This window comes from Talpa occidentalis, unplaced genomic scaffold (assembly GCF_014898055.3).
Source record: "Talpa occidentalis isolate TD23 unplaced genomic scaffold, MPIMG_talOcc4v2.1 talOcc4.10, whole genome shotgun sequence".
In the NCBI taxonomy this organism is placed as follows: domain Eukaryota; kingdom Metazoa; phylum Chordata; class Mammalia; order Eulipotyphla; family Talpidae; genus Talpa; species Talpa occidentalis.
The window spans coordinates 102,051,220-102,121,657 of NW_023600993.1; the positions used below are offsets into that span (position 1 = coordinate 102,051,220).

The 70,438-nt window shown below is 48.5% G+C and overlaps 2 protein-coding genes across 3 annotated transcripts; one reads left to right on the top strand and one right to left on the bottom strand.

Moving 5' to 3' along the window:
- Window positions 1–13,846: 13,846 nt before the first annotated feature.
- Window positions 13,847–28,792, bottom strand: LOC119254587 (1,25-dihydroxyvitamin D(3) 24-hydroxylase, mitochondrial). Of its 2 annotated transcripts, XM_037521694.1 has the most exons (11): window positions 28,535–28,792; window positions 28,163–28,353; window positions 26,922–27,015; window positions 24,938–25,034; window positions 22,338–22,429; window positions 21,574–21,685; window positions 19,861–20,006; window positions 16,005–16,171; window positions 14,717–14,795; window positions 14,050–14,247; window positions 13,847–13,957 (listed from the first exon to the last, which is right to left on the bottom strand). In XM_037521694.1, exons 1-11 carry the CDS (start codon window positions 28,790–28,792, stop codon window positions 13,847–13,849), a joined length of 1,545 nt encoding a protein of 514 aa, XP_037377591.1. The 2 variants fall into 2 exon arrangements, with proteins under 2 accessions (XP_037377591.1, XP_037377597.1); XM_037521700.1 differs by lacking the exon at window positions 14,050–14,247.
- A 17,312-nt stretch (window positions 28,793–46,104) lies between these two features.
- On the top strand, window positions 46,105–52,276 carry PFDN4 (prefoldin subunit 4). Its single transcript, XM_054698348.1, has 4 exons — window positions 46,105–48,036; window positions 49,605–49,712; window positions 50,252–50,392; window positions 51,859–52,276. The coding sequence occupies exons 1-4, from the start codon at window positions 47,953–47,955 to the stop codon at window positions 51,988–51,990; spliced, it is 465 nt and encodes a 154-aa protein (XP_054554323.1). The 5' UTR covers window positions 46,105–47,952; the 3' UTR covers window positions 51,991–52,276.
- Window positions 52,277–70,438: the final 18,162 nt, after the last annotated feature.

A 70,438-nucleotide genomic window follows, 5' to 3' on the forward strand; every position in this document is an offset into this window, starting at 1 on the left:
CCTCGCAGTTGGATGTCAGCTCATGTTCCTTCCTCTTCAAGGATTAAGCCTCACCGTCTGGTAAGCCTGCTTGGGGCCTGCTCTGGCACCAGGATGGAGCTGAGCACAACAGTTCTCCTGCCTGACTCTTTGGCAAGAGACAAGATGACTTCCCCTCCTGGCTGGGCAGGGAACGCTGCCTGGTGAACCTGCTGGCCTCCCTCCCTCCCTCTGTTCTGCATGATTCAGAGACCTGCCCCGGGGAGCCTTCTGGGTTTGGCGAGCGGGATAAACAGGCAGTTTTCCCTTTGATGTGTCTAGACACAAAAATGATTCAGAGGGTTTCTCTCACAAACTCGGCAGGAAGCGCCCACAAGCTCAGGACAGAACAAGAAGGTGCCTGATCAGAGCTGCTGCCCACCGCCAGCTCCAGGGAGAAAAGCCCCTGGCTCCTCACTCGCCCTGCCTGAAGGAACTCCAGGTGACTCAGCAGTTTGGCTCAAAAGATCCCAAGAGATCTCGCGCTGTTCTTCCTAATAAACAAAAATAGAACTTTCAAGCCCCACTAAAAACAGAACTAAGCCTGGCTCCTGTTCACTGTTGACCTTGCCAGGGTCCAGGGAAGATTTGGGGCAGCCTGAAGATGGTCAGTGACTTAAACAGGTGAACACACCTTTCTGGGTCTCATTTAGGAGTTTTTGTGAACAGAGGCTTTTTTTTTTTTTTTTTTTAAGATTTTATTTATTTATACATACAAGAGCTGGGGTACAAGCCAGAGATGCAGGGGCGGGGGGCGGTGAGAGGATTAACCAGAGACAGAGTGGGGAACAGAACAGGCAGACTGAAGTACACTGCTGAGGGGAGCAGCGGATGAGACAGGAAGGTCTGCTGTGCCATGTGGGTAGCTCCTTGGCAGGCAGTGCTTAACCCCTTGCGCCACCAGGGAGGCCCAGAGGTTGTTGATCTGAGGATTGGGGAGCGGGTGCAGAGGTGGTTACTACAAATCTCGTCACCTCAGTACGTTAGCACTGTAGAAAGGGGATCAAGTTTCCACCTCTCTGTAGACGAGTAACAGCATCTGGTCGCCACGATCTTCTTACAAGCCAGGTGCGGTGTCATGTCCAGTTTCTGTTCATATTTTCAAAAGGTGTAACCATGGTCTGGTGCAGCAGCTACCAACAGCCCCGGCTCAGAGTTGCTTGGTCTCCCACCGCCAGAGGCTTGACTTGTGAGATCTTCAGTTTGGAGGGCTGCCATGCTATGTAACTGGAAATACACAGGATGGTGACTTTAGCAGCAAAACAACCTTATGAGAGATTCAGGAAAGTTCTTTTCTGCTGGACGTCCTCTGCATTTTGCTTTGACCCTCAGCGTTATCCCATAGACTTGTCCAGTTGTGATTTGTAAGATGGCAGCAGCCGCTGGCATTAAACCTTCAAAACTACACTCCGCCCGAGAGCTTACTTTGTGACCCTTCCAGAAATATGGGAAAAATGGACATCCTAAGGACACCTTCCCTCCTAGCTCATTGACTAGCATTAACCCCCTGCCTCCTGCTGAACCGGGAGGGACGGAATGGCCTAGGATGGCTGAGGTTTTGATCAGGATCCACACTCTAGTGTGAGCACGGGTCCGGCTCACCACCAGCAAGCCATTTTACCAAAGGTACTATTCACTGGCAGTTTGGTTTGGTTCCCAAACCCCCAACAATGGGAACCCTCAGCCATAAGGAACCCTCAGTCTGCAGGGGCAAGAAGAGGAAGCCTTTCTTGCAGGTGCTCCTGCAGAGTGAGCTGTGGAGAGGCCGGCAGGGAGCAGCTGAGCCTAGTGGGGGGAAGCCAGCCTGGACACTGGTCGAAGTGGGGATGGCAGCAGCGTCTGATCCTTCTTGCTTCCCGTCCTTCGATGCCTGCGGATGCTTGCCTGCTAGGGGCTGAACCCAGACTACAGCCACTGGCCACGGATCTGCTCCCCATGACGTGGTCCTTGCAGATCAGCCTCTGAGGAACAGAGGAGGGCAGAGACGGGTCTGGTTGGGAGGCAAGGAGATGGGTCATTGTGATGTGACCCCAGAGCAGCCCCCAGGAGCTCATCCTCCCCAAAGCCGCACCCAGCCAGAGCCACGGGCCCCCACCACGCAGCCACCAGCGCCTCTGGTTTGGCTCTGCTTCTGCCTGGCAAGTCTCTGCTTCTGCTCAGCTTCTTCCTGTTCCTTTCTTCTATCTTTCCATTCTTCGTCTTCCTGCCTGTTCTTTCTCTTCTCCTCAGCATTTCCCTATTCTTGAAATCATAGTCTAACAAAGGTCTTAAACTTCCACTAAAAACCATGGGGAGCTCTTTTGTGTAACCATGCCCCACCCCCCCCACCCCCCACTCCCCCCAGTGCAGATCAGGAGGCTTCAGTCGAACAGTCCCAGTTTGGGACCTGAGAAAACCCCTCAGGGAGTTTTCTTTGGGATACGAGCACCTGTCTTGATCACGAAAAGGAAATAATTTGGGGTAGGTAAATTCTTAAAAAATAAGTGAATGCTTCTGACATCATGTAGTAAATGAAAAACAGCCAAGGAAAGGGAAAATATAAACATTGTCCATTTTCCTCAGGAGACAATAGATGCTTCTGCCCTCATTTCCCTTAAGCATCATTTCTGTTTCTGGTTGCCCATGCCAGGCGTTGTTTACAGCACCCCAGGGTCTCTTGCTCCCCGCCACAAAGGGGCAGTTCTGTATGAAACAAAGTCATTCCACTAGCCCCCCCACACCAACTGTGGCCTCTAAAGGCACCCCACAAATCCACCTCATTTTAGGAATGATTGGTAATCAACCATCCCCATTGCCGAATATGAAGACTAAGTCATTCCTTTCTGGAATGGTTTACACAACTTGGCCTTATGCCTTTCATCAGGAAGAAAGAAAACAGTTTCCCTTTCAAAAGAAGAAGTTACTTTCCTGGTTACTACGTCAGAGCTACACTCCACAGTCTGAAGGGCGCTGAGATCCCCTGGGGGGCAGTTGGGGGGTGAGGTTCCTGCAGACACAGAGCTGGGGCTTCACACCCTTTGAAGTCTAGAGTTGCCCAGTGGTGGATATTGAGCAACACACACTGGATCTTACAATCCTAATATTCCTGTATTTGTCTGTAATGATTAAAATGCCTGCATGCGATGTATCAGCAGCTTGTAAACTCATAATTGGGGCGAGGCTGCTGTGGCTTTTGCTGCCAATCATGTGCTAATAGCAGGTTCAGGGGATCCAGTTGGGACCAAGGCAAAGCGTTGTGGGAGTGACTGGATGCAAGATCACTCATGTTTGGGTAGAATTTTCTTTGTGTGTTGTGTGAGATGGCAGGAATGGCTGCCCAGAGAGCACTGACTCTGCCACATGGCCATGTTCAGAGGGGTGAAGAGGTGCTGAGGCATGAAAGTCAAAGGAGGGTGTCTCTGAGACTGGCCAGCAGAGGATGAGTTTCTGCGCAGGGATGGAGGGTCGGTCAAGTAGAGATGCTGTCCCACCTCTTGCTTGATGCACCTGAACCCCAGTCAAGGCAGTTAAGTGCCATTTCCACGAGGCAGCTAGTCTCTGACTTCCTCGCTTGGCATCCTGCCCAGAACTGAGTCATGAATGGTGGTTTGGAACCCTCCGAGGCTAAAGGTGTCTTGGTCTGGCCTCTCAGCCGCTGCTCCCCTGGTGTCCTCGTTACTGTCTAACTGGCATTTCCTGGCTGTCGGTACTTTGTACTGTTTGTGTAAGTCAAGCTGCCCTGTCCGTTTGCTTCTTTTTATTTATCTCTTTAATCAGTAGCTTCTGATTGTGACCTGCTGTGGCGGAGGCCCTAAGACACTGGGGGACAGAGCAGCGACCAGGGCAGAGAAGGTCCCTGTTACTCTTTATTCTTGCTGGAGAGATAAATGAGTAAATAAGTAAATAATTGTAGATCGTGCTAAGGAATGTGAAGGAAACAAACTAGGGAGCTGTTAGCTGAGTCGCTGGGTAGGAGTAGGGGGCTGGCAACCTCAGATAGGGTGCTCCTCCCTGAAAGCACGACTTTTATGCTGAGATTTAAGAAGGAAAAGGAGTCAGTGTAGTGGTCTGGAGAAAGAATGTCCTGGATAAGGAAATCCTAATTATGAAATGTCTGCGGGTGGGAATGAACTGACTTTATTGAAGGAACAAGGACAATTCAACAGAATCAGGGCTTGGCTGTGCTTCAGGGGCAGAAGGATGAGGATAGAAGATTATTTCCAAGACCATCAGAGGCCAGGATGATAAACCATGGTGAGGAACTGGGGTTTTATTACCCTATCCATCCATCCAACGATTTTTGCATCACCTGCTCTTCCTAACTTCCCTCTCATCCACCTGAGGCTCCAGAGTTCATCTTTATCCTCACTCCCTCCAAAGCATTTTCCCCCTTTCTTATTGGTTGTCATTGTAACATAACAAAGTAGGCAACAATTTAGTGGCTTAAGAGAGGAAGAAGCTTTGTTGTTGTTGTTTTTTAATCTTACACATTATTTGTAGGTGGGGGTGGTTTAGTTGGGTGGTTTTCACTGAGGGTCTCACAAAGTTTTCCTTTGGTCAATATTTTTGATATTTGTTCAACAAATTTACTTGCCAAATATGTTTGCAAAGTCAAACATCTCTCGAAGTGGCAAGTAACACCATTGACTGAAGTAGCTCTGTGTTAAAAAGAAATGCCAGGAGTGGAGCAGCTTGTGGTCAGCGGAGAGCCCTGCTCCAGGATGATGTGCAGGCCAGTTCACAAGCACAGTGCAGCACAGTCAATGGGTAGCTTCAGACTTGATTTAGGTGAATATGGAAGCTAACTAGTAGCTGACATTCCTTACATTCCAAATAGCCTAGTGAATGGGACGCCTGGGGTCAAGCTTAGAAATAATGAAATGCCTGTCACCACACCCACGGGCTGAGGAGCTGGGAGCCTCTGCCTCAGAATCACATCCAGTGTTGTCAACCAATGCTACCTCACACAAAAATTAAATAAAAAATTGAACTTAAAATAAAAAAATCATTGTTAAGCCAAAGAAATAGACTGGGGAAAGTGAAACAAAAAAAAAATCCACATGAGAGTACATAAAATGGAGTATAAATGTGTATATGTGTATATTCAAAATAATGTGTATAAATATAAAAATGTGTATATGTTTGTGTATAAATATAAAAATGTGTGTATTTATACACATTTATACACACGTGTATATTCAAAATATACACGTGTGTATATTCAAAATAATGGTCATAATTATGATACAGTTGTGTCTCGTGAATCTGCCAGTGGCTTCTGAAGGCATATAATACCATAAGGTGAATCATAGAGTTGCATGTAGGCTTAACCCTTGGTGGAAAGGTTTTTAGGAAATTCCTTCAAAATAATATAAGCTAGAAGGAAACATCTGGTCAACCCCAGAGTCAGATTCCGGAGAACCAGCCCCACATGAGGCGTGAGACCATTTGCTTCACTGTAGACGCCATCCAGCCATGTGGTGGTCAATGAGTGAAACACTCCCTGGGGTCCGCCATTTTGTTCTTTCTTTGTTCACACCCGAACCCAAGCTTACTGAGTTCCAACCCCAACACCAAAGCGAGGACTTGTTATAGGATAGGGAGAGGGGCAGCCCAAACCCCGCAAACCTGCCTATTCTATGTAGGGTTCTGCCATCCGCCGCATCAACACAAAACATATGAGACTTTAATGGGAAGGAACTTTAATAAAACTCGGAAACAATACAGGTAAGGCAAAGAGTCTAGTTTCTAAATGAAGCACCCAAAGTGACCCATCCCCTCGTGGGTAAAACTCCATCCAAATGGGATCGGCCCAGAGCAAGGCCCCAAAGCCTGCCCCAAGTCTAAAGCATCTTCCAGTGGGGACCCACAGAAAAGGGTCACAAACAACCAGACAAGCCCGGAAGGAAAAGAGCAAAATCAACATCAAGATAAAAGCTGCCACTGTCACCTCCCCACGGGTCTCACCTACATCTGTGTCACCCAGTCCACGACCAAAAGACAAGCGCAGTTTCTTCATGTGTCTCTAGGCTCCATGCGCCTCCTCCAGGTCTCCTGGCTCCATCCTGCTTCCTTCCTCAGTCTCTTCTGTAGCTTCTCCTCTTCCTGCTCAGCTCCACCCTCCCTTGGGTGGGGCAGAGAACCTCCCCCTTTCTTGGGGACCACCCTGTTACAGACTGACTGTCTACATTCAGCAAGGAGCTAATTTCCATGCCATTGAGAGATGGACTCGGATGGTGTCTACTATTCTGATGTGGTTTTGTTTTGTTCAAATACATGTTTAAGGACATAGGTCATAGGGGATATGAGCTGTGCTCTGGACTCGAGAAGGAGTCTAGTTCAAGGCCTAGGCCTACCATTCATTTAGCTCTGTGGCTCATTTCTTAATCTTTCCAAGCTTTTGTCTCCTCATCTGAAAAATGGAGATAATCCTACCTCATAGCTCACACCCAATGGGATGTTTAAAGGGAAAGAATTCTTATAACTTAGCCCTAATGATGGAACACATATTCACAGTATGTACTATAACCACTGCCTTTGCTATTCTTCCTCTTTTTGCAACCACAAAAAGCAGCTGCTTCTTAAAGTATTTCATAAAGTTTGGTCATGTGCTCACACTTCTTCAAAGGCAACTGTGCAATCAGGTTAGACTGGAGGGACAATGAACTTGGTGATCTTGAGGAGTGCTGGTAATGCATTTTTAAGATGCCAGAAGCTCAGAACTGTAATAAAAAATTCCCCTTCCATTTGGTAAAATTTGGCAGTTTTCCCATTCATCCTCAGATGAGCTGAGAGTCAAGGATGAGCCAGGCCAACAGGAGACTTTAAGTTCAATCCCAGTGAAAATCTAATCAACTCTCAAAGTCAAGAATGAGCTGGTGATTCTGGTATTTATAATCAAAAGGTGCTAAAAGATTATTTGGAACATGGTGGAGGGTAAGACACAGGATTTGGAATCAATTGCAGAAGTGCAGTAGGTCCCCCTCCATCACTTTCTGTAGCTTCAATTATCTTTAGTCGACTATGATCCCAAAATATTGTGTACAATAAGATGTTGAAAGAGGAGAGAGAAAGACACACACACACAGAGAAAGAACATATTTTATTTTAGTATATTTTTATTACTAGTTATTGTTGCTAATCTCTAAATGTGTCTAATTCATAAAGGAAACTTGATCATAGGTGTGAATGTCTAAGAAAAAAACTGTCTACAGGGCTCAGAATTATTCAAGTTTCAGGAATCTACTGGAGGTCTTAGAAGGTGTCTCCCAGGATAAGGGGCTACAGTGCATTTCTAAGAACCTTCTAGGAAATGAAATGAATGAACTTTTTTAAAGATCATTCTTGGGCTTCTGCTTTGTACCAGATCAGGGTAGGTCCTGGCAAAGTAGTTGAGAAAAAGAATGCCTGCCCCCAGCTCTCATGGTGTTCAAAGCAAGTCAACAGCCAGACTGAGCATAGCGCTCTTTGGTGACTCAGCTTCCTACCAGAAACAAGAAAGTGCTAGAAATTTGAGGGTTTTCCATCTGTCTGTTCAAATGCACAGCATTAATGGTAGGTAGGGGAACAAATCTCGATGTTTTCCCCACTAATGTTTGCACCTAGTTAATCAGTCACTAGTTATTCAATATTAGATAAAAAGGCGTTAGCTTGTTGAGACAAATACATTCCCCAAATCCATTGTCTAGAACTGAATTACCAGCAATATGGTTTGAGCAATAATACTACAATCACATCATTTTTCTCAATTGACTTTCTGAGAGCTGATACAAGATCCATGGGAGCTGTTTGTAGCACAAGACAAATGTCTTAGTCATGAATAGATTCTCAAAGCAATTTCAACACTGGCCTGGAAATTTATATATTCCCTTAACTTTGCATTAAAGGCAGCTGAATTCCTTCTGAGCTCAGTGAATGGAATGCATTATGTAAACGGCTGCTTATTAACTTGCTTGCTCCTGTAGTTCATAATTTGGTCTAATCTGGCCAGGCAAGCCAATGCTTTGTCCCACTGCTAATCCATAGTGCAGATTTTAATCTCCAACAATTCACACCTCATTACTACATAGCTTGGAAAGCTGGCTGTTGTCGAAGCAGGCATTCTCAATGTTGTGTATACAGATCTCTAGGGAGACAATAAATGTTTGTGGAATGAATGCACCATCTTTTTAATTCTCCTTTCAATGAGTGGAATTTGCATCTAACACTTAAAGTTTTGCTCTAATGATATCTCAATAGAGAATAATTCAAGTGAGGGGAAAATCCACCGGGCGTGATTTCACTCCCAGACACTGGACTTTTGGCAACATCTGGTGTCATTGTCAGTTGTCATGCAGAGATGCTATTGGCACCCGGTAGGTGTCGGCTGGGGTGGTACAGAGACTCCTATATGCACAGGACAGCAATCCGCAGTCAAGAGATACTGGCTCCTACATGTTGCTAGTGCTGAGGCGGAGAAGCCCTGATTTGGAGAGAGTGCTTCGTGAGATCAGGGTTGGTCTGGTTAATTCTGCTTAAAAGTTCCTATGAAAAAAAGTGATTAAAATGTTGTTTTCAAGACCTGGGGTTTTACCATCAAAACCCATCTCCACTCATGTCCAGATTCTCCCTTTCCAGGTAGATGACTTCAGATGACTTTCTTAACTTCTCCAAACCTATACAGTGGCAATAGGGAAGCCTGTGGCTGTTGCTATGCATTAAAAGCGAGTTCTGATCATCAGCTTCCTGCCACAGGCTCCCCTTGTGGCAATCTCCAAGATGGTCCCGTGGTTTTCCCCTCTTGGTGCTCCAGGCCTGCCTCGCCCCAACTTTGCAGAGCAAGGCAGGCCTGTGTGTCCATCACATACTATAGAGACGAGCTGTGTGACATCTGTGCTCCTGCACTAAAGGCCATGTCCTGTGCCTTGCTCTTTCTTGGATTGCCCTTCCCAGGGGGTCGCTGTCCCCTGAGTTCAGTGGAGTGGCCTCATGAGGATGCCCAGGTGGCAAGAAATAAGGGGCCGGCAAGGGCCAGCAACTTGCCCCCTCACAACGGCTCCTGGGAGGGATTTTCCAGCCTCTGTCAAGCTTTCCAATGGCTGGAGCTCCAGCCAGCACCTGGCCCTCACCTCACGGGGCATTCCAAGCCAGAGTCACACCTAACTTCCTATCAGCAGCCACGACAGCGCGAGTTCGATCCCGGGCCAGGGAGATGACCCACATGGCGCAGCAGACCTCTCCTGTCTCCCCGCTGCTCCCCTCAGCAGTGTCCTTCGGTCAATCTGCCTGTTCTGCTCCCCACTATCTCTGGTGAATCCTCTCACCTCCCACCCCCACACCTCTGGCCTTCACTTGGTTTAATGCTTTGTGCCACTATCATGAAGTTCGTAACTTTTGCTTCTTTTACAAGGAGCTCCTCATTTTCATTTTATACCCTGAAAATTATGTAGCCAGTCATTGTCCACATTTGTATGATTTTATCAGTGATTTTTACAATTAATTTTTAAGATTGGGAGAAACTCACATTTCTGAAAGTAGGAAAGGAAAGAAATCGAAGGCTGAGATGTGATTCACCAGCCGTGTCAGATCACGACCTCAGTCCTTTATTACCAGAGAGTTTGATGTTGAACTGTACAGCTGAATTGTCCTTTCTATAAATGCAGTTGTTTTCTGATTATTTTCCCCCAGTTCCAACAAGAAACATGCTAAGACAAGCTTATCCTAAGTTCATTCTGGGCTAGTTGATGAGTTAACTATTTTAAGCTCTTCCGGCACTTGAACCCTTTTAATACCTTAATGTGGATTTTTTTTCCAGGTCACTTGCTAGTGAACTGTGGAAAGATTTGGCAAACTGACTTAAACGCTCACCCAAAATCAGACTCAGCACCTTTCTGCTCAAGCTCTGAGATGAAATAGAAAGGTGGAGCTGGTCCTGAGAATCTCATTAGGAACACAGTGGCCGTTACTTGTTTTCTCTGCTGTTTCTGTGGTTCTGACCCAGCCCACCAGGTCACTTTAGGAAGCAACGAGGAGCTGATCTTTGTGACCTTAGGATTTGAGTGGCTCATTTCTATTACTTAGTGGAAACCAGAATCTATTTCATTGATGTCTCAAAAACATCAGGCTGAAGAGTTGAGCGGGCCTTGAAGGAGACAACAGGGATGGAGGGTGGAGAGGGCGAACAGAGGTAACAGGCTGAGCGGCTTGTGCTCTTCCGGACAGCTCGGGGGTCCGAGGCCTGAGTGTCCAGTGTGACAGGTGCTGTGTCATGCCTGACACTCGTGATCTGCTCAGCCACTTACCACCAACGTGACCTTGACCTTGGGAGGTTGTGGCTTCCCAGGCCACTGTCAGCTCAGGAGCATCAGGAACATTATTTACATTTCAGTAAAGAGTTCCCAGTGGAGACCAATTAAACGTGTTCAGTCTGAAGCCTGGGGCAGGGTGGACTGCAGGGCATCCCCCTGAGAGGACCCTGTGGGTCCAGGTCCGCCCCCATGACTAGCTCAGAGAAGGAGGGGCAGCAGACTGAGGTTCCCCTAGATCCCTTGCACCTTTCACTCTGCGTCCTGCCCCAGCTTTGCCAGCATCACTCCTGATGGCCGGCCTGGCAGCCTTTCTCAAAGACCACCCTTGGGCCACAGTAGACATTTGTCTGATGTACTAAGAGTCAGAGGGAGTGTCCACACCTGCCACGACTGGGGGCAGCCCCAGACCCTGCCACAGGAGAAGGAGCTTGTCCAGTTCCCTAGGGATCTCCCAGCCCAGGCTGAGACTGGACTTACCCAAATCATCCCTTTCCCTCCCCTTCCCTGCCGCCCCACTTCCTCAGGTCTCCCCTGCCTGGGGTCACTCCCTCAATGCACCAGCCCTTGGTTGGGCCTGGATAAGGGGAGGATAAGAGTGATTAAGGAAAGAGGAGCTGGATCTGCCTCTGAACAGCAGGGAGAGGAGTGGGGGGCAAAGAAAGAAATCTCCAGGAGGAGGGATGGGCCATGAGCAGGAGGAAGGCAGAGAAGAAGCTGGCAGAAGCCATGAGGCTGGAGTCTGGGGCCACTCAGGTGGATGATTGGGCTAGCTTGTATGGGGCGGGGGACCTGGCCCTTCAGGACACCCAAGTCCAGTGAAGGGAATTGGAAATTGACATGAGCCATGAGAAGAAGCCTTGGAGCAAGGATGAGACACACCCAGGTTTATTTATTTTTTATTTTTATTTTTTTTAAGATTATGCATACAAGAACTGGGGTGCAGGCCAGAGGTGCAGTGGGTGGGGGGTGAGAGGACTTACAGAGACAGTGGGGAGCAGAACAGGTGGATCTACTGAAATACACTGCTGAGGGGAGCAGCGGGGAGACAGGAGAGCTCTGCTGCGCCATGTGGGTCAGCTCCCTGGTAGGAGATCCAACTGCAGAGGATGCTGATAGCTTCATTGTGCCGAGACTTAACCCCTGCACCACCAGGGAGGCCCAGGTTTGGGTTTTGAACAGACCGATGGGGCAGGTGTGCAAGAAGAGAGGGAGGGTCGTCAGGGGAGACTGGAGAGGAGAACCAGGGAGGGCGGGCTGCAGCCAGCCAGGATATAAAAGCAAATGATCTTGAAAACGAGTTCAGCAGCAGCAAACAAATGGAAATAATTTTGACATTCAAACGATTATCTTTCTGAAAACCTGTATCAAAGTCCAGATTTCTGTAAAAACAGACTTTGTGATATAGGACTTGTGAAAAGGGCACTTGAGAACATTTTCTAGCAAGACAAAGTTTGAATGTTTAAATTTTGTTGTAACAAACACAATGAAGCAGAAACAGCTCTCAAATATTTTGAGACTTTTATTCTTATTTTCAGAGAATTCAAAAAGAGACACAAATAAAACATGACAAATGTGTGGAGTTATAGTTCTGAAAATAATTTCACAGCAAGGAGAGAGTATATACCAATGTTGGCAATATGTACATATTTATTCATACATAAAGATAGAAATGTAAACTTCAGGAATGTGCAAAAATACAACTTAAAAGGAAAATCTTTATCAAATATACAGTTCACTTTTAGGAAAAATAGTAGTAGAAAATGTGCAAATAAATTGTATGTAAACACACTTTTTGGGAATGTTTTGAAAATATTGCATAGTTCTCTATGTATTTTTCAATTCTGAAATCATTTTTCCCCAAGGAATTCAGATCATATAATACATGTTTATATTGTTAATGTTTCACCACTGCCCCATTCTGCACATGGGAAATTTAAAGCATGGAAGTCACCTTCTTAGGATTACACTGAAAATTTTGAAGGGATGTCTGAAGTTTAGAAGCTAAGCCATAGATTCTAAATCAAATGTCATATACATTTTTTTAAAATGACTTAAGCAAATGACCATTAGAACACACACTCACACACACACTTGCAGTTTTAAAAAGGTCAATCCCCTCCTCAATGCCAAAAGAAAATACATTGAGTAAATACTTTCAGGATTCCTTAAAGTAATTCTTAAAATAGAGTATTGGCTAATTTCCCAGCTCTATTTCTATTTCAACAAGCAAAAATGCAGTTTCACAGGGCCTGATAACTTTAACCAACATTAGCTTTGCTGACATTATTAAGCAAATAATTTCTCAAATATTATATTAGAGTTACAACAGATGGATTGTACTATTGCCCCAAGCCATGATTAATTCAGCTGCCACATGTCTTTCATTGTGGAATATAAACTTACTCTTGAGAAGTAAAGAAGAAAAGGTGAGTTTGATAGGGCATGGACAGCAACATGTCGCCGCTTGAACAGAATGAATTCACAAGTGTCCAGCCTGCTTTTCATGTAGGGGAGATGCTACAGAAAGCAGGACCATGTACCACTTTTTGTAAGTCAGGAGGGGTTCGCCAATGGCACAACCTCAGAGTGCGTTGATCCCCAACACTCAACCTGCTATTGGATACAATCTTAATAAAGACCAGCATGTATATAGGCATAGGGCTTCTGGAACAATTGTGCAGATGAAAGATTAAACATCAGGGCTTAAATGTCCTTTATAGGCTATTCTTGCTCTGATTTTTTGAAACTTTCTTCTGGTAATGCAGAAGTCATAAGCACCAATCTTGCAGGAGATTAAAAATTGCTGCTCTTGGTCTCAGTAAAAAAAAAAAAAATCTGGAAAATAAAGTATACCACAATTACATGTGAAAGACGTAAAATTAAACTAGAGGAATTACTAGTAAAAAAGGAACTGCTAAAACCATAAATAGCCATGGGCTTTTGCCCAAGGTGTGGTTCGCCATGAGAAATGTGGGTGCTGTCCTGACCAAAGACTGGGAACTGCAAAATTAAACTAGAATTCCTTCATGACCTGACTCGATCTCAGCTCTGTTGGGATGCCTCGATTTGACAGATTGGCTAGAGGATAATGTATGTTTCCGTAAATAATCTACCCGGGATTTAGTAGATTTAATTAAATAAATCTTAATTAAGATTTCTTTGTTTGCTGTATGCACTCAGGACAGATTCCAGAGATCCAAAATAGATGTCCATTTGTTGAATAGCTGTAGACCTGTTGTGTTCCTCTTGACAGCACAGCACATCTAAAATATTGCCAACTGGTCGTTGACAGAAAAAGTGTGTTCTCCCCAGATAATCATAAACAATAATCGAATCAGATTTAAGTATTAACTGAGCATGTATTGACACCTGTTTCTGGGCTACATATTTAGCATTCACATCAACTTTCTGGACAGGTGCTATTTTGGTCCTCATTTTACAAGAGAAAATACATCACAGGTAGAAGCTTAAGTAATTGTTTGGGGGTTCAGAGTCTAGCCTGACTAAGTCACCAGTCCTGCTCACCCCTTGGCTGGCCACACCCCCAATGCCCACCTGGGGGTCTACCGCTGGCGGAAGGCAATGGGCAGCTTCCGGTGGGGCACTAGGATACCCATGTGCAGCATCTCCACAGGCTCATGGTCTGTGGCCACAATGTCGTATTTGCGGACAATCTGGAACACACAGGCACAGAAGCAGAGTCAGCCTCTTCTCCTACCTGCAGGACTGCCCAGAACACAGCTAAGCAGCCTGGCCAGGGTCTTACCCAGCAAAGAGCGAGCAGGAGCTGGAGTTCTGCTAATCGGCGGCCGATGCACATCCTTTTCCCAATGCCAAATGGAAGATGTGCAAAAGGATTAATCCTTTTCTTGTCTTCAAGCCATCGCTCAGGTCTAAACTGACTTGAATCTTCAAAACTTTCTTCATTGGATCCCAACACCTGGGTATTTAGCATCAACACTGTCTGGAAAGGCAGACACAACCACATTTAAGACAACAGAAGGAAACGTTGGAAGAGTGACATTGACAAGTGATCATCTTGCAAGTGTAAGTTTAACCCCCCAGTTTATAACGATGATGATGGCCGGCAGGTATTGCTCTTGAAATGGCCCAGGTCCTATATAGGTGACAAACTTAGCTATTTTATCTGTAACTCCATGGTGTAGATTCTTCATTATCCCCATTTTACAGATGTGCAAACAGGCTCATGGATGATGTGTGGCTCACTCAAGGCTACCCCTGAATCCAGGACTCCCTGTCTCATCGCTGTGACTCCTAGTACTGACAATGCAACGTGTCAGGTTTGCATGGCAGCCCACTTATTTCCAAAATGAAGGCTCTCCCGGTAAAGATTTCAAGGGAGACCTGACGACTACTTGGACCAGGCATCTTTCAAAGCTCTGTAAGCTGCAAATGATGTAAGTTCTACTTACTCCTTTGGGCAAGGTATATTCACCCAGAACCATGGGCTTGTCGAGAGTCCGAGTGGTGAATGGCACACTGGGAGTAAGCCTGAGGGAAGGAAGTCAAAGATGAGAAGTGGGGACAGGGTACATACCAGTTCTAGCTCAAGCGTCCACAGGAATGCAGATACTGCCTGTTCTGTTCCCCACTCTGTCTCTGATGAATCCTCTCACTCCTTGCACCTCTGGCCTGTACCCCAGCTCTTGTATGCATAAATAAATAAAATAAATCTTTGAAAAAAAATAATTGCTGCACAAATCCATACTCCAAAAGGCAACATGGCTGGAACGAAAATGAGTTAAATCAGGTGCATTTTTGCCTTCCAAACAACAGACAGCTCATAACCCTGAAATGTATCAGTTATGTTTTCTACCTGTTGGACACTCAGCAAACAACAGATGGCCTCAAACTGCCCTGCAGCCTCAGCCATGTGACTGTGGGCACAGAACAGTACAAAGGGGTTTGAGGGGCTCAGCTGCTATTCGGTCTTTCAGTCTTTCTGTCTCATTGCCTGCCTGCCTGTGGACCCAGTGCCCCACTTCAGCGATAAAGGCACGTCAGGTATACACCTAAGGCTCCGAGATTCCTTTTCCGTTTGCCTGAGTCAACAATGAACTGCCCGGCCTGGGATGGTTGCAAAAAATGACCACAATTCTTAAGGAAGAAGTTCTGTTTCTTTCTTCCCGGTGTTTATATCAGGTGTTTCATTCACCCTCTGACTGTGCTGGCTGATTCCCCACCCAAAGCTGCATCATGCTGCGTACGGTCCCCCAAATTCAGTCCAGGTACCAATGTGTGTGTGCTTCATGCTTCCCCTCAAGCCTGATGTTTGTTCTAGGTTTCTCTTGTCAGCCCTCCATAAAGTTAGTTATTTCCTTCTGCTCCTAAGATGTTGTGGGTTTTGCTCTCCAGAAAGGATATATAGGAATTTTCTAATAACATCTCCCAGAGGCTCAAAACCAAATCAGTCTCTATGTCTTATCACATAATAGCTTGGTTCCCTGCTGAGCTTTCATCTCCTGTCCTTCAAGCATGCGCCGATCTTAATTAGCACTTAGAGGCTGCATTGAGCGTTACTATTACTGATTGAAGGAGGGCACTGACCTTCCATGATCTAACAGAATTTGTTCAAATGTTCAGGAAATGAGTAACAGATAAGAAATATGGTCCTGAGGTTCTTTTTCTGTGATTTGATATGTTTGTGAATCAACTTGTAAGAGAACAGCTTTCTAACATTCAGGAGGCAAGTGTTCTCACCTCATAGATTCTTTCAGACAGGCTTTTAAATATGGCATATTCCTCAAATCCTCTGCCCGAGGCATCTGTTTTTCATGCAGCACTCTCTGAATTTCCTTGAGAAGCTTTTGTTGCACGTGGCGATTACGAGATAGATTGTAGAGAATCCACATTAAGCTGTTTGCTGTCTGAAAGTCAAATGGACACAAAAGTTGAGTTTCTGCAAAACTGCCTTAAATCCAGTCTGAATCAAACCAAATGCAGGGTCTACACAGCCTGGCTTGGCTAATACCTCAGCAATGCTTGTTTATGCCTGTCTGTCTGCTGTGCCTTTAATAAACACAATCTGTGAAAAGTCAGATTTATTTTCCACGATGTATCTATTAAGGATAGCTTATTGACTGAAGGAAGCAAGAGAGAATCCTTTATATATTCAGCTGGGTTAAGATGCTTACAATATAGTTTGCCACAAAAATCGTTTGAACACAAATGACAGCAGGTAAAAGTGATGAAAATCAGATGGGAGGCTTGCAGCCATGTCAATTTCTGGTTCACTGTTCCATTGTTATGCAAGATGTTACCACTGGGGGGAACTGGATGAAGGATCCCAGGAACCTAGAGCAACAGGTGAGCCTATAATTATCAAGGAACATTTTTTATATTAAAAAAACTTGTATCGAGGTAACAATGGTTTACACCACCTTATACGGTTTAGAGGTAGAGAACCTACCTCCTCAGGTATGTGTTACCCCCACCACATCCACCACCAGGTACCCATAGTCTTCCACCAACAAAAGGTTCTTAAAGCTGAATTACCCCTGGACTTTGGTGGAGGGTTATGGGTGGTGTGTGTGGGGTGGTCACTTACATCTGATCCCTAAATCATATGCAATGTTATAAACCAATAGATCCCTAAATCATATGCAGTGTTATAAACCAATATCCCCTCAGTCAAGATGACACAATGAAAGTAAAAGAGAAATTCAAAAAAGTTTGATTGAAAACAGCTTCGTGTAAGATATTGATATAAAAATTAAGTGAAGAGAGAAATATATAAATCCTAGGATTGTTGCTAACAAGAGTTTGGTTAAAAAAAAATGTCAGTGCAAATGGACATGAAACTGCATTTCTGGAATTTAAAAGAAAGAGCTTTTGGGCCACACCCTCAAATTGACCACAAAATAAAAAGGCATTGTCTGTCTATGCGGCCAGTGTTTGAGCCGCAGGGTCCCTCAGGCCTCCCAGGAGGATGCTGGCTTGGAGATGAAGCTGAACACAGCAAGGCGCCAGCTGCAGTTTCTGAGAAAGGTTCGTGGCTTTGAAGTGGCATCCTTTCTTTCCTTTCCAAAGGCAATGAGAAGGGGAAAAAATCGTGGTAGACGCAAGCAATGTAGCTTTTAACTTCATAATATTCACCACTGGTGGGCACATGTATTTGTTTTTCAGGCCTTTTTAAAGCCAATTTAAGCTCACTAGCTCCCTTAAAATGGTCCTTGTGTCCTCCCTCTGCAGACACGGAGACGCTTTTGCTAAGTGCTTACACAACGAGCGTCATGCATGGGGCTTCGGAGCCAGTGGCACTTACTATGTTTGGAAGAAGATGCCTTCAAGGCAGCCCCTTCATGTCAGCCACCAGCAGCCTCAGCTGCAAATAAGCTGCGGATGGCATTATTACCAGGGTCCAGTTTACGAAACAGGAAGAGGGCATAGCCACCAAATTAGATACACTTTCAAATTTCTCTGATTTTCTAAATATGACTTCCAGAATAGCCAGGACTAAAAAAGAAACAGTTGATCCTATCAGTGGGGTCCTTTACCGCAAGTGAGGGCTAGAGTTTCCAAAAGGCAGATAACTGTAGCTTTCACCAAAGCCCTATATGACAGCCTGGACCTATTAGGGTGACTGCAGGGGTGAGTGGAGGGAAGGTGACCTGGGAAACCTCAAACTATCCTGGCTTGACCTCTGGAGAGGAGAGGGATATCCTGGCTAGCTTTCTTGCTTCTACTCCCCTTGTTCTGGGTCCATTCAACCAGAACCCAGTTTTCAAAACATGTATCTCTTTTGCTATAAGGCAGGTTACTCCCTGGTTTATAAAGCTCTAAGTGATTTCCATTGCAGGTGTAATAAAATAGAAATGCCTCACGAGTGGTCGGGATTCACAGAGCTGGTGGTGACTTCTCCAGTGTCATCTGTGATCACATTTGCTAGTTCTCCATCACCATCCCTCTTTCTGCCCCAGGGCCTTTGCAGGTGCTGTTTCCTCTACCTGGAGTGCTTTCCACCAGATCTTCCCACAGCGGGTCCTTCCTCATCATTCCAGAATCAGCTTAGGATCGTTCCCTTGAGGGAACTTGATCCTCTATCTCCATCTCTTTCTGAGATGCTGATGCTGGCTCCATGTCCCACTCCACTCTCTGAAATTGTCTTATTGCCTGCTTGTTGACTTGTCTATGATCTGTCTTCCCTACTAGCATTTGTCTTCTAAGAGCAGAGCTGGCTCATGGTGCTCTCTCGAGCATGTAGTAGGCACTCAACAGTTGCTGAATTCTTTTTTCTAGAGGCATGTCTTATTTATTTATTTATTATTTGTTTGTTTGGTTTATACATGCACTGGGTACAGTCAGAAGCGTGGGAGGGCGAGAGAACTCACCAGAGCCAGAGCGGGGAGCAGAGCAGGCAGAAGGACCGAGGCACACTGCTGAGGGGAGCAGCGGGCGGCAGGAGAGGTCTGCCGCCATGTGGGACCCTCCTCCGGTGGCCGGGGAGCAGCCGGGGATCGAACCGGCTGCAGAGGCTGCAGGCAGCTTCGCAACCCAGCGCTCAACCGCTGCGCCACCGGGGAGGCCCAGTTGCTGAATTCTTTTATCCATCAAACAAGGATGTATGGAGCATCTACTAAGTGTGAAATGCTGCTCTACATTCTGGAACACTTCAGAGGACAAAGTCAAGGGGAATGAAGCTGCCTTTCCAGTTGGAAAAGAATGGAGCAGGGCTGCAGGCAAAGCTTTTACTCCCTTCCTTTGGGGAAGCCGCTCAAGAGATTCAAGAGGAGAGTGAAGGAAAATGAATCCCCATTTCTGACTTATGGAGCATGAGGAGAAATGTCTACATGGCTCTCCCCCAAGGAGAAACCCCTGCAATTTCTTCAGACAAGAAACACTGGGGAAAGGAGAACCCGGGGAAGAAGGAGCTGGCTTCCATTCTGCTTGGAGATTTGGAGGCGCAAGATAGCGTGGCCCCAAGGACCATCACTAAGCTCAGTCCCAGGATAGCTCAAAAAAATGAATCAGGATCATCAGAACCACAGGAACACTTGTGGGTACTTGTGTTGGGATTTTGGCTGTGTTCAGCATCTGTTAGGAGTAGCAACCACTTTGGGACAGAATTTTGGCATTTAAAATGAGCAGTTTTATCTAAATTGAAATCAAGCTTTCCCAAACTCACTCTGTTTACCGTTTCTACAGAAGAAATACCACTGGACTGGCAAAGACTATTCCAATATGTCTACAATAAGTGACAGCCCAATTAGGCATTTCAGAGTAACACATGTGATTCCCGAAACCATTCCACTGTCAAAAATCTAGACTATCCATCTTGTTATGAAGTGCAATATTCAATTTGCATGTCTTTCGCTAATAGCCCGCCTGGATTTTCACCACTGGAGCACGTGGCTTCTCCTCCTATCACATCTCAACACAAAGGTCTGTCCTTGGAGCTCCTGCATTACCTACCATGGAGGCTTTTGTTTCTTTTTTATGGTAAGAAAGTTAATGTGCTCAGTTAATCCTTTTGGAAAGGATGCGCTGAGTGCCTGCTTAGAATCATCAGAAAGAACTTACAGTTTATTTAGCAAAGGACAGTCAGGCCCACCCTTACCGTCTCCACAGCAGCCAGCTGCAGCTCCGTGACCGATGCATACAATTCCTTCTTTGAAAGCTGACGGCAGTGATAAATGTCACAGAGGAAGTCTTCAGTGGGGCGCTCGGAATATTTCTCTAACCGGTTGTCGATGCAAGATTTGACTATCGGAGGAGAGACAAAGGCAAAGAAGTCAGGGGAGAATTAGGATGAGGAAAGGACCTGCCATCACATCTTCCCTGCAGCATCTAAGGGCTTCGGGGGACCTCGCCTGATTTGTTAGATACACTAATCTTGCTTTGCAGGGTGAGTTGGCAGGGATCCAGCAATGCCCGCAGGAGCAGGGCTTGTTAAAGCTGTAGGTGCTCAAGCAACAGCCGGGCATCTTAAAATGCAGATGCTTGGTAGAGGCCAGCATGAGACCGAGGTAGGATACACCTCTCAGAATCAGAACTTGGATCCAGACCCTGGAGTCCAGCTGATGTGCTCGCTAAGATAGGCAAAGTGGGGTTTGGCTCCCAAATCTAGGTGGTATCAGAGGGGAGATCTCCCCCCAACATTATCAAATGCACACACATACACACACGCACACACAAGGGCCGTGAGTTTGCACGATTACAATAATAGCAAAATTTTCTAATATCTGTATGGCATGTGTCGCACTCGCTTCCACCCATGACACAAGCCACCCCCACAATAACAAGGTAAGAAGAGAGGCCGGGGCAGCAATGACAAGCCTGCAGCACACACAAGCGATTAGAGTCCCAGCTTCTGGGATTGTCCCTCGGCATCCCCGTTAGCGTGTAACCGTAGGAAGTTGATTTTCCGTGGATCTCAGTTCCGTCCCTCAGGGCTACCAATCTTTTATTTATTTTTTAAAAAGATTTATTTATATAAGCACTTGGGTACAGTCAGAAGCGCGGGAGGGTGAGAGAATTCACCAGAGCCAGAGCGGGGAGCAGAGCAGGCAGAAGGACCGAAGTACACTGCTGAGGGGAGCAGCGGGCGGCAGGAGAGGTCTGCGCGCCATGTGGGACCCTCGCCTGGTGGCTGGGGATAGAACTGGCTGCAGAGGCTGCGGGCAGCTTTGCAGCCCAGCACTCAACCGCTGCGCCACCGGGGAGGCCCAGGGCTACCAATCTTAAAGGGCAGGTTTTGGTGAGAATTAAATGAGTGTGTGTGCATAATATAATACATGTGTGTTACTTATCATTTATAATAGATGTTATATTTGCTGTCTATAATATATATAGAATCACATGATAATGCATAGCACCAAGTATTTTCTCCATAATGAGCAGAAATAGCTCTGACACCTTGAGCTACTGTGATATACAAGGATTTTATGTCATCTATATTAGGCCTCGAAAAAAACTGCATTGAGGTAGGCACTATTTTACTATTCTTGCTGTTATTCATCAAAGCCTATTTTAAAGACCGGTTAATTGAGGATCATAAGGAGCATTTGGTCAGGTCGCCCTCTTGATGGCAGAGGTGGGACTTGAACTCAGGAATCTCTGACTCTTCAACTCCTGCTTTGAATCACTCCCAGTTCTCCAAGAAGACGACAGAAAGCTGCCTCTGCCATGGCCTGCACCAGGAGATCCCAATCTCATGTGTGGGCAGAGCCCAAAGGAATCAGTAGGAGCCACTGCCTCCGGGGCCCAGTGGACATGGCACTAGGCCCTCCCGCAGCAGCTCCGCCAGGGTGGCAGGCGCTCCGGCTCTTACCTGACTTGAAGATGGTGTCCCAGGCCTGCGTGTGGGCCTGCCACACTCTGGTGTTGAGCCTCTGGTGCAGCTCGACTGGGGTCACCATCAACCTCCCAAATGTGCTCATCATCTGAGAGGAACAGAGACAACGTTCATCTTAGTTCTGCCCATTCCCAGGTAACTTCCCTCTGCAGGGGACTGTTGTGAACAAGCCCCCTGTGCTTCCCCAGAGGCAGCATTCAGGGGACACCCAGCCTCCCCCTCAGTGCTGGAAGGGGTCCCCACCTCCGCCCCAGGGATGCCTTTAATATCGCCTTGGGCTGTTTCCCCCTGGCTGTGTTTCATAAAATACTTGATCTGATGACCCTAATGTTAAAAAAAAAAAAAAAAAAAAAAGAGGAAAAGTATAACTTTCATATGCGCTTCTATTTCCAAACTTCAGTCATTCCTAAACCAATTTCACATCGTCCACCATGTCCACACGCGACTCAGGCCATTCAAAAATTTTAAATCCAATGCATTGGGACTCTTTAAAAACAGCCTCTCTAACCACGTGACCTTCGATTGCAATATCTGCTTCACTTTGCCTAAACAAGTAATGATTGAACGTGCTTTATTATTTGTGCACATGCGCATAGTCATGCCTGAAAACACCCAACATGTGAAAATGAACACAGCACAGCACAAGCCTGTGTGTGCTGTTCTCGGGACCCAGGGTGCTGTCCGTGTGTCAAGGTCAATCCAGGGTCAGTGGGCAGCTGCCCCCTCCCTGGGATGCTCACTGTTTTGATGGCCAGGATGAAGTTCAAAGCTTCGTCCCCCGTGTTCCTCTGCAGGAGTCCAAATCTCTTCTCGTAGAGGACCAGGCAGATACCTGTTAAGTGACAGAACCGACCCTCTCAGGCCGAGGCGGTGGCTAGCCGGCTGCTGTGCCTCCATTCAGAACGGGCTTGTCTAACCCGCGTCGAAGGTAAAGGTGGGGGAACACTCGCTGCTCTTTGGAGAAATGATTTCCAGGTCTGAGGATTCCCCTGATCAGAAATGACCCGTCCGCCCTCAGTCATCCCAGCCACACGGAGCCCAGGGGTCCTGGCAAAGGTGCCCTGTGGTCAGCCCTGAGTGACTCAGCTGTTTCACTAAAGTCACCTACGGGGTTCAGTTGCCTGAGGGCAGGTGAGAGGCCCTGAGAGGAGGAAGGGCAAGGAGCCAGGTGCTGTGCCAGCAGCCGGGCCAGAACCTCCCGTGTGTTTTTCCCCATTGCATCAATTTCCCAAGGCACAACCTTTCAAAAAATAAAATTCCCAACTTTTTGCTTTAAAATATTTTAACTAGAACAAAATGGGAAGAACAGTCTGAGTGGTCCACCCTTTCAGGGAAACTCAGAGGCGGCCCCCACTGACATTGTCACGCGGTCCCTGTGTGTGCACACAAGTGTGAGTGTCGTTGAAAATAACTTTCAGTTCCCACAATGCCTCACACTCAAGTGCAAAAACCAGTCTCCTGAGAGTAAAGATGATTTCCTCCCCGACCATCATGGCATGAACATCCCAGAGAATGTTAGCAAACGTTCCATGGAGCTCTATTACTTGTCCATGAAAATGTTCCCCCACTGTCCTAAAGATAACTCCAGAACCAGCTTCTGGGGTGACCCACCTTTTGACAGGTGGACAGTGATCTCCCCTTTACAGATTGGGAAACTGGCTCGAGGGGCTACGCGATGGCTCTGCAGTGGCAAAGCTGAGAGGTGCAGATGAGTCAACCAGCCCAGCCACTGCAAATGCCCAGCTTTCCCAGCTATATTTATGTTTCCAAAGCCCCATGTCCCTGTTCAGTCTTTCTAGGTTTTCCCGTGCTTGCATCCACCAGGCATGACCAACGAGCCCCTGGGGTGTTTTCTGGGGGGCACAAGAATGAACATTTACAAATGACTTGTTTTTTTCTTGGTGAATTGCCCACTTATAGCTGTGCTTCTGCCTTTGGATTTCAGTGGTGGTGTTGGTCTTCCATCGAGGTAAACTTCAGTGGAGTTATTCATGAAATGTTAGGTTACTGAACCATGTGGGGAGCAGGTAGGGACGTCAAGCAGTACATGAAATCTTAAATTCGAGAAGTGATGGTGTCCCAAGATGCATACTGTCGCTAGGGTACCATTTCCTTGTTTACGAAAAGCCCAAAAGCCTAAAAACTAAGCGTCTCACCCAGTTAAACACGCTCAACAGCACGCACATTTTTTCTTTTTAGGACCTGTCACACCAGGACCTTCACAGAACAAACCCATCCATAGTTTCTGGTGTCACAAGATACTGAGTGTGATAGGAGCAGCCTAGGGGGACAACTTTCCAGTTTGCCAGATTTTCTGGGGGTAACATTGCTGACTGAATCCACTACACTGAGCCACAGTGTAAATGCAGCCATTTTTATCCATTCATGCGTCTCTCCTAAATGCTCTGCTTTTGTCAGAGTTCAGCACTGGTGTCATGGAATGGGCATGGCTGGTCACAGAGCTCCTTCCCCCTCATCTCTTCCCTAGAGAACCACACTTTTGTGCAGGGCATCAGCACACTGTTCTCAGGGGCAACTCGGGGTGACCTAAGGCTCGGAGGACGGCTCTGTGCTCACATCCTTGTAGCAGCCAGAGTGGCCGCAACCCAGGTCTGGCCAGTGAAACCAAAGGGAATTCACTTTTGCTGGCACCCTCTTGCCTTCTTGCCTAGAATGCAGAGGTGAGGCCAGGAGAGCCAGCAGCCATTTTGCAACAAGCCAACAAGCTAAGATGGAGGAGCAAACAGACCAAGTGAGCTCCGGTGCCCACTGCTCTCACTGTGTGCCAGCTCAGGGCTTCTGAAAATGCCAGGCACTTTTAAACCACTGTAGTCAAATTTTTAACTTGCAACGAATGCATTCAATACTTCTAGGCATTGGGGAACCATTTCTAAAGCATGCACTTTGTCCTCCCTTATAATCATTTTGTCTCTTCTTTCCCTTAACCTCGTCCAAGGATTTCTTATTTGCACGGGGCTCTCTAATGTGCTAACATAATGGACCACACCTTTCAAGTGGGGTTGTGCTGATGGGGGAGACAGGTCCCAACAAAAGCTTCCATCCTGGGGAGTCCTCTCTACTCCCTGGCATCATCCAGAGTGCCTGGGACAAAGCAGATGTATGACGAATGTTCGCTGAAGGACTCCACACAAACAATTCATTTTGCAAGGCATAACTTAAGTGCCTGGATGCATGAAAATGCCCCCTACTGGTCTTTCATCCTCTTTGCCCCATTACTGTCAATGTAGTGTATGGTTATTACCAAGTTGTTGACTTCTGAATTGTAGCCTCAAAGTCACTCACCAAATCACGTCAAAATGAGACCAGGAAGATGACTTACTTTCAAATGACCACTTGTTCAGTTCACTGTATAAATCTTCAACACAGCCTCGTTCATCACAGAGCTCATCTAGTCTGTCCATAAAATCAGCCAAGACCTTAAAAGAAAGAGATCACAAAAGACACCATTGGAAGAGGACAGAAGCTTAAGCTCGGGAAGCAAACTTCAGGTTTTGCTATTCAGTGTATTCCCTGCGTGTCATCCTATTGGCTGTAAGCAACCCTGATTCTATATTCTCCCTGGGAGCTCACCTCATGCCCTAATACCCTTATTCTGGGCTATTCTCTCTGCTTTTCCTGCTGGAGCCACCCTGAAGTTCAAGTTTCAGCTTCTGATCTAAATTTAAGAAAAGGCAAACATTTCTTCTAATAGAAATGGAGAGTAAACCGGGGAAGGAGGAGCGGGCCAGGCCAGGGTCCTTGTTGGCAGGACAGCTCAAGGACTCCGATGCCGTAAGTAGCCTGAGGTCTGCCCCTTTCCTATCTGGGCAAGCAAACCTCTCCATATTGGTTGTAACTGTGCTAACCATGTTGAACTTAGAGCCAAGAAATCCACAAATGCTAGATGTAGATTCCTCACTAAATAGCTCGATGACTTTGGACTAGTTACATAAAACCTCTAGAGGCCAGTTTCCAAAATTGGGGTTTTCAATGATGAAGGCCTCACATTTAACAACCTTTCCTGGCACTAAGAACCATCCAAAGTGGGTTATTTTATCTGATCCTCACCACAACCAGGTCAGCCAGACAGGTAACAGGTAGAAAACTGAGGCTTCAAGAAAGGTTAAGGCTGTTGCCCTTGCATACATACATGAAAAGCGGCCAGTCTGGGGCCTGAAATACAGGGTACATGACTACAAGTGGAAATGTTTCACCTGCCCACACAGTGTATTAGAGTAAAGACTACTTTAAATTTGTTACCATTGAAAAATCCAGAGATTTCACATAAATGGATGCATTTTCCACTATTTGTCATAATAGTAATAATAATAATAATAATAATAATGACAAGATCTGATGACACTGGGTCTGCACTCCCATGAGACAGTCATTTGCCAGGGTAGCTGTCCCCTCTAGAAAAGTCACACTTCTGTTTGCTAAAACTCCACTGGACCTGCCTTATACACTTACATTAATTTCTTGGCCCCTGGAACCTCCTGGGTTTGCGATATTTCACCTATATGATCCTATCTGGGTTCAAGTTCAGTTCAAAGTAAACACCCAGAGTGAATAGAAATAAAAAAGACATTACTATCTGCTTAAACCCTCCTCCTTTGGTCCCCTGTTGGCTGAAGGTTAATGTCTAAGTACCTTAGCAGTGGGCAAAAAGACTGTTAAAAGAACTGTCCAGCATCCTTTAAGAGAAAGCCTCCCTTCAGTACATGTACTGTATACGCTATTCTCTGCACACACCATGTCATTTCGTGCCTCCTTATTTTTATCAGGCCATTTTCCCTGAGTGCCTTTCTCTACATTCTCTGACTTGCAGACTCCTACTCATCCTGCAAAACCCAGTTCAAATACCTAGGAACACCATGAGCATGATTTCATTTAGTCCTCAGCAAGCCTCTGGAGTGAGAATTGTTACTCCCATTTTATAAATTGGAAACTGAAGCTTAAGGAAATAAAATGGCATAGTTGCATTACATAGGAGACAGAAGGCTGAGGCTCCTATTCAAGATTTGGAATATCAAAGTATGCATAGACAGCAATGTTTTTGTTTTGTTTTTTTAAAGGAAGGTGAGGTGGGAGGACTATGGATGTTGGGGAGTTTATCCATGTTTTAGCATGGTTCAGAATTGCTAAAACGCAAGCACAACACACAACTTTTGTGGTATAGAGGAAAAGTCTAGAAAGGTCTAGAAAGATCCCTGAATCACTAACTTGCCTGTTTTCCCCTCTGCACTTTGTAGGGATGACTTGAAGCTCCACAAACATCTCCCCTTCCCCAAAAGACCCAGGAAAGCTGGCCCCCGTGCACAGACCTCATTGATTTTGTTGTCCAGCTTCATAATTTCTACTGGTTTCATCAGCTTCTTTTGAAAGGCACTCCGGACCCTCTGCCAGTCTTCCCCTTCCCTGGAGGAGAAGCAGAATTACACTCAGTGCACAGGGGAAGGGAAAGAGGGAGAAGCAAAGATGCTGTTAGCGCTCACTGTATGAACTACATCAAACTGGACCATCAAACGCACACTGAGAATTGTGCCAAGAAATCGCCCGTGAATATTAGCACTGGAATATTTGGGGCTGGTTAAATGATATGACGAAAAACACCCTTTTTCTCAGCCAAAGATTATGCCAGAAAGGTGACGCCCTCATCATTTGCAGTCAGGGCTTTTTGAGGTGCCCTTGCTGGGGTTGAGCTGGGAGGTCAGAGCCCCAATTCCCTGCAGTCAGAGCATGTGGGCAACCCCTCACCTGTAACCTGGATGGATTAGAGATAAAATCTTCTTTCCATCCATTGACTTGGGTTGAAAGTTACATTCACCAACCTCCTAAAATTTAGGATGTTGCCATGGTCTCCAAATGACATCCAGAGTGAGCTAGTTGGGGTTGCAAAAAGCCTGCTGCCCTCCTGCACCCCCATGCACTTGCCCCACAGCCGCCCACAGGGAGTGGGATTCATCACGCGTCACTGTGGATTCTGAGGCCAGAAATTACATCCTGGGAAACACAGCTATTAGGCATTATAATCGGGGCAAACAAAAGCGCTAGCTTATTTGATGCCGCTAACGCAAGAGCAGAGGAATCACATCACAGTATAACATTTATCCATGAAAAACACTATCCTGGCGCCTCTCTTTATCCCACCTTTCCAAGTGGCCCTAGGTCACAACCCCTCTCTCCCCCTCCAGAAAGGAAGGCCACTAGCAAAAGCAGAGGCTTTCTCGTGTTTGAGCTTAACAGCGGGGCCACAGAGAATTAAGGGGTACTTTTGTTGGTGCCTGGCGCACTGACTTCCCAACTTTGTTCTGCCCAAGAGCGGGGCGCTTTCTGGCATTTCTTCGCCTTGCCGGTTGTCAGAGAGAAGGCAGGTGCTGGGGGCCAGGACAGTTCGCCCCGGTCCCCACCCCCAGCTCCAGTCTCCTGCAAAAGCCCCCGACTGCTCTCGCGTTCGGCCTGGCCAAGAAAAGCCAACCGCAGGACCCCACCCAAGTCCTGCCGATTCTGAATTTCCAAGGCATCCGGCCACTCCCCGGGCCCCCATGCGGCCCCCTGGACTCACAGGATCAGCAGCCCGTAGCCCTCCTGGCGATAGTCGCGATACGCCTTCCAGGGCTTGATCTCCAGCCGCTGGGGGTGCGCGCTCTCGGCGCGGTACAGCGCTTCCAGCAGGCACGGCGAGCCCAGGTGCACCGAGTCGAAGGACCCCAACTTCATGCGGAAAATCTTGCCGTACTTCTTGTGGAACTGGGCCTGCCGCGGGCGGGCACGGCGCGGAGTCAGCGCGGCTCCTCCGCCCGCTGCTCCCGGAGAGCCCGCGGCCGGGACACCCGAGCGCCCCGAGCGCCCCGAGTGCCCCGGGCGCGCACCTGCGGAGGGCTTGGCGCGCCACGCAGGAAGGGGAGAGGGAACTGAGGCGCGACGAGGCACTCACCAGCGTGTCGTGCTGTCTTTTGAGCCCCCCTTTCCAGAGAATCTCCGGCAGGCTGCCCAGGAGCGGCCAGTTGGTGGGGCCGGGCAGGGCGGCCGCGCTCTGCGCATCGCCTGGTTCCGCCATCGGGCAGACGCGCAGCCCCCGCGGCCTGGGGGGCTTGCAAGCTGAAAACGTCACAGGTCTGGGGGACCGCTCCAGGCTGCGCAGGGGCCTTAGGAAGGTGGCCAGGGAGCTACTCCTACAGACGGGGGAGCTCATGGCAGCGGGGGACCCCTGGCGCGCGGGAATGCGCGGGGACAGGCAGGGCGAGATGGCGACAGAGGCGCTGGCCGGACTTGGGGCTCGACGCTGGTGGAGAGAGAGGCGAAGAGGGCCCGCAGGAGGGATGCGCGAGGCAGAGGAGAGACAGAGCAAGGGTCCCCCCCGAGGATGCTGGGCGCTGCGCTGTGCGGCCGCCTCGGCGCGCGGGGCCGGGAGAAAGTTGGCCGGCGGCGCTGCAGAGGTGCAGCTGGGAGGGGGTGTCCCTGGGAAGAGGGAAGGAAGGGCTGCGGGTGCGCCTGTGGGTCCGAGAGTCTGACCGCCAGGTCCGGCGCCGAGAGGCGGGGGGTGCAGGGAGCGCAGAAGAGATGCTCGGGCGCCGGCTCGCCTCCCGGCCCGCTCCATGCCGGGACCACGCATTTATGGGACCGGGCGCGCCCAGGGTGGCCAATGGGCACGCCGAGCGGGGCGGAGGGGCGCGGGTCCCGGGGCGGCGGGTGCAGACGGGATGGAGTCAGCGAGGTGAGCGAGGGCGCCGGGGCCTCGGGTGACCCGCGCGCGCTCTCGGGGCGGGCGCGCCGGCTCCACCCGCAGATAAGCCGCGGGAGGCGCGCGGCCCGGGAGGTCAGCGGGTGCGCCGGGCGCCTCCGCCCTTCCAGCCGGGCCGGGCTCGCGGAGGCGGCCGCAGGCGCTGGCACAAGCGCGGCCCGGGCGGGCGAGGGCCGGGTGCGCGCCGGGTGCTGGGGCGCCCGCAGGGACCCCGAGCCCGGATTGGCCCCGGGCTGACTCCTTGGGAGGAAAGTTGCCTTTCTGGGCGCCCGGAGGCAGGGGCCGTTGGAGACTAACTGAGGTGCACCCCAGGGGGGCTCTGCGCCTTTGGGCCAGGCCAAGGGCGTGTGAGAGGTTTGCTCCCCGATGCTTCGTTTTGGGGGGCTAGAGTGTCATGGTTCGTGCAGTGACGCTCCGCCCACAGCCTCATCTGCAGCTGCCTTTTGAGGCCGTGATGGACCCGCGGGGCAGCGGGACTTGCTGCCCTGTCCTGGGGCACCTGCCCACACCTGCCACCCCCTCCCTCCCTGTGGACACCAGCTACCTTGTGCCCCTGGGAGCCACCGCCCCACCACCCTTCCCCACCTCTCCCCCACCACCCCTCCCCACCTCTCCCAAGCCCACCAAGTGTGGTCACACACACAGTGGTCAGCAAAAATAAACCTGCTTTTTTAATTCAGGAAGAGAAGTTGAAGATTTTTGTTGATGACTTTAAAGAGGTTCTGATCCAAAGAAAAATACCGGATGGTCTCACTCATAGCAGGAATCTAGAAAACTTAAATAAGGGATCAGGAAAAAGAATAACTATAAGAAAGTGAAAATCAAAATCAACAAAAAACTATGAACCAGAGACACTTTTTGGGGGGTGGGGGCCGGGAGGGGAGGGATGGGGGTCAGAATGGGGCATGTGCAGTTGTATGGGGGAATACAAAAATAAAATTTATTATTTAATAAAAAAAAAACTGAAAAAAAAATAAAAAAATAAAGAGGTTCTGATCCAACACAAAAACTGCCACCAGCCAGGGAGGAAGTGACACCGTGTAGTCAGTGACTGCGTCCTTTTGACCCAGGCCTGTGGGTAAATTCTTCTCAGGCAAGTTTACTGTAACCTTCTAGTTTGTATCGTGAAAATCGTTCCTAGTGTAACTTCAGCTTGAAGCCTGTCATTGACCTGAGCGTTTCGTGGCTGTTAATGCTAAGAAGGGGCACATAGATGAAATTTCTCTAAAATATGCGATCGCTTTCTAATGTGTTTTATCTGCTTGTATAGCTATCCATTCACATCAATCTATAGCCTCACTACAGTGTGCGTACTGTATAACTTATGCAATAAGAGGCATTGCTTATATACCATATATGACATAATATACAAACCAGAGCTGCTTAGGGCTCATAGCAAACCACACACTAAGCTATATGCGTCACATAAAGTTTCCCATTTAGTTCAGCTCAATAAAAAAAAAGTAAATGAATACAGACAACAGAACTTTACACAGTTAAATTGTGTCCTCTGTTATGGACTTGGCTATTGGGATTCACACCGAGATTTTCCAATAGCAGCCTGGACCCTTAACACCCCCCGCCTACATGGGGCTCAGTGACATTGCCTGTCCTTAAACCAAGAATAGCTCAGACTATTGGAAATCTTCCTTACAGGAGAATCATTCCAAAAGGGGGCTAAGAAGGTCTGTGTGATACAAATGCTATTTGATATGGTGATGCCAGGAAAAGAACAGCCCCCCACAGAAGGGCCCTCAAGTTCCCCCTATGAGCCCTGCTCCCGGCACAGTTCTTGGCACATAATAAGTCATCAATAAGCCCTGGGTGCTAGTGTTATGTCAAGAAGAAAGGGACATCATTTAAAATCCGCTGGGTTTTCATATGAGGTCAGCGCTGTGCTTTATGAACACTGAGTAGCTTCTTGGAAGTGAGGCCTATTTTAGTCTCTTCATAGCCAGCAAGAAAAGTCCTCTTCAGGGGAAACTGGTTTCTTGTATCACTGGGGAAAGTTCCTGATCATTTTATCCCGGATTGCAGAAGAAAGCAAGGCTGTTTCTTTGAACCCACGCTGACGTCCACATCCCTCCTTAATGTGGTGCAGCTGAATTCAAAATGACTGCTTCGAGCCTGTCCCAGAAACTCATGCTTCCTCCTTGGCCTTGTCCTCACTCATTACTCGATCTCTGAGTCATCCTGACGAGGCTCCTGTTGAGAATTACTAATGAGAAATCTTGTAGTGCCCCACACTCTCCCGCCATCATTACCCAGACGGGCCCAGGCCCTCTGTTTTGTTCTGGGAAATCTTACCACGTCCTGAATAGATAATTATACTTCAGCCCTCACACCAAGCAACCACGAATGACAAGATTTGTGTGTGTGAGCATGTGTGTGTGAGTGTGGGGTGAGGGAGTCCTTTGCTGAGCAGTGGCTGGTTTCTGGGTACTGAAACACACACACTTTCTCAGGGCAGTAAGACCCCAGGGCAATAAGGTTTGGTGCTTAAAAGCTTTGGCTAAACTTAGGCGGGAGTCTTAGACTCACTTTCTGATTTTGGAAACCATCAGTCACTGTTTGATTGTTTGATGATTGTGGAAACGTAGAAGACTTCCTTTCCACAGCTGACTAATGGCTAATCAACCTAATCAACCTCAGAGTAAACCAGGTCTCCTGAAAATAGTAGTGGTGCCAACAGCCAGTTGCATGCAGTTATGGGGAGAATAATCCCTACAAAGTTATTAGCACAGTAAAAAGCTTTGTAAATATCACCTCCTAACATTACTGCCTCACAAGACCAGATTCTTGCAAACGACACGGAAGAGAGGTGACTTGGCTGTCCCAATTTGTCATACTTTGTATTCAACTTAATATTGTAATTTGGGCTTGGGAAACTGCAATCATTAAAAACAGCCAAAGGAAGATTAGCAAAGAAATCCTGGTGAGTTCAAATCCCAGCTCAGTCACCCACCTGGGATAATTTACTTATCTAAGTCCTGGGGACCTCACCTCAATGTGGTGATAATGGTATTATCTACCCAGCAGGGTTTTCCTGAGGACAACAGAGCATTGGAGTCCCTGGCATGTAGTAAAGGTTTATTTTATACTGGATGGTTCATGCTTTTAAGAACTACAGCGCTGGGCACCCAAATCACTGAGGTCATAATCACAATGACACTTGTTTTGGGGTTGTCTGCCTCATTAGACAAAAACTTCCTCTTGAAATGATGAGCATTGCTTGTCTCTGTCTCTCTGAGAGCATATGACACAGGCTGCTTACTTTGGCCAGCACCCAGTAAAGAAATAATAGGCAATTGATTATTGACTATTTCCTCATTCTCCAGTGAAAAGAGGAAGATCTGTATCAATACATTCTTTGTTTCTGCAGGGAGAAGTTGTCAGTTCTGGAGAACTTTGTGAGTCATCTAGAAGGCAGTTCCACAAAACAAAAATAATAGCTTTGGTCTCCACAGCTTGAATTGAAGTGATGATCCTACCAGTCATGGGCTGTGTGACCTTGGACTGGTCAATTAACCTCTCTGAGCCTAGTTTCTTCATTCATAAAACTGGGGATTACTATACCTAAGTCTCAGAAGGGTTAAGATGAATTATGGTATATCACAATATGTGAATGTATTAAAGTAACAGGCTGTGCACCTTGAGTTTATACAAGGTTACATGTCAAATTTTTCCAAAAGCATTTTTTTTTATTAAAAAGAAAGGTCAACAAGAATGCTTGAATCATCAGGTGAGACACAATTAACCATCATCTTTACAAACATCTGTTTGGCTTCTGAATATGCTTAATGATGTGTTAGTAGAATTCAGTCCTATTGGTAAGTTAAAGATGTATTAGGGAAAAGTGCTTCTTAAATCTTCCCAAACGGGTTTTTTACGGGAACTTTTGAAAAGATTTCTCATGAAGAGATGTGCTCCGTTTTGAAGGATTATGAACATTATAAATTTATTGAGGAGCTACTCTGTATGTGCCAGATACGTTACTGTCTTTAAATAATCTTTACATAATGTCTTACATATATAATCTTTACAATGAGAAAACCTGTCTCAAGCAATTTGAAGGAGTCCTGAGTTGGAATCCACCCTGTTACACATTACTGCTGAAGTTAGTTCACCTTGTCCTCATCTATAAAATGCAAAGAATAACAATAGCTCTTACATATTATTTCTTTTTTTTTTTAAAGATTTTATTTATTTATTTATTTATTTATTTGTTCAAGCACTGGGTACAATCAGAAACGCGGGAGGGTGAGAGAATTCACCAGAGCCAGAGCGGGGAGCAGAGCAGGCAGAAGGACCGAAGGACACTGCTGAGGGGAGCAGCGGGCGGCAGGAGAGGTCTCTGCGCCATGTGGGACCCTCCTCTGGTGGCCGGGGAGCAGCCGGGGATCGAACCGGCGCTGCAGTGGCTGTGGGCAGCTTCGCAACCCAGCGCTCAACTGCTGCGCCACCGGGGAGGCCCATACATATTATTTCAATATTAAGGTCATATTCATGTTATGTTGTTCCAATCTGGTAACTTGAATTCTAATTTTTTGAGCTTGTTCTAATTTTTTGAGCTTGTTCTCCGAGGGCAGGCAGGAAAACTGTCTTGCTCGCTGCTATATTCTTTGTGCCTGTAACTATGCTTGCATCAGTATCAGCGCTCACTAAGTGTGTGTCAAATAATAAAATGCAAAATAACAGAGGTTAAATGCTCTCCTCATACTTGTTCTGTTTGGTTGATTCTATGGTTCTAGTGAAATGCTGTTCCTGGTTTTAAAAGTGTGTTTAATTACAGATGTGGTTGATAAAGGAAAATTTTATTTCATTTTTTTTCTTTTATTGGAAATGTCTGGGAAAATAGAAATCTGTCTGCGGACGATGTATGTTCATTAAAATAACAGAGAATCTCCACATGAAAATGGAGAGAATTGACTAAAAAGTTAATATTCTGAACAGTTTGTGTTACATGGTACATTCTTATTATTAGTTGCTGCTATTATTAATTTTGAAATAATAGATATAACTGTCTAATCTAGCATCAAATCAAGCTGCCTAATGAAAAAAATGTATTGATTTTGAAAAATTCCATCAGTACCTTTTATGTTTCATAATTAACCTTTAAAATTATCTCATCACTTAGATACCTATTCTATGCTTTCTTGCATGATAGAACTTGGCTAATTCCATTAGGGTGGAAACTGGAGAAATTCCACAACAGGATTATTATTGCTAATTATTTTGGACTCAAAGTACGTTTTGTTTTGCCCCTGTATGTCAGGAGCCTGCCTTGACGCATCTTATTATGGCTGTTGACTTGGAAGCGTTGTTATTCAGCTCGGACAGCATTTTGTCAGAGCTTTCATTTGAACCAAGACCATACATGGCTGGGGGATTGGCACCTCAAGTGAACCGGGTGTGGGGTCACGTACCACCATGGTGAACAAATTCCAGGAGGAATGGAAACGGATCTGCCTGTTCTGTTCCCCCCTTTTGTCTCTGGTGAATCCTCTCACCAGGTGTGGACCTCTGGCCTGTACCCCAACTCTTGTGTGCACAAATAAATAAATCTTTTTAAAAAATGGGCTTAAAAAGAAACAACCCTCGAAGAGGTCTTTGAACTTTGGGAAAGAATTTAGTTAGCAGAGTACCTAAGCAGCCTTTTTGTAGAAGCAAATGCCAGGAAGCCCTCAGAATCTAGGTTTTATTACCTGATTTTCCACTGTCAGAGCCCAGCTATTCCACTGCCTCTATTCTGGTTCTTGTGTGAGATCAAATGACAATGTTTACCGTATTGTGCAGAAAGTCAGCCAGAGTCTGATCCTATTGCAATTTGGACAGAATAATTGAGGTTCTTGTATGTTTGCATAACTACTCACAGATTCCTCCAGAATGATGGGCTTTTCTGTTGAAAAATAACTTCATGTGCATCTCTTGATTTGTTTTACTGTATCTAATTAAAATGGAATTCTCTGGAAGCAAAGTCACTCACTGCCTGGTTCCTGGCCCCTACTATGTGCCAGACACCATTCTTGGCACTGGGGATGAAATGATGAATAAGACAGATAAGGCCCCTGACTTCTTGGTGCTCACATTCCCTGGGGATAACAGACGGCACACAGGTAAACACAGTAGTATGATGCCCAACAGGAGTAAAATCGGGAGATGATCTGGGTGTGGGGTTATGGGGCTTTGTGTCATTGAAGGCTTTCGTGAGGTATCAACATTTGAGCTCAGGCTTTAATTATGACAATAAGTCAGCAGATCAAGATCTGGGGGAAGAGGGGCTGGGCCTCATTAACTTAATAACTAACAGGTTAAGGAGACCCAGCCAAAGAACTATAGAAAGACTCCTGCTCAGAAACACATCTATTTTATTCATTCTAAAGATAAAAGGTCTTGTCTTGCATTTCAAAGAGTTTTGCTTCCCAGCTTTGCCAGCACATGAAATGCCTCCATTGGGATGAAGAGCTTCAGAGGAGAAGCCCTGCAGTGCTTACCATGAACTTCCTGACCCCATCACAGTGTAAGCTAAAGTGAAAGTGCTCACAGGTTAAGACTACGATAAGATAATTTATGTAACCCAGAAAAAGAAAACAAACTCCTTAAGGTCAACAGTGTTATCCACGGTGGGGCAGGTACAGGAAGTCCCCTGTCAGCAGCAGCACCTGAGTCACCAGGGCACATCCTGACTGCACCTGAGCCCCCACCTGCCCACGGGCACCAGCCCTTCACCCCCCCATCCTCCTCCCTGTGCTGATATTGGGGTTTGGCAAACTTTAGAGCATGGCCAAACCCTTAGAGCAGTTCAAAACTTCATTTTTAAAAACTCCACTTTCAAAAGCGCTCACCTGAACAGTGTGTTTCTGGTTTCAGGCCGGTGTCTTAGAACAGGTGGCCAAAAAGAGAATTGTTCTTAAATGATAATGCCTCCCTTCAATGCCCATTTCTTTTTTTTTTTTTTAAGATTTATTTATTTATTTTATACAAGCACTGGGTACAGTCAGAAGCGTGGGAGGGTGAGAGAATTCACCAGAGCCAGAGCGGGGAGCAGAACAGGCAGACTAACGAAGTCCACTGGTGAGGGGAGCAGTGGGCGGCAGGAGAGGTCTGCGCGCCATGGGGGACCCTCCTCCAGTGGCCGGGGAGCAGCCGGGGATCGAACTGGCGCTGCAGAGGCTGCGGGCAGCTTCACAACCCAGCGCTCAACCGCTGCGCCACCGGGGAGGCCCTTCAATGCCCATTTCTAAGCGTTCAGGTGTTGCCTGGCCAGGGTGGAGTGTGAGGGTGGGAACTGCTTTCTCACCCTCTCTGTCCTCACTGCCAAGAAGATTCAAGAAACATTAGCAGTCGGGGCAGCAGCTCCCATGGCGTCTTAGATCTCGTACTGGGCGTGTGGTCAACGATGAACCTGGCTTTTCTGAATAGATGAGCCCCTGCCTTTTGTTTTTTTAATTTTTTACATCATTGTTCATTTTTTAAGCAACATTTGAGGCCTGCAGCGCGGCTGAGAGAGCAGCACTGCCAGTCTCGCCCCCATTCTTGATGTTTTTTTCCATTTTCACGCGTAACCCCTGTGAGCCAGGACTGTTGGGCGATGGTTGGCTGTGTCTTGGTTGAAATTACAGTGCCAGAGGAGTAACTTATCTCAAAAAAAAAAAAGCAAAAGCAAAATATTTCTTTAGGGTTTTTTTTTTTTTTTGGTGTGTGTGGCAAACACCACCAGCCCTGCAGTAAGAGGAAGGCGAGGTGAGACAGAGGGTGACGAGGGGTGTGTGTGTGTGTGTGTGTGGGGGGGTGGTGGTCCCTGGCCTGTATCTTATTTATTTTTTAAAAATATTTATTTTCTTTATTTATGCATACAAGAGCTGGGGTGCAGGCCAGAGGTGGGGGCGGGGGCAGAGGACTCACCAGAGACAGAGTGAGGAGTAGAACAGGCAGATCTACTGAGGGGAGCAGCAGGGAGACAGGGGAGGTCTGCTGCACCATGTGGGTAGCTCCCTGGCCGAGGATCGAACTTGTGCTGCAGAGGCTGTGGATTGCTTCATAGTGTGGTGCTTAGCCCCTTGCGCCACCAGGGCCCCCCCACCCCAAATGTTACAATTTTTAAAAATATGCCCACTTCACAGTAAAACAGGTCTTCCGTGAACAGCGCATCTATGTGAAGAGCTTGCCTGGTGAAATCCAGGTGCCTGGGTCCTGTGTAAACCCCCTCCCGACTGAATCACGCTGGGCGTGTGTATTTTCATTGGGAGGTGGGCTGTGACTGCTGCCCCGGCTCCCCTCAACATCACCTGTTCGTGCCCTTCAAGTAAACAGGTAAGTCCATACTTTTATTTTACATAAAGGTCTAAAAACAAGGCACATTGGTAATGTAGTCCTTGAAGGTCTTTGAAAACCATTATGTTTTTGCTGATAAAAATTACAGAATTCAGGGGCCTCCCTGGTGGTGCAGGGGTTAAGTCTCAGCACTATGAAGCAGTCCACAGCCTCTGCAGCATGAGTTCTATCCCCAGCCGGCCAGGGAGCTGCCCACATGGCACAGCAGACCTCTCCTGTCTCCCCGCTGCTCCCCTCAGCAGTGGATTTCAGTCAATTTGCCTGTTCTGCTCCCCACTCTGTCTCTGGTGAGTCCTCTCACCCCCTGCACCTCTGGCCTGTACCCCAGCTCTTGCATGCATAAATAAATAAATCTTTAAAAAAATTGAAGACCTCAAACCCACAGAATGATTATATTTGGGCCCCAGGTTTCCTTGATTCTGAGCAGCCCTGCAGCGTGCCCTCGCCAGGATGTGGACAATGCCTGAGCCAAGAAGGCCGGACACTGGGGTCACAGCGCCACCTGGTGAAGAAGGTGCGTCTCAGGCAAGGAGCCCACAGGAGCTCACAGTGCGGTGCACTGGGTTCCACATACAGCCCCCCGAAAGGAGTGAGGAGACGGTGTGGACTCTTGCCCCTTCTGGTCCCTGAGTGGCTCCGTCCACAGCGCGTTCCCAACACTCCCGCAGGCACGTGCATCCGTGGGCTGGTGTTTAAGAACCTGCTCCCCTGTGGGGACGGTGCCTACAGAGGTGAGAAGGGCCTGGCCTGTTTCCCTTGTTGCTCCCAAAACAACAGAGGAGACAGGCAGTGGGTGTTCAGGGAAAGCTCCTCTGATGGAGAGGCACGGAGTTCTGAGGATGACTAGATGGTGTGTGGGTCTGCTAATCCTGAGCGGCCTGTATGACCACCATTTTTTGTCACCTGCAGTTCTGCATTCCTGCACAGGTCAGAACTGCCGGGTCAGTCAGTCACAGGAGCCAAACCTTACAAGGTGCCTCTCCAATCAACCAAGAGCAGAAAGCTTGATCACTCTGGAAGGGCGTGCATCTCGAGGTAAGACCGGGAACCCCTGGGGGGCTGATGACAGATCCATAAATGTACTCCCCACTTACACATCATGAGGTAGGATGGGGAACACCTTGGGGGTCAAGGACCTATGCCTGACAAGGGACCCCAGAAGCTGATCAGAGGAAAGCCTTGCTGATAAGATTAGAACCAGGGCCTGGTATTAGGGCTTGATCTCAATTACAATACCAAGTCATCAGGCAGATGAGAAGTGCCTGGGGAGCAGACTCGCCCACACCAGAGGTGGCAGAGCAGAGCACCTTTCCTAGGCTCACCCCTCCCTTTTCTCTTTGTCCTCCTTCCTCACTCACCTGATGCTGCATGATTATTCTGCGAATAAAGAGGCCGGGATCTTGCTCTTTCAGCAGCATCCCGCACCCTGCAGCCTGCTCCTTGACTCCTGCTTGTCAGTGCTGTGTTGACAGTGCAGCAAATGTGGTCAGGTGAAAGGCAGGGGCCACGAGCAGCAGGTCATGTCATCAGCATGAAAGGGGAAGAGTCACCCAGATGAAGGTTTGAGGTCCCATATAGCCCAAAGATCTGCAGAGGTGCCTCTCTCACCCCTTCCCCTTGTTACTTTAAGAGCCCACAATCTAATCACCCCAACCCCGCCTGCCCCCCCTTCACCCCCCCCACCAAATCCAGGCACCCAAGGTCCTCACCTGGCAGCCCAGTCATTTTCAATAAACGTGGTTCGGCACGGTCCCTGTCATTTCCTTTGGTCTCAGCATGATCTAAAAAGCCCAGATCTGGTCTGTGCCTTGCTCCCTGGCTCCACCCTGTAATACTCTGTCTGCCCTTTCCACCATTTTCTAGTAGATTCCAGTCCCCTGGATCCCCTGCCAGGCCCTCTGCACTGGACCCCTGCCTGCAGCCTCCTCCTCTCCTCTTCCCACATGGCCTCCCTCTCTCTGCCAGCTTAATGCTGCCTTGAGAGGCCTCCCGGACACCACTTCAGTCTGTTCTCTACCTCAGTGCCTCACTTTGTTATAGGACAGGGAGAGGGGCAGCCCAAACCCCGCAAACCTGCCTATTCTAAATGGGTTCTGCCATCCGCCGCATCAACACAAAACATAGGAGACTTTAAGGGGAAGGAACTTTAATAAAACTAGGAAACAACACAGGTAAGGCAAAGAGTCTAGTTTCTAAATGAAGCACCCAGAGTTACCCGTCCCCTTGTGGGTAAAAGTCCATCCAAATGGGATTGGCCCAGAGCAAGGCCCCAAAGCCTGCCACAAGTCTAAAGCATCTTCCAGTGGGGACCCACAGAAAAGGGTCACAAACAACCGGACAAGCCCGGAGGGAAAAGAGCAAAATCAACATCAAGATAAAAGCTGCCACTGTCACCTCCCCACGGGTCTCACCCACATGTGTGTCACCCAGTCCACGACCAAAGGACAAGCGCAGTTTCTTCACGTGTCTCTAGGCTCCATGTGCCTCCTCCAGGGCTCCTGGCTCCATCCTGCTTCCTTCCTCAGTCTCTTCTGCAGCTTCTCCTCTTCCTGCTCAGCTCCACCCTCCCTTGGGAGGGGCAGGGAACCTCCCCCTTTCCTGGGGACCACCCTGTTACAACTTGTCTGAGGCCCGGTTTGCAATGATTCTGGACTTTTCTGTCTTCCCGCCACTGTTTACAGCGCCCCTTTTAATCTTCCTCTAACATGTGTTTTCTCAGGTTAATCAGGGAGTGGCCAAACCCTGCAAAAGTGATGTCCTTTTTTTTTTTTAAATTATTTATTTATTTGTTTGTTTGTTTGTTTTGTTTATACAAGCACTGGGTACAGTCAGAAGTGCGGGAGGGTGAGAGAATTCACCAGAGCCAGAGCCGGGAACAGAACAGGCAGACTGACGAAGCACACTGCTGAGGGGAGCAGCGGGCTGCAGGAGAGGTCTGCGCGCCATGCGGGACCCTCCTCTGGTGGCCGGGGAGCAACCGGAGATCGAACTGGCGCTGCAGAGGCTGCGGGCAGCTTCACAACCCAGCGCTCAACCGCTGCGCCACCGGGGAGGCCCAAAAGTGATGTCCTTTTGAAAAAGTGTGGGGTTCGATGAGCAGGGGCCTGGGGTTCCCGCCAAGAAAATGCTCACCAGAGCTCCCCTTTAGCCTGCACATAGCAAGTGTCCCCACAAGGTAGAGTCTTGGTTTTTTCCAAAAGGCAAGTTTATTACATTTAAAAAAGAAGGAAAATACGCTTGCACAGACACAAGCACGCAGAAAGAGCTGCCTTTACTGCTTTGCAGAGGAAAAAGTTCTGTGAAAAGCACCTGCACAGTCAAGATGGGCGGGAGGGGGGCCTCCCCCCCTGCAGAGACTGTACGGAGAGACCTGGAGAGACCTGTTCTTTTTGGGAGGGTTCATTTCTTTGTAGGATTGTTATCTATTTTCAGATTACTTCTAGGGTGTGACCTGGTTGATTTGAAAGGACCACTGGCTCTCTCTAATGGTCCTCAATCTCCATATATCCCCACCTCTGGGCCTGGCCGTAGGGTGTTTTCTCTAACAGCCCTTTGGAATGCCTGACTTGCCCCACATCTCATTTCCAGCTGGGCCTGAGGATTCTTCATTTCTATTTGCTAATTGCATGGTGATGTTGATCATCTGTCTCCCACCTCCAATTTCTGGTCATGTGATGCTACCTTCCCAAATTTTCTTTTTTTTAAAAAGATTTATTTATGCACAAAAGAGTTGGGGTGCAGGCCAGAGGTGTGGGGGGCTGGGGGGGGGAGAGGATTCACTAGAGACAGAGCGGGGAACAGAACAGGCAGATTGACTGAAATACACTGCTGAGGGGAGCAGCGGGGAGGCAGGAGAGGTCTGCTGCACCATGTGGGTTGCTTCCTGGCTGGCCAGGGGATCAAATTCCTGCTGCAGAGGCTGCGGACTGCTTCACAGTGCTGTACTCAACCCCTTGTGCCACCAGGGAGGCCCCCCAAATTTTCTACTCAAAGCTTCCATCGCAGATATTTAACCCTGAGACCACTCACTTTCACTCAACAGATGTGTATGGAGTACCTATGAGCTACACACTGTGAAATCCTAAAACAAAGGGCTTGGTGTCTGGAGCCCAGAACCTGCCAGCACAGGCAGGGCCTCAGAGAGCTGAGTGCTTTGGCAGAGAAAGCAGAGGAAGCTAGAAAGGTCCCATTACCCTCATTTTGTTAGGGGGAAAGGATGTCCTGAGCTAATCCCATACAGGCTTTGTGGATGCCACTCCCACTCCAGACCAAAGCCATCAGGACACTGGGAAAGACAAATCCCGTCACCACCAAAGTGAAGGTGGCTGGGACCTCAGGGTGGAGTTCAGCAGCCAGGTTGGTATAAAAAACCAAACACGTGGGCCTTGGGTGGGCTCGCTCTGTCGCTCGCCTCCTGGCTTCATGGCTCCTGGCTTGCGGCCAGCTCTGAGTGCCATTTGGGTTTCCAGATCGGCGGATCGGGTAGGACGCATTTAAACTTTTGTCTCCCACTTTTCTCCCTGAGCTGTACATTTCCTCATTTCCCCTTCCCTTGTAAATAAACCTTTTATGAACCTTTCACGTGTGCCTGCAGTAGAGCATTGATAAGTCCTTTCAAGCGCGCGGGTGAGGACCCACAGTCAGGCACCCCGTTTTGTATCGGGGTAGCCCTATAACAATTTCACCAAAGAGGAAATTGGGGCTCTGAGAAGGTTCCCCCTTATTATTTACAGCAGCTCTCAAACGGGGACCCTTGCACCTCTGTGAGCTTTTCAGGACCCTTGTGGTCCCAGAGAGCTGTGCAGGGGAGGCACCAGGGCCCTCCTTTTGCAAGCACATAACGACATGGGACAGATTTGGCTCATACATAATAACTGAACAATTCACAAGAGATGAATGCGGCAGATAGGAGAATCTACCCTTCCATGACGCCAGACATTAAAGAGAGTTGCAAGATTGTAAAACTGTAACAGGGTGGTCCCCAGGAAAGGGGGAGGTTCCCTGCCCCTCCCAAGGGAGGGTGGAGCTGAGCAGGAAGAGGAGAAGCTGCAGAAGAGACTGAGGAAGGAAGCAGGATGGAGCCAGGAGACCTGGAGGAGGCGCATGGAGCCTAGAGACACGTGAAGAAACTGCGCTTGTCTTTTGGTCGTGGACGGGGTGACACAGATGTGGGTGAGACCCGTGGGGAGGTGACAATGGCAGCTTTTATCTTGATGTTGATTTTGCTCTTTTCCTTCTGGGCTTGTCTGATTGTTTCTGACCCTTTGCTGTGGGTCCCCACTGGAAGGTGCTTTAGACTCATGGCAGGCTTTGGGGCCTTGCTCTGGGCCAATCCCATTTGGATGGACTTTTACCCACAAGGGGACGGGTAACTCTGGGTGCTTCATTTAGAAACTAGACTAGAAACTAGAAACTAGACTCTTTGCCTTACCTGTATTGTTTCCTAGTTTTATTAAAGTTCCTTCCCCTTAAAGTCTCCTATGTTTTGTGTTGATGCGGCGGATGGCAGAACCCATTTAGAATAGGCAGGTTTGCGGGGTTTGGGCTGCCCCTCTCCCTGTCCTATAACAAAATGATGCTATTCTATTCTATTTTTCATCTTGGAAAAAATACTTTTAAGATGTTGCCAGTAGGCATGTGCTATTTTAAATATATTAATAAATAAACACGCTTTTAAATTTCCCAGCTTTAATTTCAATTACAGTAAATCTCAATGGCTATGATACCGGAATTGTCAGGCCTAGTCTCCCAGCCAGGAACAGATCCCAGGCTGCAGGGGCAGCGCTGAGCCCCGGCCACTAGACCCCCACGGGTTGGTGTCTCACGAAGCCGCAGCAGGAACTTCGCAGACGCTCAGGCAAGCAAACGAGAAGAGGCAGGTTTGTTTAGAGAAAGAAAAAGTTTATTGAGGAGAAAAAGAGCAGAAATAAAGTGGGACTCCCAGGCCAGGGAACCAGGCCTGGGAGGGCAAGGAAGCCAAAGTGGAGACGTGTCTCAGGGAATATAGACCTTCTTCCCTCATTATTCTAAAGCTCCACCAGGCTCTTTGTGATGGGTTAGTTCTCTGCTGTCTCCCTTAATTTGCTCCTGAGTGCGGGATCTTCACATTCCTTATCTAACAGCTTTCTCTTTCCCCATTTGTTGCATCTTTATCTTTATGGCCCAGTCCTCCGGATGGGCATCCCTGCATTGAAGTTAAACAGCTGCCCTTCTAATGTGTCCATAAATTAAACCACTCTCCATTTCTCCAGTCTCTGCCTCCCTTTACCACCTGAAGGAAACCAGGACCAGCGTTAACAATGTTGTCCTGGGTCCTGGGATGTGTGTTTTTCCTAGTGGAATTGGTTACACTCCTCTTGCTGCCCTTATCTCTGAAGCCTTCCTCAATTCTCCGAGGTCCCCTCCTGCAGTGTCCCTAAAACTGCCTAATTCCTAGCTTGCCCTGTGTCTCAGCTATCGCGTGGAGAAACAAGTTCTTTGAGGCCCTCCATCATTTTTAAGAGTCCAGGGGGCTCCTGAACCCACAATGAAGGAACCGGGAGGCACAAGCGTCCGCGTGCACAGCTGGGCTCAGGGTCATCGTTGAAGAGATGAAGTCACAGGCATGCTCTTCTAGGATGCTCTGAGTTTGCGGGGTTCATAAGTGCAGCTCCCTGCGGGTACCAGCTCCCCTCCCCCCGCGCTGGGGGAGCCCGCGAGCCCCGCCCCGCGCAGAGCGCCCCCTGCCGCCCGCGGGGCCGCCCTGCAGCCGCTGCCGCGCGCTCCGGTCGGCGCCGGGACGCGCCTGGCCCTTTAATTGGCCGGTACCAAGTGCTGCGGGGGGCGCCTCCTCCCCGAGCCCCGCACGTGGGGCGCCCCGGCCCCCGAGCGCCGCGGGGGGAAGGCGGGGCGCTCGGGCGGGGCTCGGGCGGCGCCGCGCGGGCGTCCTGGGCCGGCGGGGCTCGCGCGGGCCGCGGGGACCAGGCGCCGCCGCGCCCCCCGCCCGCGCCCTGGTGCAGTCCCAAGATGGCGGCCACCATGAAGAAGGCGGTGAGCGGCGCGGGCCGGGGCGGGGCCGGGGCCGGGGCCGGGGCCGGGGCCGGGGCGCGGGCGGGCGGGTCCCGGGCGCGGAGGGCGGCCCGGCCGTGAGGCCTGGCGGCGCTGGGTCCGAGGCGTCCCCCGGGCGCCGGGCCGGGGCCTCGGGTGGCTCTGGGCCGCCGTTCGCGGTGCCGCGGGGGGCCCGGGGGACCCCACGGCCCGGGCCGGGACTTCGGGGCGGCGCGCCTCAGAGGCCCCGCGGCCGCGGCGGGTCGTCAGGGGCCTCCCGGGGCGTCTCCTCCCGCCCCCCTCGGCGCCAGCGTGGGCGCTGCGGGCCCGCCCTGCGCAGGTGGGCGCCGGAGGCCAGAGAGGGGGAGTCACCGCCCAAGGTCACACGGGGCGGGGGGCGGCGCGGCCCGGACCCCACAGACCCGGCCCGACCCCCGCACACTCCCCATCGGCGCGGCCCGCCCGGCGCCCGCGAGGCCGAGCCTGAGGTCCTGAGGTCAGAAACCGGCCAGCGCCCCACGCCTCCTCATCTCACAGCCTCCCAAGAGCTTAGGGAGCAGCTGGGGAGCTCCCCACTCTACCGATGGGGGAACTTAGACCCCCAGGACGGTGTCCCCCAGGTGACTCAGCCGGTGCCCGGGCGCACCTCGCCCTGCGGGGCCCGCGCAGCCGCCCTGCACCCCACGTGCTAGTGTTAGGGGCAGCCCAAACCCCGCAACCTCCCCCTTTCCTGGGGACCACCCTGTTACCCTTGGGGAGGTCTCGGTGGAGGAAAACGCAGCGGCGAGGGGTGAAGATGTGATGACCCCCGATGATTACTGTGTGCCAAGCACACTGTGCACGTTGTTTTAATTTTATCTTCCTTTTAAGGGAGATAGTGTTTTCCATCCTTGCTTTACAGAAGAGGAAACTGAAACCCGCGAGGCCAGGGTTTAAATGCTCCTGGGGCATTCGCGCCCCAGGGCCTGCGTGTTTACTCCCCCGGTGCCGCCCCTTGCAGGGATTCGCCTTCCTGGTGCTGGGCTTGTTTACTTTCACTCCACTTCGAAGGCCACCTGAGCACGTGCAGCTTCTGCTTTCTTACTCTCCCCTCGTGCATCCTTTAAGCCACCATCTCCTTGCACAGGGGGCCTGGCTCTCTCCCTGGGCCCAAGGTGGGAGAGTGGAGGTGGGGAAGCCTCCTGCCAGCCACGGTGCTGTCTGTCTGGGTCTGTCATCCACACATTCTTGAGTAGCGGAGTGGGGTTTAGGGCCATGGATTCAGAGAATCTATGAATCTGTGAGGTGCACCTGGCCTCTCTTTTGTATTTAAATTGGACCCTCTGTGTGGGACGGTCTTTGTGGCCCACCCGCTTTGACAGATGACAGTGCAGCCCTGGGAGGATCCGTGACAGAGGTGGGCATGAAGTGAAGGCTGGCATGAGGCCTGTTTGAGAACAAAGAGGAAGAGAAAGTTGGAAAGGGAGAGAGACATCCAGAGAGGGAGCACCTCCCGCCCAGACTGGACAGCCTCTATTGAAGGGAAAGCCAGGAGAGCAGAGAATCAGGCCTAGAGGTTGAGCCCTGGCCCCTCGATGGTCAGAGAACAGTCAGGGTGTTCTTTCTTCTTTATCTGCCTATATGCATGGTAAACGCCGCGTCCTCCGGTGGAAGCTGCGGTGCAGTCAGCAGTTCCTGTAGGGCAGCTGCAGGCCCATGTTCCCCCTCTGCCCGCCTAGGAGGAAATGTGGGGTACCAGTAAATGGGAGTAACTTGGGGGTCCTTTGAGTTTAATGGATGTTTATAACATGTCATACCTGCAATTGGTCACAGCTTTTCTGGGGAGAATGTTTAGTGAGATATTCGATCCTCTAATCTCCAAAGTTCTGCTTTGGTTGTTGGCCTTGAGGGGGACTGTTTATTTCGGGTCATCCTGAGTAGAGGTGTCCCCTCCTCGGAGATGCCATCTCTCACCGCTCCTCCCTCCTCATCCCCCCTATGCCTTCAGCACTGAGCTCCTTCCACCACTACAGATCTAGATTCTCGTGTTCTGCTTGCTTTTTACTTACTTGCGCCTCCAGAATGTAACTTGCCTGCATTCCCAAGGTTCAGCATATGGTCCTCTTCCTGGGAAGTGTTTTCACGTGGAAAATACTAGATAATTGTTAAATGAATACTAGGAATGGGAAGTGGAGAAAAATACACAAAAAAAATTATGCGGTGGAGACTTGGTGGATACCGTTAAGAAACAAAAAATAAAAGCAGAATGAAAATGGCCAGTTCCCTTCTCTGGCTTTTGGAACAATGAGGGACCCAACTGTCAGCCTGGGTTCTGCTGGTCGTCCCCAAACTCAGTGTGGGCTGTGAGGCTTCTGGTTCTGGGGTCAGGTGCTTCCCATTATCACCTGAGATGTTAGTAATTCTCAGGAAATGGGGCCATTAGGGGCCAGGAATTCCAGTTCCATCTGGAGTCTGCCGTCCTGTTGCTTTTCGATGAGCAGAACTCCCTTCTAGGTGAGCCTGTGTCGTGATTTTTGGTGAACATTACTCAGGAGAGGAAGCTCTTGCTGTCATTTATTGAAAGGTGACTCCATCCCCAGGCATTCAGCTGGGTGCTCATTTTATCACCCCGCCAGGTGGGGTTCTGCATCCTTGTTTTGCAGGTGGCAAACCTGGGGTGACTGGAGGATGGACTCATCTGCTGGGGCTCCTGTTCACTGGGATTTGAGCCCATTCTTGCTAGCTCCCCCTCTGTGCTGCGGGATCTGATCCTGCAAAGCCGCTCCTTCCTCTCCAGTCCTGGCTTCCTCTCCAGTCCAGTCCTCGGCGAGCACCAGCCAACTGCCGCAGGCTGCCCTCAGAGCTGCCTTGCTCACCTCCGGGCATGTGGTTCTGTAAAGAATCCAGTGGAAGCTATAGACCTTTCCAGAAGAGTGCACATGTACTCCACGAGGACAATTCCAGGGCTAAATGAACCTCTCAGTTCCTAGCCTGCCGGTTAAGAACTACTTCCTCCCTGCCAAAGTGCAGCTTCGGCTAGAGAAAGGCTCTTCTAGAGCTGTGAGAGTAACAGGAGCCACTGCCGCAGCCCCAGAGGTGCTGACATCTTGCTTCTGTAGTAGACGGCGGGTCTCTGGGGGCCACGCTCCAGCCGACGTGCAACCTTAACCGTAGCCCCAGCCAGAAAGCCACCAGGAAGTGAACCCCAGCGTCCAGGAGCAGGGTGGTGCCACCACCTGGGGGGCTGCCCCAGGAAAAGCTGCTCTGGGGAGATGGAGAGTGGCTTGCAACCTCTCTGCTTCTTAGAGACTGTTGGTTCAGATTCAAGGCAGAGACCGTGGTTGAGCCTCAGGCAGGTGAGCCTCTGCCGAGGGCTGTCGAGTTCCTGGCGAAGCCTCAGTGACAGACGCTCCCTTAAGGACATTTAGGCTGCCAGGGGCTCGCTTTTGAAGTTCTGCGGGCAGGCAGAGGTCTAGAGTTCTGTTCCCCATTAGCTAAGGGACTGCCGGAGACAGTGTAACCGAACGCCGAGTCACCTGCCCCCTGGTTTCTGGGGTGTCACTCAGTGTTTCCAGCTTTCTTACCAAAATCACACCCTTTAATCCACAAAAGGGCATTTTCAGGTTATCCTCAGTCCCCTGTGGCCGGGCCTGATGCCTGTGAAGCTGTCCAGGGGCTGATGGGGGCCGGGCCAGGGGAGGCTGGGGTCTCGGCCTGTGGCGCCTCTCCGCCTGTGGGGAAGAAAGGGTGTGAAGCCACGTCGTTGGCCAGGCGTACAGGTGACAGCCGGGTGGTGCCTGTGGTGGGTGTGTGGCTACTGCCGGCCAGGACCCCTGAAGGAACCCCTGAAGAGTCGATCCTTTCTCCTGCCGCTGTAGACAAGGCCTCTCGTGCTGTTTTTCACGTGAGGGGAGACTCGAAGGAGAGCCTGGTGTTTACTTTTCAGTTTCTTTGTATGTAGGCCCCCTTGGGAATCAGTTGAAAGTTAAGGACATCCTGCTGAGTCTCCCTTACGTGTATGCCCCCCCAAAACACACGCACACACACACACACACACACACACACACACACATACACCCCCCCCCCCCCAAACACACACGCACTTTGGCATTTAATTTCCAACAACTTTTGGACCTCTTGGGACTCCGGAGCCCGACTGCTTGGGTTGAAATCGCAAGCTCCTCTTCCTGGCTGTGTGGCCTTGGGCACATTACTTAAACTCTCTGTGCCACTTTCTCCATCTGCAAACTAGTATTGACGAGCCTGTTTACCAAGAGTGAGTGAAAGAGAGTAGAGATGATAAAGCACTGAGCTCTTGGCACACATAAGACATCAGCAAGTGTTAGCTGTTCCTGCTGTGATTTCATGCTTTATGGCATCCAGGCACTCTGGCTTTATTTGCAAATTTAATCACGTTAAATATTTGTAAACCTTAGTTTTTGTTATGTTATAGTAAGCTGCGCCTTACTCATAATTAAGACGTGTCAACAGGCTCTAGAAGCTGTCACACTTCCGGTGGCTTAAGCAAGTGTAACTCGCTGAGTATAACGTGGCAGGAAACGTCGCCAGTATTATGGACCACGTCGCTCTTGGTTCCTGGGTTGATTTGATAGTGTTTGATGCTGCTGAGAGATCTGTTGTAGGCTAGAAGTTGGCTGGCTTGATTCAGGACTTACTCTTGACTGTGTATATTTGAAATGTTTTATTAGCTCAGGCATTATTCCATAGATTATAAGAAGATTATAGATTTATGAAAAAAAATTAATCTCATGTAGCAAAAAATATGGCCTGTTTGAGATTTTCTCTTCTCGTGCTTTTCCACTACACAACGGCAGATAGTTTATTTCAGAGTTACCTAAAAAGCTAACCTGTAACCTCCCCACCGAAATTAATTCCACAACAATTTTACATCTTTTTTTTCCAGGCTGCAGAAGATGTCAATGTTACTTTTGAAGACCAGCAAAAGATAAACAAATTTGCCCGGAACACAAGTAGAATCACAGAGCTAAAGGAAGAAATAGACGTAAAAAAGGTATGGAAAACGTGCACCTCTTGTCTCTCTCTCGTCCTGTTGTTGCCAGCGACATAACCCACACTAGTTAGTTTAAGAAGAAAGACATTTTGAAGGGATGTGAGGTAATTACAGAGTGAGGGCGCAAGTCTGGGCTAAGGTTCCGGGAGCAGGTCCCAGAAGCCCGTCTCCGAGGGTGTGGCTGGGACAGAACTGCTGTTGTCGCTAGAAGTGACCTCTCAGACTCAGAAGCCTAGGCTCCCCCACCCCATATCAGAGCCCAGTCCCCCACAACTCTCCTGGGATGAGGTTCAAGTACATTTGATCAGTGGCATTTAAGTCATCCTTTGCTACCGTCAAACCAGGCTGAGAAACACGTTTGCTGTGTTTTGTTACCAACTCCTGAGCGCATCCTGATGAAATGTCTGCAGTTCTTATGTTAGTGGGACGACGCCTTTGTGACGGGCCCCTCAGAATGTTGTTGTCTCCAAATTAAAAGGGGTTTTTCCTTTACCTGTGTCAAAGACACTTCTCATGGCTGGTGACTTTTGCCTTTCTAGAAACAACTACAGAATTTAGAAGATGCCTGTGAGGACATCATGCTTGCGGATGACGACTGCCTAATGATACCTTATCAAATCGGCGATGTGTTCATTAGTCATTCTCAAGAAGAAACACAAGACATGTTAGAAGAAGCAAAGGTACCTCCAGTCCTCCCGGGAGGCTGAGCTCTCACTCTCAAGTTAGGATTTGTGTCGTTACAAGGATGTGTAGTTATATGTCGCTAGGTCACGTGTAGTGGGTTCTCACACGGTCCTGGGCAAGCCGGACTTGGCTGAACCCTAACGGCGACTAGGGGTAGGTCCATCCATCCCGCTGTAGGAGAATGGCCGTGTGGCGAGGTCGGGGGGGCCTTGTGGGGGTTAAGAAAAGTGTGATTGTGATGGAATTTTGTGGCTATAAAATAATTTCCTCGTGTGTTGTAATTCTACTCCTGAGTTTTCTGGGTATAGACATTTCATCTCCTCTTTAGTAGCTCTACAGCTTAGCTCTTTTTTCTTGTCTTTATACCCGTGGTTCTCGAACTTTGAGCACATGTCACCTACAGGGTTCTTAGAAATTCAGATCAATGGGCCTTAGCCCAAGAATTTCAAATTCAAGGCCTGCGCGGTGCCCCAGAGTTTCTGCAAGTTCCCGGGCGACCCGGCATGCTGGCCCGGCTCTGTGAAGGCAGCCCGGATTGCCAACGGAATAACTTTCTCAGGACTGTTTTTTTCCTGGGTACTGGTGGGTGTGCCATTTGGGTGGTGTCATATTTTCTTTGTCATGTTAGAAAAAGCCTGTTTTCGAGCCTAGCCAGAAGGAACTTCTTTCGTGCCTTTCGTGTGGGTACAGCCCTGCCCTCCACCCTCCGCCGCTGCTCAGGGCCTGGAGTTAGGGAAGAGCCCTGCCCGGTTTTCGTGATGATAAATTGTTTTTCTTAATTATTGGTGGCACTGTGAATTTCTTCTGCTTCATAGTTATTTTTGTGGGAAGTTGGGAGAACTGTCAGAAGACAGGCCTGTGATGAATGTTCTCCAGATGTGTTTGTGTGGTTGTTGTTTATTTTTATTTTTAAGATTTATTTATTTATACAAGCACTGGGTACACTCAGAAGCGCAGGAGGGCAAGAGAATTCACCAGGGTCAGAGCGGAGAGCAGAACAGGCAGACTGACGAAGTACACTGCTGAGGGGAGCAGCGGGTGGCAGGAGAGGTCTGCGCGCCATGTGGGACCCTCACCCAGTGGCCGGGGATCGAACTGGTGCTGCAGAGGCTGCGGGCAGCTTCGCAACCCAGCGCTCAACTGCTGCACCACCAGGGAAGGCCCCTGTGTGGTTCTTTTTTTATTGGAATATTGTCTGTAAGGATTTTCTTTATATAATATTTTTTAAGTCAGCACAAATAGAGAAAATAAGGTTGATGTATTCGGTGATAAGCACATACAGGCCATGAATTAAAAGTGCTCACATTCTCACTTTGGTTTAGATATATTTATTAGTGTAATTTTGCTCCCCGTCCAAGTTTAGAAACTACTTGACCTAAAATTCTCCCAAATGTTATTTCAGTCACAGATGCTCAGAAATCATCCAATTGAATACATTAATTTAAACTTTTTTTTTCCCCAGAAAAATTTGCAAGAAGAAATTGACGCCTTAGAATCCAGAGTGGAATCAATTCAGCGGGTGTTAGCAGATTTGAAAGTTCAGTTATATGCAAAATTTGGGAGCAACATAAACCTTGAAGCTGATGAAAGTTAAACATTTTTTTAATACTTTTTAAATTTGTTTAGTAAACTTGAATATTGTTTAAAATGATAATTTCCCTTCTTCAAATGATATGGAAAGTAAACTTTCTTTTTAAAAAACTCATTTTATTTAATGGAAACTTGCCTATTTTGACATCCTGCTTATTTATTTTGTATTTTTTAAAAGACAGTGTTCCTTGTGTATTTTGCGTCACAGTTACTCAAGGGCAGGGGCTTTATGTCATGTTATTAAAATCGGTTCAGCAATCCTCCGCGTTTCCATGCTGTCATTTAGAAGACGTTGCGTCCCGTTTCTGAGGACCTGGAGGTCGCGTGGGGTGGGGGTGCGCCTGGGGGGCTGCCTGGGCGGTGGTGCCAGCGCTGCAGAAGGAGCCAGGCCGCCTCGCCTGTTTCTGGGTTCACACTGAAACTGCCGCACACCGTGGAAAGCAGGTGTCTGTTTTCTTTCCCTGCGTATGGCGGCCTGTGTAAACACGGAGCCCGCGTGTCTCCCGCAGAGGGCAGCTCCCTGGCTGCGGCGAAGGAGCGGGGTGACACTCGGGGTGACCTCGGGCGAGGCTGAGCGAGGGCGCGCCCTAGAATCCCGCAGTGGCGCTGTGGAAAGAAGGTTTGTTCAGTGCTTTGCAATTAATTGGGGTCTGCTTTGAGAATGATGGGGAAGCCGCCAGGCTATTTACTTTAAAATAAAGCTTTTTTCTTAAAGACCCTGTTGACCCGCAGTTGTCCCTCTGGCCTCCCCAGCGGCCTGCCTCGGCCGGGCGGGCCTGGCTGTGCAGCCCCAGCAGATGGCGCTGCTGGCCAGGGTGCGGGAGGCGCGCCGGGAAGAGGAGCCTCATCACGGGGCTAATACCCGCCGTTATGCAGAAAATGTCACTGTCACCTTTGCAATGAAACCCTTTTTTTGGTTAAGTGTTTCGAAACAATTCAGCCTTCAAGATAGAAGATAGAATTCTAAAATTCTTCGTAACATATAGGCAGACTTCAAGTTGCCAAATTTTTCCAAATAGTGATGTTGAAGTTCCAGAAAATGAGGTTGACGAGGGTTTTCCCCCTCATGCATTTAGTGTTCAGCTGGAGACGGAGACTCGGGGCGTGCAGCAGATCACACCCTCGGGTGTGAGCTGAGATGAAGGGGTGGCGGTCAGGGGAGCGGCCACCCCTGGGGGTCCTCCGGAAGGGCTGCCTTCATCTGGGGTGGATGCCATTTTCCCTCCAAATCCAGCTGGTGGCCCCCATGGGCCATCCCAACCGGGATCCAGAGTTTGTCCTGCAGGCGGGTCTCCCGGCGCGTCCTGGACGGGCAGGTCTGGAGGGGGAATGCACCTGCGGGCCGAGGGGTGGCTGGAGTTCAGCATGTAGAAATGCCCGAGACGGCTCACCTGTTTGTGCTGGAAGCGGAATTACATAGCTGGGGCTTAACTGTGCACACTTAGCAGTTGCCTAACACAGAACACAAGAGTGGAGCAGGGAGGTGCGCCCTTCATTCCCCACTTTATACCTTGTTTCTCTTAATTTACCTTTGAAGTTCTAGGGTCCCAGAAGTGTTTGATCCCCATTTTACTTCATTTCTAAGGTGTCCACCAGCCTGTTATTAATTATACATTCATCGGGCAAAGTGAAGAAGCACCTTGCGCTCAACTCGACCTGTTAGTTGTCACGTAGATATTTTCACCTGGATTTGTCACCAGCTGTGTTTTTGTTTTTTTTTTTTTACCATAATGATCCTGGTTTTTATGTATAATAACTTTTTAGACAGTGTTTTTGTTTTTAAGCAATGCAAGCCAGATGAAAGATTTGTACAAATTTGACCCTCAGGCTGCCAGTTTAGCGGGTGGGAAATCGGCCACATCTTGGCCTGACAGGAACCAGGCAGCACAGAATTTGCTCTTGCAGACGCACTGGGCTGTTAATGAGCTGCCTGTGTGCTGCAGTCTTTAATTTTTCAATACCTCTCCTCTCTGCAACACCACTACCCTTGTCCAGGCCTTAAGCCTCTAGTCAGAATCAGGACTAACCGGGAGGAGAGGCCATTGGAGAGGATTTTGAGAGCTGGGAGCCGAGGGGTGGGGGTGCGGTCTCTAAAGGGTTTGGATTCTAGTGACACACATTTGCAACCGTGTTTTAAGCTCCTGCGGCAGTTGTTAGGTGAGTTTGACAAACATCTCTGACAGAGATGGAGGCAGGGGTACCAGATGTTACAGCTTTTGCTTGGTGAGCGGAGCCAGGTGGCGGAACAAAAGAAAGAAAAATAAGCTAAGACTTGAAGAGGAGAGAGGCATAGGTCTTAACTGGAGACATGATGGTGAAGGGGGAGGGGAAGCCAAAGGTGACTTGGTTCAAAGCACAGGCCAGATTCATCCTGAGCAGACAGGACTCCCAGAGTTACAAAAAATATCGTTTTGAATTTCCTGCTACAATAAAATCGTCACATAAACAATGGGCCTTGGAACCAGGCTCCCCCATGCAGGCAGCTGCTCCCCCACTAGAGCAGGCCCTCCTGGGTCAACCCGTCCTCACCCAGCCCGCCCCCATCATGGACACTACCTGTCTGGTCTCTGGGCACACCTACATTGGCTTCCTGACCCCGATGAGCCTGCTGGTCGTGGTAGCAAAGGCAGAGAGGGTTGCGGCCGCAGAGTGCAAGAGGTGAGCGGGGTCTGGCCTGGGAGGAGGAGCTGCTGGGCCATCTACCATGTGGAGTCGTCCAGTTGGCTGTCGGAAAGATGGGGTGAAACCTGCAGTATGTGGCCCCGGGGGTGTCCACTTTAGAATAATTTTCGTCCTAGAGAAATGCTTCTTAACATTTAAGGTGCAAACACGTCCTGGGGACGTGTAAAATGTGGCTTCTGGTCCCGAGGGCCTGGGCCGGGGCAGGGTGTGTTTCTCTACAAGCTGCAGGTGGTGCTGGGGCTCCCGGGCCGCGCGTTGACACCTAAGATCAGGGGAGAGAAGAGGGTTAAGATAAGAATGCAGGTGGAAGGAAAAAGCCAGCCAAGGAGCCAGAAGCTGTGTTGGTGATGGAGATCTGTGCACTCTTGGGGTGAAGAAGCCGCCAGGAGGGGCTGAGCACAGCAGAGAGGGGAGCGGAGCACATGGGCTCTGTTCAATGAACTCCAAGTTCTTAATTTCCCTCAAAAAAAGATTTAGCTCCCCTTCCCCCATGTACACACCTGAGCGCGCACACCTGAGTGTGCACACCTGAGCGCACACCTGAGGCCCTTCCCCTGGCACCGTGGCTGGCAGGAGCATCATCCTCTAGGGGTGATCAGGTGCATAGGCCCAAAGCAATGACAGCCTCGTCAGCTCCATGCGCGCACACAGGGGACGGGACTCATTACCATGGTATACAGAACATCAGTGAATTTCAGGGTTCAGTGTTAAGTGAAAGAAACCAGACGTGAAAGCATCTGTTCTGCTCGGGTCCGCTGATAGCGAATGTGAAATGGCGAAGGCTGGAGAAAATCACCTTTCAGGGAAGGAGACCAAGAACCACCACTTATGGCGCATCAGACCAGATTTAACCCTCCTCAAACCCTACCAGGGAGATTCCTTTAAGATCCCCCCTTGTCAGGTGGGGAAGCTAATGTTCTGGGAGCTTCCATGCCCGAGGCGACTTCCCCTACGGATCCACTGTCCTGACTGGCCCATCCCTGCTGGAAAGGACGGCCCTGGGGGCTGGGGACCCAACCCACCTTGCCTATTAAGGTCAGTCCAGTGGAAACATCTGGAGGCACAAAGAGGTGGCTGGGGCCGAATTTAGTGAGTAATGCTGCGTCTGCGCACCCAGGGGGCCGTGAATCCTCTGCCTGGATTCATCTGGCCCCGGGCATGAGCGCTGCGGCCCCCTGAGGCCCTTCCCCGGAGACAGATGGCAAAAGGCACATTTTATTTATTTTTTTTTTTTGTCTTTATTTTTTTATTTTTTTTTTTTAAATATTAAATTTTATTTTTATATTCCCCCATACAATTGCAAACGCCCCATTCTGACCCCAATCCTTCCCCTCCCCCCCCCACCCCCCAAAAAGTGTCTCTGGTTCATAGTTTTTTGTTGATTTTGATTTTCACTTTCTTATATTCAAAAAGGCACATTTTATGATTGCCTTGGCATGAAGACTGCCAGGTTGGATTATACTAACTATTCCCGCCACATGATTTTAAAGGCACTGAGCAGCTTTGGACCTCTGGCCTCCGGAGAGGTGGGCCCGATGCTGTGCCAGTGCGGGGGAGATGCGCTTTCCAGAAACACCCCCAAAACAAAGTTCTTCCTCCCTCTCTTGTTCTTTTTGAAATTGCCGTAGTCACCAGGAAGATTCAGCCATCGGCACGAAAGAACATTTGAGTTCAAATGACAGCGAAGACTTTGATTTAATGAAAAAGAGTAAAACAATCCAGAAAGAGCCTGCAATTCAGGAAATGCTATTTTGTGTCCTTTTATCGGATTTGAAACAGGTGGGAAGAAGGAATTGAGGAAATGCTACAAAATGCTGGAGTTTAAATAGGCCTTGATATATATATATCACATATATGTAAATTTATATAAATAATATAATGATATAAATAAATAATATGTACATATATATAAGGAATCTTTTTTTTTTAGACATTCAAAATACACAATTCTAGTGTCAGGCTAACTAGTAGTCTGTTGGCCCCAACCTAAATATGTAGAGAAACATACATCAAGGATCACATAGAACGCAGGTTTCCCCGCTAGCTTTATTTATTTATTTATTTATTTTTAAATTTTCTAGAGGCATGTCTTATTTATTTATTTATTTATTATTTGTTTGTTTGTTTTATACATGCACTGGGTACAGTCAGAAGCGCGGGAGGGTGAGAGAATTCACCAGAGCCAGAGCGGGGAGCAGAGCAGGCAGAAGGACCGAAGTACACTGCTGAGGGTAGCAGCGGGCGGCAGGAGAGGTCTATGTGCCATGTGGGACCCTCCTCTGGTGGCCGGGGAGCAGCTGGGGATCGAACCGGCGCCGCAGAGGCCGCGGGCAGCTTTGCAACCCAGTGCTCAAACCGCTGCGCCACCGGGGAGGCCCTCCCCGCTAGCTTTAAATTACCTCTTTTCCTGGAGTCTAAACTATTCTAGAAGACATTTGAAAAAGCACAGAAGGCAAAAAAAATCCCTCAAGCAATTTAGATGGTATTTGTCCCTGGGATTTGAAGCGCTCTCAGCTGGTAACTGGTGTTTGTAACCTTTCATGGAGGTCTTTGAGAGCAAACAAACACACAGGAACAGGGAAAGCCCCTCATGCTGTGAATGGGTCTCCATTTCACATGTGCTTTTGCAGCTTCCTTTTGAGCTTAACCACCACACTGTGCCCCTCAAAACAATGGGGAAGTGCAAAAAATGGGTTAATTTCAGCACAATAGCTGAGATTAACACAAAGCCAAGGCAGCATGGACAGGAGGAGCACCTTTCTGTCCTGCTGGGAGCGAGCACTTGGAGAGCAGGGAAGGGGAAACCAGCAGGGCCATAGGAGAAGCCCCCACCCACCATCAGAGGCTGGTGACTCATGGTGGTGAATGAGGCCATCGTACCCAGGCCCAGGTGTGTTCAGTCTAGAGCTGGGACTCTGGGCCTCACCTAGATGTCTCCCTCTTGACCTTGCAACTTCCCATAAATGAAGCAGCTACCCGGGTTGAAGCCGGCAGAGCCGTCTCTGGCCCCCCAGTTTGTACTGCCCTGACCTCCTCCTCTGTAATGAAGCTTCTCAGGTTGACTTAACACTCAATGAGCCAAAGTACAGGCATTTATTAAAGAAAGAAGTTTGAGGCCTGGGCCCTGGGGCAGCCTCCAGAGGGCTCTGGGTAGGCTGGCCGCCACCTGGGCCTCACCACGGAATTTCACAGTCTGCGAGAAAGACATTTTGCTTTTTCCAGGGTCTTTGCAGAGAAAGTCTGGGGAGATGCCGCAGAACGGAGCCATGGACATCAATGGCCTGAGGGAACAAGCAGGGCTGTTAAAAATTGACCCTGTCTGCGGAGAGCGTATCTTCTGAGAATGGGGGCTTTGGCCTTGCCATATTTGAAATCTGTCTTTGAAGTTGCTGATTTGCTGGGAAGCAGCTGCTTCTCAAAGCAGGTTGGGCTGTGTCTGGGCTCGTTAGCTGGTCCTTGGCTGGGACCAGAGATGGTACCCCTTGAATTGTTGATTTTACACTGTAGAAGAGGGGTGTCTAGTTTTCTTCCATTTTAGGGGACTGTCATAGCTGTGGGGGCCCTTGGGAGTTGGGGAGACAGCAGTGACGGGCAAAGACATGCCCCACAAAGAAGGCTACTGCCCTTTGGCTTCTGCCATATTGGAGTGGGTGTCAGAATGGCTGGAGCTTCTGGCTAGAAAGCCAGACACCCGAACATCTTTTAGGGTGAAGTCTCCCGGTTTTTTAAGTGTTGTCAAATCCATCAAAGATTTAAAAGACATTAAGAAGAACTGAACAGGGCCTCTCTGGTGGCACAGCGGGTTGAGCGCAGCGCTGTGAAGCTGTCCGCAGCCTCTGCAGCGCCGGTTCGATTCCCGGCCGGCCAGGGAGATTCCCACATGGCGCAGCAGACCTCTCCTGTCTTGCCAACTGCCCCCCTCAACAGTGTATTTTGGTCAGTCTGCCAGTTCTGTTCCCCACTCTGTCTCTGGTGAATCCTCTCACTCCCCATGCCTTTGGCCTGTACCCCGGCTCTTGCATAAAAATAAATAAATCTAAAAAAAAAAAAAGAAGAAGAAGAACAGAACAGTCAGAGACCAAACTACAAACATCAGCCAATCCCAGCTCATGGGCCACCAAGTCAGAGCCAATTCACAGGGGATATGAACAGCAGCAGACATCAGTGAGGGTGGACAAAAGCCTTTCAATTAACAGTTTATTTTTTTTTTTTCCACTTCTTTTTTAAAAATTTATTTATTTATATATATTTTACATCATTGTTCATTTTTTTTTTCTTTTTTTATAATAAATTTTATTTTTATATTCCTCATACAATTGCAACCCCCCCATTCTGACCTCAATCCCTCCCCTCCCGCCCCCCACCCCCCAAAAAGTGCCTCTGGTTCATAGTTTTTTGTTGATTTTAATTAACATTTTAAAAGGAAAATCTCATCTCTCATGTAGTGTTTTAACTAATGACATTTTTCAACAGTGTTTGTTTTTTTTTTTTTTTTCCAACCTAAAGGAAGCATCCCTTTGCTCAAGCCCAAGAGGAAGTTAATAATTGTGGCAGGGATTGTTTTTTTATAACATCAATAAATTGCTTCAATGTGGTCTTACTTAGTTGCCATGATGGGTTAAAAGAGATTTCACTGTATTGCTCAAAAGGAAAAGAGGTTCTTCAGTGCACAAAAAAAACAAAAAAAAACAGCACAGGAGATTGTTTTTTCTCTAATAATGGTCAAGACAACATCTAAACAAACTTAAATAACCACCAGAGAGTTTGCCAGCAAGTCAATAAAGCAAAAGGACTGATAACCGCATGACAGAGTTACTGCTGGAGATCCAGGAAAGCCATTGGCCACGCACCATTTTTTATTGACACTTCAGGGTAAACTAATAAAACTCTCCATTTTAATTAAATTTTGGAAACTCGTGTTTCCTCTTTCCCAAATTCAGCTAATGGGGTATGACCCCTCGAATCTCCCCTGGGTCTAGGAGGTGGGGCTAGTGTGCATCTAGCATCCTTCTCACAACAGCCGTATCGCAGACGTGTACCAGGTGTGATATTAGCAAAGGAGAAAACCCCCTTTTTTTTGCAGGTGATCCTGTCAGCCTTTTTGAAATTCAACGTGGCTTTAAAGCTTGCTTTCTGTTCCTTTTCGGGACCTCCTAGAATCATAGGTTGGAGCCAAATGGCATCTTGGAGAATTACAGATTTTATAGACAGGAGGATTGCAGCCAACAAGGCCTGACTCCATCGAATCCAAGAGCCAAACAAAGTCAACTTAATTCCAAGTCTGTGGGAGGCAGTCTCCCGAGCTCATTTTCGGTCAGCCCGCCTCCGGGAATGTATGCCCTTGTGCAACCCTCTCCCTCTGGACGTGGACTGCGGCCAGCGACGCGCTTCTACTGAACAGAACATGACAGAAGCGACAGGATGGCGCCACCGTGTAGGTCACAGACTGGAGCGGCCATTTTGTTTGCCCTCTTGCGGGCTCTGTCTCTCGCCGGCCCACCCACTCTCCCTTCCTCCTTTTCTCTCTTTCTTTCTGGCTTCTCTCACATGCTTTCTCTGACAGAGTCAAGAGGAGAGGTTCCCTATGACAAGGGCTGAGGGAGGCCACCCACCACAACAGTCAGGAACTGAGACCCTCAGCCCAATAGCCCCATGTAGGGTAAGGAAAAATGTCAGGTTTTTCTGCCCTCCTGCCATCAGGACAGATGATGGATCCTCGCGGTCCTGAATGCATGCCTGATGGCGGCACCTGGAGTAGGGTGTGGGCCTAGGTAGATGGGATTCACCTGGGCTGAGACTCTGCTTTTAAGGGCGGTGTCACGGGGACGCCAGCAGCAGCAGCTGCAGAGAAGCCAAGAAGCCAAAAGAGAAGCCGAGAGAGAAGCAGAAGCTGAGAGAAGGCCGGAGAGCCCAGATAGAGTGAAGACTTGCTGGGGGCTGGGAGGTCTGCCAGCCTCCCGGCCCCCCAGCACCCCTGCCTGCTGTGTACCGGGTAAATCCCAATAAAAAGACCTGCAAAAAGCCACTGAGGACTCTGAATCCTCCTTTACCCGGTCTGCATGGGATCAGAAAACCTGCACTGTGTCCATTCCTGCCCCTACACCCCAGAAGGTCTGAATTCTGCCAACATGGGTGGACCTGGAATTGGATCCTTCAGGTGAGTCTGAAGCCTCAGCCAACACCATGGCTTCTCCCGTAGGAAAGACGCCGAGCCGGAGGCATTCAGCTAAGCCGTGATCTGAGCCGTGGGAGCTAGGAGGCGAGTTCCCGACTCAGCTGCTAAGGTTGGGAGATTTGTTCTCCAGCAAAAGGCTCAGTGTCAAGGGCTCCTGGTTTTCAGTTGCCTGTATATTCTTTGTTTGACTGCCTGTATATTCTTTGCAGATAATTTTTCTTCTTTTTTTTTTTTTTTAAAGATTTATTCATGCACACAAGGCTGGCGTACAGGCCAGAGATGCAGGGGGTGGGGTGTGTGTGTGTGTGAGAGAGAGAGAGAGAGAGGATCCACCAGAGACAGATGGGGAACAGAACAGGCAGACTGACGAAATACACTGCTGAGGGGAGCTGAGGGGAGCAGCAGGTGAGACAGGAGAGGTCTGCCTCGCCATGTGGGTAGCTCCCTGGCTGGCGGGGATTGAACTCGTGCTGCAGAGTCTGCAGATTGCTTCATAGTGTGGTGTTTAACCCCCCACCAGGGAGGCCCTTTGCAGATAATTTTTCAATGAATTGGTTCACATCTTGATAATCACTGACAGGACACTACTAAATAACGTCCCGGATATGAAGATGAGAGTAATGGAGTCCTCATTCTCACAGAATTTTGCTTTAGTGTTAGAGCCAAATTGTAACGTGGCTATCTTAGGGGGATACAGAAAGACTTCTGTGTAGGATTCCTTTCTTTCATGGGAAAAGGAACACAACAGAGCTTATATTATTGAAGTCCTGTGAGAAACAAGTTAACAGAGGTGGTGCTTTGTGTGTGCCAACCATGGCTCAGAGCTACTAACTCACTTAATCCTCATAACTTGATAATGAAGATGGTAGACTTACCCCACTTTTACAAATCATGAAACTGAAGCATAGAAATTTTAAACAAGGTCACACTGGCAGAAATTAGCAGAAAAAGGGGTTCAAGCCTGGGGGATTTGGGTTCTAGCATCTGTGTTTTAACTACTTTGCTTTTCAGAAAACAGAACAATAACGGGATAACATGTAAAAATGTTTAGCACAGCACCCGTATATATTAAGTGTCCACTAGGTGATATCAATGTTGGTGATGGTGGTGGTGATGATAAAATCTATACCTCCATTGTTATAATGGTTGGCAGCAGTAGATCATTTTTATAACAAAGATTTCATGAGATTCAGATGAAAGCAAGCTGACCCTAAGCACTCAAGCCCCTTAGGCTATCCATCAAATAGAGAAAGCTAACATTTTTTATATGCTTGGGTCTAAAGGTATTGAGATACTTTCTATTGAATACAATCTAAAATAAAAACAAAGAAATAGCCAAAGATTTTTCCTCTCCCTGGCTTCAGGTAAGAAGGAACTTACTGGTGTGTGTAGCTGAGCTAAGCAGGGCTTAGAGTGTCTGTCTGTTCCTGGGAGACCATCTTTATTCCACGAGCACAGGCACTGGAGCTCAGCAGTGCCAACGCACTCTCTTCTGTCTTCGGGAAGCAATGCTGTCAGTGGCTCCATCTGCATATCTTTCCAGGGTCAAGTCACAGGAGATATTAAAAGTCTTCTTGGCATCACTCATGAAACAGAATCATTCTAACACACCAGCTGGGGTGACACACCCATTTCTGACCTGTATTAGGGGAATGTGGTGGTTCGATTGACTAGACCTGGGTTAATACCTCTCTGCCACAAGCTTTGGGTGAGCTAAACCCAGGCCCATGAACAGACAGCAGGGAGAGAGAGATTTGCCAAAGAGTGGGTATGGGTATCGGGGAAGCATGGAATGGCTGACCCACTACAAAGTGAAGAAGTCATGAAAAATGTACATTCAACAACCAGTCCGTGTCAGGCAGAGAATCCAGGCATGACCCTTGAATCACTGAGACACCTGCTTTTGCCTCTGTGTTCCCTTTGGATCACCATTTTTATTACTCTACTTTCTTCTATGATTCCACATTTACAATAAGTTATTCTTGCAAGTCATTTTTTTATATACCTGGAACATAAGAAGTTTTTCTGGGACTGCCTACTGCAGAAATGTGGAGTTTATAATTACCCTTTAGTTTTCTTGTTTAACCTTTTAAGGGGCCTTGCAGCTTGTGTTTATATCTCATCTGAAACAAGAGGAAAGTGAGATGAACTCTTGGCATGCAAAGAATTGAACACCTAACAAAATTGCATCACTTTGGAAATCAGTTCAATAAATATGCACATTTCAGTTTTCCACAACATGATTCATAGCTGAATCCCTTCTAAGGCTGACCTTGGACGTCATGAAGGGATCAGTTTCATCTTGTATTTTTTACCTTTGATTGTGCAGCAAGTTGTGGCTACCTTTAGCAGCTGGAAACAATCTGTATTATCTTACAGTTTCTGTGGGTCAGGAATCTGAAAGCAGTTCAGCTGGAAGCCTCTGAAATAGGGTCTCTCCCAAGTCTGTAACCGAGGTGTCTTCCAAGGGCACAGGCATTGCAAGGCTTTCCCCGTGGAGCAAGCTTAGGTATCGTCACCAGGACTCAGAGCTCGCTCACAGCCATAGGTCTGTCCAAGCCGCTGCCCCCTCCTCTCGAAGGGGACAGTGACATAGTGCAGGCTGATCTCCAAGGCACCAAGGGACCTAAGGTGGGCACTCTCACAAAAGGCCAGGGCCAATGGTTTGAATATTTATTTTTCAAAATTGATTTGACATTTGTTTCTCTCTAACAACATTGATTCACTTTCAATAAACAATACCAACTTTAAGTGTCGGTTTCATTGGAAAATTCTCTCTTAATGTTTGCTGACTTCTGGTTATGTTGTGGGAATAGAGAAAAACAGAACTGAGGGTTCACCTTCTGCAGAAATGGCTTTCAATTTCATGAGCTCCTCTTTATAGCTTTGTACAAATAAAGCACTTTGAAGAAAAATGGGAGAGGAAGCCACTTGGAATGTCTGAATGAATTAACAAAGGGTGTGCAAGGTAAGAAAGCCTTGTTGTGTTTAGTTTGATAGAAAGTGGGGTCATAGAGATGAAAAAGGCTTTGTAAATGGACCTATCCCTAGCAACACTACCATTTTTCACTTGGGCATGTCAATGTGATTTTGATTCTATATTTAAGTCAGACTTTTCTAGGAAAGGAAAGAGGAGCAGCAGTTGGAAAGTTATTCATTCTTTATGCCTGGAGTAAAAGAAAATGTATTCCTCTTTTTAAGGGTGTGGGTGCGTGTGTGTGTGCGTGCACGCTTTCCTTTTGACTGAGGTTACTTATAAGGCAGATGGAAATAATGGATTTAAATTTCCTCCTTTCTTATGCTACAAACCTTTATAAAGGTTGCTATAAATGTCATAACTACTTTGTTTCCTGAAAAGTAATTTTCCTGTCAGTCTGATCTATTCCTTTGAGATACCATATTATTAGTCTAGGATGATTTCTTTAAAGTACATCAAAGTGTATGCTGCGGTGTATTTTTATCATTTCATTACCTTACAGTGAAGTTTTCACAAACTTCAAGGCTTGTTTCTAAGTCACTAATTATTCATAAAGGATGGTGAGGTTGCTTAATTTTATCCTTCTAATGAGATGCATGAACATTTAAGAAAAACCTTTAACGGAGCTTAAAATGCCAGAAAGAGCTTAGGAAATGAAAAATCATTTCTAGATAAAATGTGAATTTAAAAAAGCAGAAAGAGGATGTGGAGGAGGGAGGGAGGAGACAGACCATGCTTAGAAATAGTGATATGATGAGGCAGAGAGGGACGTGGATGAACATTTATGGTTTTAACAGTGTCCTCAGGGTCCATTCAAAGCACTCTCCAAAAGGTGTGGAAGAACAGACACACGTAAGGGCCATCGCCATACTCTACACAAAGCCTCTAAACCTCTGTTTCCTTCACAACGTCTCTGATATTAAGGAGAATATTCCTTAAGATGGGGAGATGACCATGAGGAAGGAAAAAAACCTACCATTTTTAGTGGTGCATCAAGAAATCATTAGCTCCAGCTCACAAAAAGAACTTTTATTTCCTAGTTCCCAAGATTCAAGTATAACAGAATCTTTTCAACAACACATTGAAACCGAGTGTGAACACTGTATTGCACAGCTTAATGTAATTGATTTAGAGGCCAGAAGAAAAACCGATTTTCCTTTTTTGTGAAACATTGATTCGAGACAAAAAGCAGTAATTGATTGTCTCTTTGGAGGGCAAAGGTGAGCTGATGAGAGAAAAAGGAAAAGGAAAATATATGAAAAGGGACTTGCATGTAAACATCTATTTCTGAGATTTATTATCTCCAAGTTTTATTTTCCCCAAATGGTTATTTTCAAGGAACAGTATTCATTCGAATTCAGAACACACACACACACACACACACACACACACACACACACACCATCTATAAAATAAATAAGAAACGTAGAGTTATTAGCAAATAAGATGTGCCAGAATTATAGGCACAAATACACCATCCATTTTTTTTTTTTTGGATGTTTACACTGGGTTTTCTGAAGCTCTCAAAACCTTGAAAGGCTTTTCAGAAGTTTCACAGCATCATGTCTCTAATTGGATATCTAGAAATGCAATGACTTCTTGAAGAATACACTAATTGGTTACACATAACTAAAAGTTGTTTGTAATGGGAATGAGTGGGTTTCTCTGCCACCTTTTAGAAGGGATGATTTTGCTGGCTCAGTGCCTCCTCTCTGCATTTTTATCTCTCCTTGAAATCTTCTCCACTAGCTGATATTTATTTTACTTAAAGTCATCACTGCTTTATTCATCACTGCCTGACCAACCACCAGTGATTTGAAATGAGCTTACTTGGACTATAAAAACCACACACACAGGTCGTGGCTCAAGCTTGGACCTCTTGAAGTTTTCCTTTTTCTTTTGACTTTTACAAGGACTTCCATGTGCCTTCGAAATATATATTGTGCCCTTGAACAGAACGGGTTTTGTGCTGTCCTTGCGTGGAGTGACCTAGAAAGTCAACTCAGGCAAGTTGGTTGACAGTCAGCTCATGTCACGTGTCTCTCTACTGATTTTCTGGCTACTTACCTATCAATTATTGGGAGGTATTGACATCTCTGATTTCTCCTTCTAACGCTGACCAGTTTTGTACCATGTATTTTGAGGCTCTGTTTCTAGTGAAGAAACATTTAGCCTTGTTTTGTCCTCACTGAATTGACTCCTTTGTCAGTTTGGATTTCCCAGAATAAGTCACGGAAATTGCTTTCTTTCCACTTTTCCACAACAAGACGAGGCTGCCAATTTTCTTATTTTCTCAGATAAGATAGAGGTTTTCCCTACAAAAGCAAAACTTCCCAGGCTGAACTGAAAAGTGAAAGAAGTAACTGCCATTCACTTGAAAATTTTTGAGTGTTCTCTGACCCGGAAAATAACATGCCAAATCATATAAAATTCCATAGAAAGCCTCAAATAACAGTAACACGTAGTAAAAGCAGGACTGGTGAGTGCCCAGACTGTGTGAAGTAGTTCGGGGAAGGAGTGTGCGGGGCCACTCTTGAGGCTGCAAAACCAACACCAAACACTATTTTTGGTTTTCATCTTTTGTTATAAAAGTGAAAATCATCATCTTTTGTGATAAAAGCAAAGATCCTCTTGGGCCTCCCTGGTGATACAGGGGTTAAAGTAGCAGCACCATCAAGCTATCGCCAGCCACTGTGGCATGAATTGGATCCCCAGCCAGGAGCTACCCACATGGCGCAGCAGACCTCTCCTGTCTCCCTGCTGCTCCCCTCAGCCATGTATCTCAGTGGGTCCGCCTGTTCTGTTCCCCTCTATGTCTCTGGTGAATCCTCTTACCCCCCACACCTCTGTCCTATTCCAGTTCTTGTATGCATAAATAAATCTTAAAAAATGTGAAAATCCTCTTATTTCTTTGTTAGTGAAAGCAGGTGTGAATGCAGGCCTTTGGTAAAAGCAAAATGGCAAAAGGTGAACTTTTGAAAAACAGGGATACCTGTCTGTGCAGACGGTATGCTGTACGGGGAGACAGGAGGGGCGAGCTAGGGGGTGGGGGTGTCTTCTTCTAAGGCATTAATCCCGTCATGGGGACCCCGCCCTCATAACCCCATCTAACCCCAATCACCTCCTAAGGCTCCACCCCCAAGTACCATCCCACCAGTGGTTGGGGCTTCAACACACGAATTTTTTCCCCCTGTAACAGTTTGTGTTTAGGTGACATTGTGTAAGGTCAGGAATGGCCACGGAGCAGGTTTTCTATGATCCCAGCAGACGGGGTAAAGGAGGAGAGAGAGTCCTGGAGACCTCGGCAGGTTTTCAGGCTTTTATTGGGATTTACCAGGTACACGGCAGGCAGGGGCGCTTGGGGGCCGGGAGGCGGCCTCCCGGCCCCCAGCAAGTCTTCTCTCTGGGCTCTCCGGCCTTCTCTCACTTTCTCCCTGCTCTTCTCATGGCTCTGCTTCTCTCTCTCGGCTTCTCTGCTCCTCTGCTTCTTTCTCAGTTTCTGCTGGCGTCCCCATGATGCCGCCCTTAAAAGCCCAGTCTCAGCCCAGGTGAACCCCATCTACCTAGGCCCACACCCCACTCCAGGTGCTGCCATCAGGCATGCGTTCAGGACCGCAGATCCATCATCTATCCTGATGGCGGGAGGGCAGAAAAGCCTGATGCTTTCACCTCACCCCACACATTGGTTCACAACATGGTGTATAGCTTAGGGGTCTAGAGTCACACCTCCTTAGATGTAGTCACCACGTCACCCCACCACCGAAGCCCCCTAATGCTCCACCCTAGACCCTTGGGCTTCCTTTCCCTTTTGATTTCCTCCTCCACCCCCCAAACTCTGCCAGTTCCACAGTCACATTTCTAGGGCTTCAGCACATGTGTCTGGGGGGACACAGACATCTAATTCATAACAGGAAGTGTTAATTAGCCCAAAGGGGGAGTTTTCCAAATAGCACATCTGTGCTTCTCTACCTGCCCCCACCTCCACTCTTCCTGGCGTCTCTCTCAGATGCACAACTCAGACCCGGGGGCTGAGCAACCAGGGCTCTGCCCTCCCTCCCTCAGGGTCCCCTCCATGGGGTCCTGCCCCAGGGCGGGTGCGCTGCTGAGTCACAGCCCTCAGGGCGCCAGCAGTTCCCTGTGCTTGTGACCAGGCCTGTTGTAGGGTAAGGAAAAATGTCAGGCTTTTCTGCCCTCCCACCATCAGGATAGATGATGGATCCTTGCGGTCCTGAGTGCATGCCTGATGGCGGGCACCTGGAGTAGGGTGTGGGCCTAGGTAGATGGGATTCACCTGGGCTGAGGCTGTGCTTTTAAAGGGCGGCGTCATGGAGAGCCAGCAGCAGCAGAAGCAGAAAGAGAAGCCGATAGAGAAGCAGAGAAACAGCAGCAGAAGCAGAGAACGCCAGAGAGCCCAGATAGAGTGAGGATTTGCTGGGGGCTGGGAGGCCTGCCAGCCTCCCAGCCCCCCAGCAGCCCTGCCTGCCATGTATCCGCTGAACCCCAATAAAAACCTGCAAAACCACTGAGGACTCTGACTCCTCTTTTGCCCGGTCTGTATGGGATCAGAGGACCTGCATCGTGTCCATTTCTGCCCTTACACCTGTCTTTCCCTCCTCCACACTCTCCAGCTCCACGGTGGTCAATGAAACCAGAACTTAAGCAGCCAGATGGCCCGAGTGGGCGAGTGTTTTTGCTTAATGCTGAAACAGCCGCCTCATCCCCACCTCTTTCCTCGCTCTCAGCTCCAGTTGCTGATGCTCCATCCACCCCGCTCCCGGGTGGACTCAGCAGCCACCAGGGAGTCTTTGTGGCTAATTTTGAAAGAAACAAATCCATGTGGAAAAGGGCTCTGAAAGTTTTTTCCAGATGCATCTTACTTATCAAAGTTCTCCTGCACTTCCAGTCTCTCCATGATTAGTAACAAAATTATAACAGTATCAATGACAATGACAACAGCCAGTAAAATGCATCATCGTCCTGAGCACTTTTCCAAGACGCAATTCACAAGCGGCTGTGCTGGGCAGAGCCTCCCGAGGTTATTTCGGACAGGATGTCACAGCCTAACCAGTGGCGGAAGCCTCTAAGTGGCTGTTACAGGTGGTGCCCCCCTAGGGGATGGGGGCTGCTGGTGAGGCTAGATGGCCCCAGAAAAAAATGCTAAAAAGCGGGGTGGGGGGTGGGGGGGTGTGAAGCCACTGGGGAGTAATAGAAGGTGATGCAGAAGGGTCACGGGTTCACTCAGTCCGGATTTAGCCTGAGGGGTCAATGGATTGGGGTCCCCACCCTGCTGATCTTCCAGAGCCTGATGCCGGCCTCTGAAGGTGGAGGCTTCCAGCAGCCAGCCTCAGTGAGGAGTTCGGATGCTTTGCTACTAGCCAGGTGGCTGCGGGTGCGGCCTGGCAGAGAAGGCTGAGAAGCTGAGCCTGGAGCCCGGGGTCTTGCTGAGCAGCGTAAGTGTGGCCGTTTGTCGGGTCATTCGATGCTGTAGCTGCTGTTTGGAGGGTCGCCTGTGTGTGCTGTGCTGGGGCATCCCTGCAGCGCAGGGAGCATTTGCTGTTGTGTTTTCTGTTGTCTCCGTGAGTCAGAACCCGGCCTCCAGTCTGGCTGCCCGGTGGCCGCCGTGGCCATCTTAGACAGGTGGCCTGTTGCTGGGGAGAGGAGCTCCCCATTCTCAGTGGCGGGAAGATGCTGTTTTAACTGTTTTTACGGGACGGACAAACACTGGCCGCAGCTTTGGGTGAGGCAAAGGCCATGATTGGCCTCAGTAACTCTTTGTTTTTCCCTGCTTTGTCAAATCAATCCCTTTGTTGCTGCTCTCTGAGCCTGAGTAGTCTTGCAGTTGTGCACATGGGTAAAGGACCCAGGCAGTGACCGGTAAACTATTTGGGCAGTGTCCTTGGCCAGTTTAGTGTCCCTTACTGCCCTGTCTCCGTGCTAGCCTCTATGGCTGTCACCTGTGGCTTTGTTTCCTCCTTAGTTTTATTACCCACTTGTGATCACCTGTTATTGCGTAAAGTGCTTGAGAGAGCGAGCACGGGGCACGCACACCTATGATTATGAACACCTGGGCTGAGAAGCCAGCGAGCATGGGTGTAGCAGGTATGAAGACAGACACCTGGGCTGAGATGTGACTGATAAAGATGGGGATAGATAAAGAGAGAAGCCAGAGAGAGAGAGAGCAGAGATTGCAGAGATTGAGGGGGCTGGGAGGCTCCATTGCTCCCTGCCTCCCAGCCCCCCAGCCCCCTGGGCCGCTGCCCCCATGTCCACTGGTCTGCCTGTGTACCCAGTCCCCTGCTTCAGCATTAAAGGCCTGACAAATCTATCAAGGGCTCCAAGATCCTTTTCCTCTTGTCCATGTCAACCATGAACCTACCTGGCCTGGGAGTGGTCTTCCAAGAGTTAGACTAAGTCTCCCCATCCCCAGCCCCCAGCAGTGAGATTGCCAGCCTCCTGCAGGAAGGTCTCACTTCCCTTTTGGCCCCTAGAGCCTAGAGCAGTGATTCAGGGAGCAGAGGTATTGAGTTTGCTCCCCAAGGAACATTTGTGAAGTCTGGAGATAGTACTGTTGGGGTACTACTGGCAGCAGTAGGACCTGGAGACCAGGGGTGCAGTTCA

Excerpts from the sequence above, each read along its gene's own strand:
- LOC119254587 (XM_037521694.1), bottom strand. The coding sequence starts at position 28,792 with ATGAGCTCCCCCGTCTGTAGGAGTAGCTCCCTGGCCACCTTCCTAAGG. Across the intron at positions 22,430-24,937 it reads GAACAAGTGGTCATTTGAAA|GTATCTGCCTGGTCCTCTAC; the intron begins GTAAGTCATCTT and ends GTCACTTAACAG. Across the intron at positions 14,796-16,004 it reads TGTCTGAAAGAATCTATGAG|GCTTACTCCCAGTGTGCCAT; the intron begins GTGAGAACACTT and ends TCCTTCCCTCAG.
- PFDN4 (XM_054698348.1), top strand. The coding sequence starts at position 47,953 with ATGGAGAGTGGCTTGCAACCTCTCTGCTTCTTAGAGACTGTTGGTTCA. Across the intron at positions 49,713-50,251 it reads AAGAAATAGACGTAAAAAAG|AAACAACTACAGAATTTAGA; the intron begins GTATGGAAAACG and ends TTGCCTTTCTAG. Across the intron at positions 50,393-51,858 it reads ACATGTTAGAAGAAGCAAAG|AAAAATTTGCAAGAAGAAAT; the intron begins GTACCTCCAGTC and ends TTTTTTCCCCAG.